A 72,089-nucleotide genomic window follows, 5' to 3' on the forward strand; every position below is an offset into this window, starting at 1 on the left:
ATCACGGGTCTATGAATGGGTTTGAATCAGAGATGACTGGTAAAATGGTGGAAGTCTTCATAAGGGGTTTCTGGAGAAGAACAAGGTGAAACAGTTGATGGAGAGTGAGAACTCGATTTACACATGGAGAGGAAGATTAAGCATATGGATGTTTGCAGTTGGTGGTGGTCGAGATTCATATAGTGGGTGGTGAAGTTTACGAATCAGATTGGGTTGTTTGGGGGTTGTTGGTCGAGATTCATATAGTTGTTTGAAGTTAAATGAGACGGAGATGATGTCGACACTACAACAATTGCAACCAATGGAACATCTGAACTCAATGAACCGGGATCGCCCAGCTTGGCCTTGATAGAGAATTGCAACTGCTGGTGGTAGCAGTGACAGCAACATCAGTGGATTTGAGGGTTTTAGCATGTTGGCTATATGGGCAATGTATGAAGACGAGAATGAAGACTACAACAAATTGAGATATGAGATTGGGGACGGCTGTTTGCGATTTCTGGATGTGGGTCAAAATTGGTTCACAGTGCAAATATCGATTGAGAAATAGAGCCATTTACGAATTCATGGGATGGAGACATTTCAGGGATATCGATGATTAGAGAGTTGTACTTCAATGTAGTGACAACAATTTCTCATCTGCCGGACGGACTTATGTGCTTATCAGTATGTTCTCTTTTCATGATAGAATTTCACATCTCTTGTCTGCATAGCCCTGCCACCGGCGAGAGTTTGTTTCAGTTGCTTTGACGTAACTGGCCGTTTTTTGAAATCATCTTTGGAGTTGTATTGATTTAGCTCTGACTGACGATTTAACTCGGTATTGACTCGTTATGTGGGTTAACTCGGTTAGAGTGAGATGGTTTGAGGGTGTAAATGTCTTTTACTAAGCTTTTTAACTGCCACCTGTGCACTAACTGATGTCAACAGTTTTTTGGACGGAAAAAGTCAAATATATGGCATGAAATAAATTTTGAAAAAACAGTGGCACTTTCTTAAACATGAAATTGGAAGTGTGACATTTTATTAAAATCCCCAAATATTATTACAACCTTAAACAGACACACCAAGACTACCGGAGCAGCTGTAAACAGCTAATACAGGACTCCTCGGAAAAGAAGACATCCCATGAGTCAGCACGGTCTGAATCGTTTCAGTCAGATGTTTCAGATCCTGAAGATCTGTTGCTATTACCATCACCATCAAGTTGTTGATTCTCCGAAAGCCCAGCATTCTGATCATCACCATCGCCATCATGTTCATGATGGACTACTAGAGGTTGAACAATCTCATCATTACGAGCATTCAAAAACTTATCTCCACAACAGATACAAACAAGGGCTACAGCATAGAGAATCATCACTGGAAGCGCACATAGAAAAAGTAGAAGTACATGATGAGAATCCATTGTCGCAGTTTCATTACGATCGTCATTCAAGATTAGGTTTTCAACAAGAACCACCTTACTTCCACCAGCTTCTCCTTGACGACCAAAAGAAGTACTGTAATTCAGAGTAGATTTGATACCATGGACAACAACACCTCCACTGGCATACCAATCTGGATATGTGATTTGAATTTCATCAATTGTGTAATTGGATTGGGAATTATTGGTTACAAGAATTGTTTTTTCTGGTAATAGAGTTGGGATTCTTGAACCTATTGCAAATGTTTGAAGAACGGAGAAAGAGAGTTGTTGTGGGATTATGTGATAACCAATAGTTGATGATAAAGATTGACAAGAAGAAGAAGTAGAGGTATTGATCAAGGGATTATCAGTTGGGATTAAAAAGGTTGCAGTAAGTACCTCAGCCCAGTTACTGTAATCTTGAGTAGCCATTAAAGCTTCAATTATCTTCTCAAATTGTTGTTCTGATGATGATGATGCTTCTTTCTTGAATATATCGAATGTAGAAGAACAAGAACCAGGAACAACGATTTGTTGTTGTTGTTGTTGTTGTGTTGATCAGAAACTGTAATTCCGAAACCAGAAATGAGGAGGATTAATGAGACCATGAAGTAAGTTGCCATTGATGATCCAGACATCACCATTCTTGCTTGCTTGAAGATGAAATCTTGGGGTTTCTTGATTTTCTATGTGTTTCTGAAGGAGATGAAATCTGTAGAGAGAAAGAGAGAGAGAGAGATTGTTGTTACGATGTGAGATTATGAGAATATGTTGTGTGTTTATATAGATAGGCTTGGTGGATATTCAAGGACTACCAAACGGACAGATTACAGTAGTCCTAGCTAGTAGTGTTTAGAACCGTTGTGAACCCTGAATGAATGATGCCTTAAATTGACATGCTCAATCCTATTGCATCATGCGCGTCTTACTTAGCAGGGGGAGCCTATAACAGCTCGCAACTCACCCAAGTTTACAAACCAGATGATATATAACCGCACCCGAATGACAAAAACCGACATGACGCTGAAGTTATATAATTCCATTCACTGACAATGGTAGAAGGAACTTTAGGAAGTGGGAATTTCATATACCCTCCAATACAAACACATTTCTGTTTCGCATCGATTCCCAATTTGATTTCAATCTCTGCACTCCAAACTGGGTTATCTCTACTTTTCTCAAAGAAATTTTAAGGTACATTGGCAGCATTCAAGTAACTGATGCAATCCTCAGCCTTGGAGAACAATTTTGACTATACTGGTTGGGTTCCTAACCAACAACTATGTCACATTTGTACTCATGAACAGTACAATAACTTGTTATAGCTCTCGACACTTGGTAGATCTTGTTCTTCATAATTGGTATTCTTGACAACACTTGATGTTCTTCAAAATACGTCCGTCTGATAGCTTTTGCTTTCATGACACAAAAGCTATCCTAAATCAGGCTGGTTCCTATTGGCAACCTATTGCAGATTCTGTGAAGTAGTTATACTTGCAGATATTATACAGGCTGGTTCCTATTGGCAAAATGATATCATGCTCAGGAATATCTATTCTCATTTTTGAATTATCTTACATGACCGTGGGTTCAGAAACAACGTTTTAATAAAAGTGATTTGAAGAAAAATTAATAAAAGTTAAGAAAACTATAAAATCTTAGGAATGCTGGCTGAGATCGAATCACCCCCAGCAACTTTTTCTTTTCCAAGATGCCTTCTAGTGAACTTAATGTCAATCAACATTCAACTAGGTTGCTTCAAAAATGAGAAATTCAGTTAAGCACTTAAGCTTGAACTTGTTCAGCAACGAGCTTTGCGAACCAAGATGACTCGTTCTCTAACAATATCTTTGGTGAGCCATATTCCACGACTTGGCCTGTTAAATACCAAAATTAATTTCCATATCAAATGCTCTTAAGGGTATGATAAAACACATGAAAAAAAGAAGAAGATGATATGACTGACTATTGTTTTTCACCAACCTTTATCCAGAACAAGGACAGCATCACTGTTAAGGACAGAAGTCATGCGATGTGCAATTATGATAACCGTAGATTCTGAAAAGTGTTGCCTGAGTGTTTCCTGCATAAGGGTATCGGTTGCTGTATCTACTGATGAAGTAGCTTCATCAAGAACCAGGATTTTGCTCTTCTTAAGTAGTACTCGACTTAGGCATACCAGTTGTCTCTGACCCATACTCCAATTCTCTCCATTTTCAGCAACTGCGACAACAAAGCCAATGCATATGGTAGATATATACAAGTTTACGGGTTACAATATGCCTAGCTGAATTTCAGAAAGAACAAACAAACCTGGGGAGTCGAGCTTTTTCTCCATCCTCCGTACTTCATCTCCAAGCTTGCACTTATCTAATGCCTATGACGGTAGAATAAACTGCATTAGTCATAGTTGATCCGGCCCAATCATGCTCTTCAAGCTTGTAAATTAAAAAATCATTATGTTAAAGTACTTTCTTTAGAGAAAACCGTTACCTCCCATATCTGGTCGTCTGTGTACTCCTCGAGGGGATCTAAGTTACTTCGCACATTTCCTTCAAACATGGTTGGGTCTTGGGGAATTATACTTAGTCTGGACCTCAAGTCATCTAATCCAATCATTGATATGTCGACACCATCTATTAGAATTTTCCCAGCAGAAGCTTCAACTATGCGGAAAAGTGCTTGAACAAGGGTTGATTTTCCACTGCCTGTTCTGCCAACAATACCAGTTTTCATCCCTCCACGAAAAGTGCATGTGACGCCGTCTAAGATAAGTGGCAAATGTGGTGCATATCGAATCTGCACAGATTGGTCATATTATTGTTTTCCCGAAAACATGTATGAAGATATAAACCCTAGCTATAAGTTTAAAACTGGGATGATAATTTCCACCAAGTATGCGCGGAAATTAATTGTTTACCTTTAGCTGAAGGACAGTGACTTCTCCACGAGAAGGCCAATTTGAGGCTGGCCTATGTTCTTTTACTACAAGAGGAGCTTCACTGGGAATACAAGTGTACTGAAGAATCCTTTCAACAGAAATAATATCTCTCTCAATAAGTCCATAAAGCCATATAAGCTTAACTTGCAGTGCGTTCAAGCTAAGTCCAAATGTTACCACTAGCCCTGCTATGGCTACCAATAAACAAAAGAGTTGCGTAAGTAGCAAATTAAGAACACAAACGACATTACATTTATATCGAAGTAAAATCTTACCAGGATTAATTATCCCCTGCGGAATAGAGATTAAGAAAACTAAAGCTAAGGCAAACGTTAAGGATGATAACACGTCCAAGCGAAAACCTAACCACTCATTTGCACCGGCTGAATAAAATTGCGGAAGTGAACTACTGTCTATCAATCTCATGTTTGCTTCCTTGAATCTTGAATCCTGATCAAAGCACGTGATAGTTGTCAAGCCTGAGATAGACTCAATGAAGTGTTGCTTAAGTGGGGCATTGCTTACTCCCTTCAACCGTCCTAGTTCCCTTGTTGCAGTTATGCTGTATTGCTAAAAGAAGAAAAAAGAATTGTAGATAGTTTAGTGGCATAAACAAGAAGAAATTTGCAAAAATAATATGCCTAGCCACCGAGTCTCTGTAATCATAAGTGTGCGTGTTCATGCTATGTGCTTGGGGTGAATTTAAATGAACAGACGTCGACCATGTTCGTTATTACCTGACACCAAAAGCAGAAGAAAGCAACCGGAACATAAATAAGGTAAATTTGCCATCCCCCCAGCCCCATTACTCCAATAACAGCCAAAAGTCTTATTGTGTTCGTTACAAATCCCCCAAACATCGCCGAAGTGTAGGAATCTACTTCATCCTGATCTTCAGAAGCCTGAGAATATGAAAAGAGGCTGTATAAATGAACCACAATATAATGGTTTGAATCCATATTATACGGGAAAAAACCTCGTCAAATACAGAAGAAAGTATTTGTATATTCGAATCTACTTACTCTATCAAGTATTCGTCCGCTCGGTGTTGCATCCAAGAATGACATTGGGGCACGGAAGATACAAAAATGCATTTGTTTGAAAAGTATTGTGGCAGTCTTGTACCCCACTATTCCAACAATCACAACTCTAGCAAACATAAAAATGCAACTTAAGGAGCCCAACGCAGTATAGATAATGAGAGTAGAAGCTTCAATAGGAGAACTGACATCCTTAGACACAGGGGTATGTGAAGCCATCCAGTAATCACTTTGAATCTGGAGTATCTGATACGCAACCTGGGCCAACACTATAACCGGAACGAAAGCTCCCTTGTATGCTGCAGTAATATACTTCCAGTAAACTTCAACACCAACTTTTCCTTTTTGTCTATCTTCATTTTGAACAAGTTGTGCTTGATTATCGTGTAGTACCTCTTCAAGCATACTATCTTCTACAATACCTATTTCATGATCCAAGTTACCAATGATATCAGAAGAAATTGCTCCGGTCTCTGGTGTCATTTCCTTGTGGCCCAGCAAAGCTCCCTTATGTGCACCCACCAAGTCCATAAAATCGGTTCCGGCTGTGAGTATCTCTTCATAGGTGCCTGATTGTGTGATTTTCCCGTCTTTCAATACCTACAAATTAGAATGCAGTGAATTAATCATTTTCATCCAAAAAAATTAAGTTTAGATTCCCGTGTCTTACCAGTATAAGGTCAGCAGAAGGTAAAAACTCCACTTGATTGGTTGTGTAAATCACTGTTTTCGAATTCAGAAACTTGAGCAGGCACTCCTGGAATGCAGAACACACATATTTCAATAACTTAAGTAGCCAGAAAAAAAAAACAAAGCATCATGCGCATAGGTTATGAATAAATATATAGAACGCCAGTTATACCTTATATAGATGTGTTCCAGTATGAGCATCTAGCGCACTGAAAGGATCATCGAGGAGATATATGTCAGCATCTTGATATAAAGCGCGTGCAATTTGTATTCTTTGCTTCTGACCTCCACTCAAGTTAATCCCTCTCTCCCCTATTATTGTTTGATCCCCGAAAGGCAGCACTTCAAGGTCCTTTATCAATGAACATGCTTCAAGAACCCTTTCATACTTTTCTCTGTCCATCTCCTTTCCAAATAGTATGTTCTCCTCTATATTTCCACTTTGTATCCAAGGTGATTGAGAAGCATAAGCCTTTCTTCCACGTAATCTTATCTCACCAGACAGATTTTTCATTTCCCCCAATATGCAAGAAAGTAAGCTTGACTTTCCCGAGCCAACCGTACCACATACACCCACCCTCATGCCATTAATAACTTGCAAATTGACATCTTTCAGGGTAGGAATTTCCGAAAAAGACCAGGAGAAATTTCCATTTTTTATATCTACGGCAACTTCTGAAGTACTAGGAAGTTGGTTTATGTAATAGCTTGGACATCTTTCGACGCAGAAAACAAGAAACCCTGTAAGGGAAACTTTGGCTTTAGAAAACTTGGATACTAACCGAGGGAGATCAAAAATTGCTTCTTTCAAAATCCCAATTGTTGCAATTGTAGATAGGACTTTTCCTGACTCTAACGGGATCCCAGTCAACACACAAGCAAAAATGTGACAGCGGATACAGTGGTGGGGCTTATATGGAAAGAGACAGTGCTAATGGTCTCTATCCATAATCGCTTTCGCAGCCATCCTTCCTCATTCTCCCTAAGAGCGACGATCTTAGACAAAAACTTCATCTCCCAACCTTGAAGCTTAAGAATTTTCATATTCCTTATAATTTCTGATGTTGTCTTCATTCTTTCATCCTTGGACTCCATCAGTCGCCTTTGTACAGTTCCCTGCAATCGGCCCAATGAAATATTTGCCACTATAACTAGTACAGTAGCTAAAAGCGCTGCGAATGAAGCAACCCCACCGACATTTCTGTACAAGAGCAACAGTGCCAGGATGACTTGAAGCGGGACTTTCCAACAATCATGGAGATTGGAACTAAAATAACTCACATTATCTGCATCAACCGCCATGAGATTAACAATCTCCCCAGTAGAAGTACCCTGCCTTGATTGGTTTGATAAGGTCAGAAGTTTGTCGTAAGTGATTGCAACTAATGAATTTTTAACTCTGATGCCAATTAATTCCAACTTAAAAGACGAATGCCTCATCGAGAGTGACTCAACAATCTTGGCCAAAACAAAGGCAGACACTAAGACACATCCGCCTCTACTATTGAATGGTTGAGCTGCAGCAGGGTCATTGAGATATTGAACAAAGAAATCAATGAGGTATGGACCGACAAAAGAAGCACATATATACACAAGTGATAGTAAAGCTGTACATAGCATTTCCTTCCATGTTAACCAAAATAGTGCCTTGACAAGTCTGGGATTTGATATTTCATCATCACCGGCCATAATACTAGTATGGAAAAGTTTTTCTTTAAAGATGGGGTAGATTCCGTTGGCACTATGAACCTGAGAGAGTTGCGGTATATCATCGAGGCCTATTGTTTTTTTGTTACTTAAATCAAGCAAAGGGTTTAACCAAGAAAAGGTGAGGATTCCATATAAATTGGCTGTTGAATAAAGACATGAATCTTCTTCTTTTCCCTTGATAGTATTATGATCACTACGACTCAAAAGAGGCTCTCTAACTAAAGAAACCTTGCCGTCTTCTTCTTCCTCCTTGGCCATTAATAGTATTTGATTCTTCTTTACTGCTGAGATCTGTAGTTTTGCAAATATATTCTTATCAACAATATAAGAGATATAAGAAACTTTGAGAAGTAAATCAAGAATATTGATTGATATATAATTAACAAAACAAAAAAAATCTCTAATAATACTAACAGTAGATAAAAGTTGATCCTTTGACTGGAGATGAGCCGGACACCTCAAGTAAGCAAAGCAAATCTTAATTGGATTGAATAAATTGAATGCACCAAAACGCATAGACAGATGACTATTTATAGAAGAACATCCTATGGAGTCCAAGTCGTAAGCAAATACTAAAAATTGGTGTTTGTATCCTAAAGGGTATCAAGAAGAGTACCTGTTGAAAGGAAATATAGCCTTTGTGTGTCTTCCCGTAGGTTTAATACAGGTAGAGAGTTTAATAATCGCTGGGGTCTTACAGGTGGACCAATTCAGTAGAAGTTTAAAGTAAACCTGGTAAAAATTACCAAGGAAAAAAATAATTCTCGTGTCGTACTTAAATTCAGATACCAATCTGCGCGAAATTATTGATTGGTTTGTCAGACGCGCATCACGAGCTATTTTCAAAATCCCACGGAGATCAAGAGAAGCAAACAGTGAACTACGGAATTTCTCTTGAGAAGGAAAAGTACGACTGTTGTTTGGACAAGAAAACAGTGAACTACGGAATTTCACTAAAAAAAAGAGAAGTATCATAAGCAAGTCAACTTTGAAATTTCTATGGCGAAGGAGAAGCTCACTAGGAATGATATCTTTGCAGATGATGTTTAGATCTCCCACAAGAATTTGAAAGTTGGAAAAGTATTTGAGAGACTCCAGTTTCCCCCAGTTGTTGACAACCAATTTTTTGGGGACAGCAACCAGGATGGTATTAGTTTCCCAACAATGAAACTGGCAGCAATAGAGGCACAAGCTGTAAGAAAGTCCGTAGAAGTTTGCAAGAGGAAGACGTTGGAGAAACATAGGTGCGTCCTGACATTGATCGAATGATGGAATTTATCAGGAAGGAAATTGGAAATCAAGCACAAGGATACTCGACTGAGTTTGTTGATTAAAATCACAACTTCACCATGAGAAATTCCTATAAAATTGCAGAGTTACAGAACATCAAAATAGAGTCAGGGGTGGCGTGCCACTTCCTTCCCTACCCGTCTGCATTGTTCTTTTGTCACCCCCTCACTAAAACATTGGCTTACAAAGTTGTATTGGCAGGAGCACATGAGGAAAAAGATTCATCGATGCTATATCAATCTGTCATGTGGAAACTTATCGGTGGAGCTCCAGCTATGTTGCATTCCTGCAGAACGAGGGGCTCAAGCCGGGAGAGGCAATGTGCCACATCCTACTCCCGTCGGATGTGATCTGGATTATATAAATGTCTTGATCGTTTAAGCATCCAGCCGTATTCTCCTCGCGTTCCATATTCTTAGTATTGAATAAGTAATAGAATAAGTGTCGTGCTTCCCTGTGCACGTTTGTTACACATACTTGTATGGAATATTAAGAGTCAATTAGTGTTTGGGTAGTAGATTTTGATACCTTTTAGTGTTTGGGTCCTAAGTTTGTACGTTATAGTGTTTGGGTCGTAGACCCGTTAGTCAAAACGGTCAAACTGTTAATGTCTGTTAACTTTCTTAGTTAACCAATTTACAGGTTTTCCATTTCAAATTCTCGTTTTAAAATTTGGTTTTACAATCTAAGTCAGAGGCTATAACTTAATCATACAGTATTAAACTCGATTTGACGATAGAGATGACCGCACGTGTTAGTCTAATATTAAATATCATCTTTTAATCCCATCTCTCAAATCAACTGTAACAGCTTCAACTTCAGTCCTACATAGCCGCTCAATCTCTTTCGTTCATCACTGAAATACATGGGAGCAAGTAAAGTTCTTCCTGTTTTCTTGGCAACAAAACACACCAAATTTATAATGTATATTTTAACCTATTGATTCTCTTCTAACCTGTTGACGACACCCACTGAACCATGACTCATGGTTGTACAAAGCTAATGCAGACTGGATGGGGACTTCTGTCGAGCACTTGCTGGACAGGACCTAGTAATGGTGTTGTTCATTACCGAATCATCTTCTGCAAATGCCAACGGAAAATCCCTGAAAATTCATATAAAAAAAAAACCCAGACATTTCTAATCATTTATAAGTCTTAAAGAGATATCAATCCCCCACAGTACATTCCCCCAAGGCCCCAAACCATCAAAATCTGTTTTAATGGTAGCTAGCTTGTTTATAATGGCAGTAAAACTCCCCTCTTCTCTACTGATTTCTTGTTGTAACTATGTAAAAATACCAATCCAACTCAAACCCAACCCATACTTCTTGTGAAACTCTGAAATACTCGTTTCAGTTCATTTAGAATTTCAATGGCAGAAACATGACTTTACTCAGCCAAACTCTGTCTGAAACTCAACAGAACTCGACTACTCTCTCTTTGTCTCATGAGCCAAAATCAAACCCATCTTTCCTCTTCCTACACAACTCTAATCCTTCCTCCATTTTCCACATTCACTTCACTTTTCGCATCGACTCTGATCCTCCCTAATTGGCTAACCATTGGCTAATTCAAAATTTTAAACGAAAATCATATTTAACTAACGGAAGTTAACGGTTGTTAACAGTTTGACTGTTTGACTAACATGTCTACGACCCAAACACTAAAGGATACCAAAATTTACGACCCAAAATACTAATTAACTCGAATATTAATGAATAGCAGGTTGTCGTTTGCTTTGGTTTAACACCTTGTCTGCCTAGGTTCTTAGGCCTCCTAGCATATGTCCACCGTTTCTCTAAGTTTTGAGACTCCGATTCCAAGATTCCAACTGGCCGCGTCTCCAAATGAGGTTGCACTTCACTAGAAATTGGAATCTCAATCGTAATGTTTTCAGTACCACCATTCATTTTCTTTACTGCATTTGTCTCACCCTCATTTACAGTCGCTACAACATTGCCTACTTTCGTTTGCATTGGCTTGAGCTAGTGCTGATGGTTTTCCTTGAGTGGCCAACGAGCTTTTTTCTTTGTTGTGACTTGAGTAGAGAAAGAGTTAGGTTTATGTCCAAAAGATGAACATTTTGTAGGTTTCTTCTTAGTGCATCCATCCATCATCAATGGATTTCCAAGAAAGCTAGCAATCACACTCAACCCTAATTTATTCCATAGATTAAGTGGAACATTATAAATCAAAACCCAAACAAGAATTGTCTTCATCTCAGCAATTGATTGCCCAATCAAAATATACTACCTCCGTCCCAAAATATAGTGACCTACTTTATAACTAAATTTAGTTATAAAGGATCACTTAATAGTGGGACGAAAAGAGTATATTTTTTTTTCCTTTTTGACATTTAAGAATTCCCATGAAATGGTGGAAGTTTTATATGACAATAGGTCATAAATTTTCAAGCCGTTGGCATATTTTCGAGTTGTTGGCATAATTATTGATATAACATTTATACCACATGAACATAATTTCTGCCATGAGTATTATATGTTCCAAAATTTAGATCTGAATGTTTTAAAATACGTTGATGAAATTCCCGTTAATAATTTTTGCCATGAATATTATATGTTCCAAAATCTAGACATCGGAATATCTTGAAAAACGTTAAAAAGAAAGTGAAATTCCCGTTAATAAGTACCATAGTGGAAGAGTGAGTGGACGAACGAATTCTAATTATGAGGTGCTACAATATTATCGATGTATAAAATTTTGAACACTTGCATTTCGTAAGTGAAAAATGTTAAATAGACATTGTCTATATTTGTGTTAAGTACAATACTGTCTACATCATTTATATTTTGTGGATTTGTGAAATGTATATGTTTCGGACAACCCTAACCTTGTAAGCCGACTTTCGGAGGTTAATTAGGTTCATGGACTTAAACATGGTATAAGATCAGGTGTTTTTTCGAATAGTGCGTGGATATTATCTGGTAAAGGTATCCTACTACTATTACTACCACGTTTTCTTCTTCTTAATGTGTGACCCCATAAGGTTATTAGTTAGGCTCTTGGGCTTTACCAATTTTGATATGAGTTTGTTGAGGATCAGGCATGAGTAGAGGAGTTAATCATCGTACTATTATACTTTTAACAATTTTTCATAATTGTCGAAATTGATTGTATTGATGAGTTGATGTATAGAACGAGTAACAAAAAATGGCTCAAAACCTAACTTGTAGAAGTCCCACTTTGGAAGAAGTCGTCTCAAGTAGTTTTGATATTTGTCAATCAGGCTATGATTTGTAATGTCTCAAAAAAAAATCATAATTGAAAAGAGGAGGGTACCCAAACATACCTCAATCTAAAAAATTTCCACCTATAAGTCGTTTCTCCGAAAGTGATTGTCTATAGACCGAGTCAAGACAATACAACTAATGGGTTCACACTTCGTGTGATCGTCTATGGATACGAGATCGAGACAATACGATAACAAGATAACTTGTGTGATTGACTATGGATACAAGATCGAGACAATACAACAACGAAGTATGTTTACTTGATAAATGGTTTGGACTAAACCAAGCACAATAGGATTACTATCAAGTAAATAGGAATTAACTTTTGTGTATTTTACTTCTAATTATAATAACAACAATTATAATTGCAGAAATAGAAAAGTAAAAGACACAACAAGATTTTGTTAACGAGGAAACCGCAAATGCAGAAAAACCCCGGGACCTTGTCCATAATTGAATACTCTCAGGATTAAGCCGTTATACAAAATTAAACCAACTTCGTATAGTTGAAACCAAGCAACTAAACCTATAGTCACCTAGTTCCGTTTGTATCCCTGCGCCTCCAACTTGTTAATAAGTCACGCACTTGGAACAATTCCATTGGTTCGTATTCCAAACAGTAGAGGAACAACAAATATGTTTGGAAAAAACTCTTTTCAATCAAGTGATATAAGTTCGACAAAAAGCTCTTCCGTTTATCCCAATAAACTCCTTTGTCAGGTCATTAGATCTATCCAATAACAACTACCAAAGTAATTGTCAAGATTTTCCAATCAATACTTTGAATCACAAAGAATTGTATTGATGCCGATCTACTTAACTAATTAATCCAATCTATCACAAAGATAAACCGATTATAGTTGGTTCCTCTTTAACCGAAACAAGTAGTGTGCACACCAAAGATTATGAACCTGAAAAAGCGGGGGTCTAACAACACCACCCAATATTTCGCTTAGCAATCTGTATGGACTAACTCCGAAATACTTTGCTAGAGAATCAACTAGACAGTCAGACTCAATCTAGATAAAAGTATCTCAAGGAGTTAATATCTCTCTCTTGATTTGATTTTTACTCAAGCTAAAAACAATAGCGAGTCTTTATCAAATACAAGGAATAATTTAGACAGTACCAAATACCAATGTCCAAATGTTAATCAATGAAATCGACAACCACAAGGTCAGATCTCCAATCGATTAACCTTTAATCCACAACCTGTATTATTTCAATTATAAAGATAAACAACATAATGCGGAAAATGAAATAACATAGACACCAGAAATTTTGTTAACGAGGAAACCTCAAATGCAGAAAAAACCCGGACCTAGTCCAGATTGAATACACATTGTATTAAGCCGCTACAAAGATTAGACTACTCCAAGCTAACTTCGGACTGGACTACAGTTGAACCCCAATCAGTCTCCCACTAATTCAAGGTACAGTTGTACTCCTACGCCTTTGATCCCAGCAGGATACTGCGCACTTGATTCCCTTAGCTGATCTCACCCAAAACTAAGAGTTGCTGCAACCCAAAATCGCAGACTTGATAATAAACAAATCTGTCTCACATAGAAAAGTCTACCAAAGGATAAATCTGTCTCCCACAGAAAAACCCTAGGTTTTGTTCCGTCTTAAGATATAAAATCAAGGTGAACAGGAACCAATTGATAATCCGGTCTTATATTCCCGAAGAACAGCCTAGATTAATCAATTACCTCTCAACAATCCTTCTTGACTACACAAGCGGTTTGTCGAGGAATTACAAACAATGAGACGAAGATGTTTGTGACTTCTTTATCTTTCCTATCGGAGAACTCTCACGATCTCAAGCCAATCAAAGATTGTACTCGTACGATAGACGATGCAAGATCAAATCATACAACTACGATAAAAGTAGTATCGGTCTGGCTTCACAATCCCAATGAAGTCTTTAAGTCGTTAACCTGGTTTTAGAGAAGAAAACCAAAGGTTAAAGGAGAATCTACTCTAGCGAGCGCACTAGTATCACACAGACGTGTGGGGATTATTTTTGTACAATCCTAGATGCCTCCTTTATATAACCTTCAAATCAGGGTTTTTCCTTTGTTACAAAGAAATCCATATTCACCGTTAGATGAAAACCTGATTTATATTCAAGCTAATATTTCTCAACCGTTAGATCGAAAATTTAGCTTGTCACACACACTTGGGTATACGTTTACTGAGTTGGGGAAAACCATTCCCAAACGTGTACGTGTATGTTGGTTCAACATAGTAACCCAAAAGGTTAACCATATGAGCAATTCATATTAACCTAGTTCTTCTTCACCATAACTAGTTCAATTGACTCAAATGAACTAGTTAGAGAGTTGTTCAATTTCTATGAGATCTTATGTAACTACACAAGACACAATTGAAACAAAGATTATATAGCATACGACTTTTTGTCTCATAAGAAGTAGGAGATAGAATATATAGACTTTTGAGTGATAGATAAGTTCAAGTATCCACATACCTTTCTGTTGATGAAGTTCCATGGTTCCTTGAGTAGATCTTCGTCGTTGTATGATGAATCTCCATGAAGTCCTTGAGCTCAACTACAGTTTTCTATCCTAGTCTGAGACTTAGCTATAATAGACTAGAAATCAAGACTCATAGTTTTGATCACTAACATTGACAAACATGCTTGATATAGAAATGCATGCGAGGTCGACCGAGTATCAATGAAGATCAATACTGCATACGCATAACTTTGTATTTGTCAAAAGTCCATTCGTCCTTTCATCAATACGAATACAATTTATGAACGACTTTACTTTTGACAACATATGGGACCTTCAAGTTCACGGATGCAAACAATATCACAAAATCATAAAGATTAATACTGCAATAAAAATCTTTGCCCTTAGAAGGTAGAATCAATCTTTTTCGCACGGATTTATACCAAGAGTGGTTACCAAAAACGTATAAAAAGATTTCCTTCACAAAGAAGAACATACAAATTCATTGACGACTATGCACCATAGTTGACATGAGATGATTGTGGACACTCAAGAATATATAGCAATGTGAACTACTACCCATTCTCGAACTTCCTTCTTTCTGATTCACCAACATCACTCTTGTAACAGCCACAAAATAGATTAGAATAGGATTTCTCCAAGAATCCTAGTGCCCAAGTCCAAGAAAATAGAACAAGTGCAACGAAACGGAGCAAACACTAAAAACAAGAGACAGGACAAATACCAATATTAACTCATCAGAATTAAACAATTCTCATCTCCATTTTGAAGGGATTCAATAAGGAAGAGAATGCAAAAAGAATGAGGTAAATTCGAGCTCGGACGAAGAAGTTACGGCCAAAACAAGTTTACCGAATATCGACGTCAAGTATGCATACGGGTTTGCGAACTTAAACCCCTGGATTTTGATTTTGAATGCTGTTATACATACTTGGTATGTGTACCATGTAGTCCAAACATCCAAAACTAGTATTTTCAAACCTAAACATTTAAGAACCTTAAACACAGATCAAGTTAGGTAGAAATGAACGGTAAGCAAGATTATTATAAGTATTCTAAGCAAATAAAAGTACAAATCTTGATCAAGTTTATAGACATACCTTTTTAGATGAATCCAATCGAATTTTACAGCCTTACCGAACATAATCTGTGTTCCCCAATTCTTGTGCTTCCCTCATCGTATACAAAGCGGGGGATTCCTTGGTGAGGATGCACTTCCAACACAATCAAGTTGCGTTGGGGTGAACAAAGTCTTGCTCACCATAAGTGACCTTTGAATTATCATGAAAGAGATCACTTTTAGAACCTTTCACATCCAATTCCATTTTTCCAAAAAACTTGTAAAGTTCCAACATCATGGATACTTCCTTTTCCATTATCATGGAGTTTTCAGGAAGATCATTCCTTTTCACACTCAAAACATCATTGTCTTTCTTCGGTATCCACTTCTGAGTGCGTTTAGGAACAGCCGGAACCTTCTTCTCATCACTCTCTTCTAGAATTCTTGGAAGAGAATTGGATTGACTATTCTTTTGCAAGTTAGTCTTTCTCCAATTGGGAGCATCGAATATTGTCTTCGTCTTTACGAAGTTATCCTTTTGATAACCATTACGATTATGAAAAGGATTCGTACGACGTTTATAGGAAAATCTAGGTCTATCATAGCACTGATTCCTTTGCCTAAAGGTTGGACAATTACAACCTGTAACGTTAAGAGGATCAGTCTTAACGTATGATCTTGGTTTCACAACTTCTTGTAATGCCCAAACAAGAACATTATGAAGTTTCTCATTCCTTATACGGAAACGACATCTCCTTTCTAGGTGACCTTTATTTCCGCAATAGTGGCAAACATAAGGAATTTTCTTACCTCGATCCGTATGTGCTAACTTTTGAGGTTGATAAACTTTGATCTTTTGAACCTTAACTGCCGGAGAAGGTATTTCACTTTTGCTATCAGTGGAAACCTTTTGCTGAGAAGAATAACTAGCCTTGACAAATTTTACCTCTTTGCTAGTACTTGGAGCATCTATTCCCTTATAGCCCAATCCTCGTGTATCACGATGATTTTTTACTTGCTCCTAGTATAGTGGTTAATTTTCTTGAACTAGTATTGAACTTTTTCAAGTCATCTTCCAACATCTTGATTTTATCCAGAGCAGCAGCTAAATCAGCCTCAAGGCGTTTTTCTCGAGTGACATAAGCGCTTTCTATGTCGTCAAAACTTGTTTGCTGGAAGTTAAACCTTGCTTCAGATTCTGCAAGTTTCTCTTCCAACAAAAAGTACTTTTGATAAAGATTATCACATTCAAGTGACTTCATACGTAGGTTTTCCTCAGAATCCTTGAGGATCGATTCGGTAGAACGATTCGAAAAAATAAACACCTGCGTAACATCTTCTCAATTTCTTGTTTTCTCGACAGAGAGGAGTCAGAAGAGGTGTGACATGAGAAGTTGTAATCTTCTTCATATTCAACGAATCCAAAAACTTAACATACTCTGAGGCTTCCTCATCAACATCTCTATCAATATCTGAATCGCCTTCATCAGAAAGTTCATCCAACTGTTCTTCTAGAAGAGTTTCCCAATCAACAGTTTTTACATCAACAGAATGTTTGGATATTGACTTAGATGTGACAGTTCTCTCAGGTGAATCCAAGCTTTTAGAATCATCTGGTAATTTCTGAACTGGTACGTTATTAGAGATAGACTCGTCCATAATCAGATCGCTACAAACACATACTTATTAGGACTTTAACGTGTTTGCCTGCTATGATACCAATTGAAAAAATGGGGGTATAACAACACCACCCAATATTTCGCTTAGCAATCTGTATGGACTAAATCCGAAATACTTTGCTAGAGAATCAACTAGACAGTCATACTCAATCTAGATAAAAGTATCTCAAGGAGTTAATATCTCTCTCCTGATTTGATTTTTACTCAAGATAAAACAATAGCGAGTCTTTATCAGATACAAGGAATAACTTGGCCGGTACCAAAGACCAATGTCCAAGTGTTAATCAATGAAATCGACAACCACAAGGTCGGATCTCCAATCGATTAACTTTTAACGCACAACCTGTATTATTTCAATTATAAAGATAAACAATATAATGCGGAAAATGAAATAACGCAGACACCAGAAATTTTGTTAACGAGGAAACCGCAAATGCAGAAAAACCCCGGGACCTAGTCCAGATTGAATACACATTGTATTAATCCACTACAAACACTAGCCTACTCCGAGCTAACTTCGGACTGGACTATAGTTGAACCCCAATCAGTCTCCCACTAATTCAAGGTACAGTTGTACTCCTACGCCTCTGATCCCAGTAGGATACTGCGCACTTGATTCCCTTAGCTGATCTCACCCACAACTAAGAGTTGCTGCAGCCCAAAATCTTAGACTTGATAATAAACAAATCTGTCTCACATAGAAAAGTCTAGCAAAGGATAAATCTATCTCCCACATAAAAACCCTAGGTTTTGTTCTGTCTTAAGATATGAAATCAAGGTGAACAAGAACCAATTGATAATCCAGTCTTATATTCCCGAAGAACATCCTAGATTAATCAATCACCTCTCAACAATCCTTCTTGACTACACAACGGTTTGTCGAGGAATCACAAACAGTGAGAAGAAGATATTTGTGACTTCTTTATCTTGCCTATCGGAGAACTCTCACGATATCAAGCCAATCAAAGATTGTACTCGTACGATAGAAGATGCAAGATCAGATCACACAACTACGATAAACGTAGTATCGGTCTGGCTTCAAAATTCCAATGAAGTCTTTAAGTCGTTAACCTGGTTTTAGAGAAGAAAACCAAAGGTTAAAGGATAATCGATTCTAGAGAGCGCACTAGTATCACACAGACGTGTGGGGATTAGTGTTGCACAATGCTAGATGTCTCCTTTATATAGCCTTCAAATCAGGGTTTTGCCTTAGTTACAAATCAATCCATATTTACCGTTAGATGAAAACCTTATTTAGATTCAAGCTAATATTTCTCAACCGTTAGATCGAAAACTTAGCTTGTCACACACACTTGGGTAGACGTTTACTGGGTTGGGGAAAACCATGCCCAAACGTGTACGTGTATGTTGGTTCAACATAGTAACCCAAAAGGTTAACCATATGAGAAATTCATATTAACCTAGTTCTTCTTCACCATAACTAGTTCAATTGACTCAAATGAACAAGTTAGAGAGTTTTTCAATTGCTATGAGATCTTATGTAACTACACAAGACACAATTGAAACAAAGATGATTCGATTGGATGAATGGGCTCATGAACTTTATATCCACAGTTTGCACAAAGAATTCCTTAGTAATTTAAGTTTCATGTTCTGATCACATCTTTAGATCATAACCACTTAAGCTCACAAACAAGTTCACGTACTTAAGGCAACCGACAGAGTTTTCCAAACTCAGCAGAAAATCTCGGCAAAAATGCTTCCGCCAGTTCGCGGACTAGGTTCGCGGACTGAGTTCACGGACTAAACACGCAAACGAGTTTTTGGAAAATCCCAACAGAAATTCTCGGCAAGAGAACTTCCGTCAGTTTGCGGACAGAGTTCGTGGACTGGGTTCGCGGACTTGGCAAAGCCAATTCCTCCGGTTTCTCTCAATCAACAAAGTTCGAAAACTTTGGATTAAGGAATACATGGTTATGTAATCTAAACTATCATTCCAATCATTGAGACATTCTCAGAGGACGTTATATAGCCGTTATTCACAGACCGTTTCACGTCAAAGCAATTCTCAAAGTAATTGAAACTTTTCATGACTTTCGTTACTAGGTGAAGATAAACTTTATCAAAGCGAAACGCTTTACCAACACACGATTTCGAGAAAAAGATAAGTAGTGAATACTCAGCTCGAAATGTCAAATGTGTATGATCCAGTCTATATAGCATATGACTTTTTGTCTCATAAGAAGTAGGAGATATAATAGATAGACTTTTGAGTGATAGATAAGTTCAAGTCTCCACATACCTTTTTGTTGATGAAGTTCCACGGTTCCTTGAGTAGATCTTCATCGTTGTATGATGAATCGCCATGAAGTCCTTGAGCTCAACTACACTTTTCTATCCTAGTCCGATACTTAGCTATAATAGACTAGAAATCAAGACTCATAGTTTTGATCACTAACATTGACAAACATGCTTTATATAACAACGCATGCGAGGTCGACCGAGCTATGCTCTAACAGAACCCAAAATAGAAATCTTCTTCGTATTCAAATCTTCTTAGATCTTCAATAAACACCTGCACACAATCAAATTGAATCTCTTGTGATCAATCACACAGAACGGAGTCTGTTAACAATGGATTATCGCAAGACATATTTTGATCTACAAACAGTCTAAAGATCCCCGTCGAAACTTCGATCTAGTTTGAGTGAATCTTATATCAGAAGAGAAGATTTCCAAGCATAAATAAACTAGGTGCAATCAAAGTTCAACAACCGTTAGTCAATCAAATCAATCGGAAACTAATAATAAACCGCAATTATCTAGTTTCCCACCAACGGTACTAATAGAGATTCTCAATTCCAAAGAAGTCTTTAAACCGAGCGGCCGTAAGAGATTTCGTCTAATTAGGTTACTTTCCACTCCGAATAGGCGGATCCACCAGTAACAACACAACTAGATAGTTTCGCTGGCTCTGAGAATTAGTTTGCTCGAAATACAAACTTTGATATTTATAGACCAAGGAAATTTGGATACCAAGGAATTTCCAAAACCGTAAATATTCTCAAGATATGCAATATATTCTAAATTTGGTTTCCATCATTCCTGGAAATGCTTTGTCCAAATGTTGACTGAAATCTCACTAGAAAATCTCCAATTAGTAAACGCACATTACTAATTTCTATTTTCCAAATATAAAATTAAAAACCTTAATTAAAAGATTCTCAATTTATTTTTGATCCGGGATTCTCCTTTAGCTATTAAGGAATATATTTGAACAATAAAATGTAAGAATTACTGCACGTGTTCAATGTATGTCGACATCTTTACTTAGTAAATCCTTTTTCATATTTACTATCTTGGAATCGATTTGCCACACTTCCAAACAAGTTTATAATTGGTTCATCTGACTTCCAAGAACTATGTGATTGATTATCCTATCAAATCATCAAACATGGGTTTCACGGTTCCACCAAAAAAAGTTTCGGTTCTAGAATTAGTCACGCTAGTTACCAAAACTTGGTTGACTAGGTACTAGGATCGGACCCCACATATATATGGTATCTACCTTGTATTTGTTGCACATGTCCATAGGATCGGTTCCCAATATCTAAAAACGTGTTACACATGTTCATAGGATCGGTTTCCAATATCTAGAAACTTGTTGCACCTCTTACAAGGATCGATTCCCCTTTTGTGATCGGCTGCACCTCTTACTAGGATCGGTTCCCCTTTGGCTAGAGTTGGTCATACCAATTATAACAAATCGATCATACCATCTCAGGTGATTACTTAAGATCGGTTTCACTAATAAAAATCATACAAATACAAAAGTCAAGCCTTGTGAATAGTTTTACCAAGAACATAAGAAAGTCATGAGCGGTTATACTAATCACACATATTGGTAGTTCAAAAGATATGTAATGAATGACAAAAGTCAGACATTTTTTAACAATATTCCAGCAAAGTAAAATTTTATTAGGATGATCATTCCCGAGGTACCTCTTTTTCTATGAATCTTTTCCTATTGACTGACAAGAAAAAAAAATTATCCCCCGAGCTAAAGAGATTAAGAGCTAACGCAAATGTGAAGGATGATAACACGTCTAAGGGAAAACCTTACCACTCATTTGCACCGACTGAATCTTTTGTTGATGCAACCTTGTCCCGTTTCTTCTTTTACTTACTCTCTTTTCTATCATTATCCTCTCTAATTTTTTACTTCCTTTTTGTTGTTCTTGCATATCTCTTATGCTTTCCTTCCATTTTATTTCAGTGTTTACTTTTTTAGTCGCCATGCGTACTTTAACCAAAACTGTCGGGGTGATGGAAACCCAAAAACTCGTAACCATTTACAACATACCATTCACAATTATGACCCACATCATTTTCCTGTCAGAAACTAAAACTCGCTCTCCTAAAGTTAATCAATACCTAAATAGAATGAAGTATCCAAATCTTGGTGTGCCCCTCCAATTGGTCTTAACAAAGGTGGATTAGGATTTAGCTTTCAAATTTACGGAGATACTTGTTATTGTGTAGTATTTGTAGTATTGGTCAAGTCAATTCTAATCCTGATTTTTGGATCTTGATGTATATTTGGCTCATCCTACCCTAATAAGAGCAATCCATGACAGCTCAAGAGCATGCACTTGCATAGGCTAAGCTTGAACAGTAGTTAAAGACCCGAGAAGCTATTGAAGCAGCGATGAAGTCACAAAAGCTAGTGCAAATGGAAGCTGGTTAAGGAAGTGGAGATCAAATGAGGCTCAAGGAAAAAATAAAGTCCTTTCAATTATTGTAGGTACAGAAGGTATTCAGTCACACACAAGTATTGAAACCATACAAATGAACTGAAAAAACAAAAAGATTATTACAGACGAGGAAAATCTTCAGACACCCAATATATTGATTCTAGTAGTATTCTAAAATCTTTTGCTGCATGACGACTAAAATATTATGAGAATTTTAATAAAGTGCCACACTTCCAATTTTAGGTTTAAGAAAGTGCCATAGTTTTGTTTTAAATTTATAAAATGCCACGCATGTCAAGTATTCTGTTAAGGCCCACTTGATCAGTCAATAGCTATTGAAAAAGTCAAAGAAATGTAGTATAATTACCTAACTAACCTTCTCAATTACTAGTTTCACTTTGGTTTTATCCAAAACCGGCCGAAGAGAATTTTATTATTTCTTCTTCATCCTCTCTCTTCTCCTCCTTTCCCCTGTTCTTCAATCCTAGTGAGTCTGAGGTTTTGAGATCAGAAAAATTAGAGGAACATTAAGGACAGATTACTGGTGGTGAGGATTGTGTACATTTGATTCAAACTCAAACAAAAAAGTAAATCAAATACTTAGTTAGGGTTTCTGGATTTGAAAATGAAATTGAATAAAGGGATTAGTTGGTGAACTGCATGAATGATGAAGAAGATGGAATTGTGGAGTAATGAATTGGTTAGGGTTATATTCTAATTGAAGAGAAGTGAATCAGTGAGATTCAGAGCTGTTCGGGCAAGCAAGGATTAATGTCAGAGAGGGGTTTTCTGGTGATTGAGTAGGTAGATGGTGTTGTTGTTTAAGGAGCCGCTGGATCGATTGAATTTGCTGGTGATTGAGTTTAAATTGAGAGGAGCTCATAGAAAGTAATTGAGCTGGAAGTGTGTTAATGCCATGTATGGTATTTGGTGAATTTGTGGTGATTATCACGGGTCTATGAATGGGTTTGAATCAGAGATGACTGGTAAAATGGTGGAAGTCTTCATAAGGGGTTTCTGGAGAAGAACAAGGTGAAACAGTTGATGGAGAGTGAGAACTCGATTCACAGATGGAGAGGAAGATTAAGCATATGGATGTTTGCAGTTGGTGGTGGTCGAGATTCATATAGTGGGTGGTGCAGTTTACGAATCAGATTGGGTTGTTTGGGGGTTGTTGGTCGAGATTCATATAGTTGTTTGAAGTTAAATGAGACGGAGATGATGTCGACACTACAACAATTGCAACCAATGGAACATCTGAACTCAATGAACCGGGATCGCCCAGCTTGGCCTTGATATAGAATTGCAACTGCTGGTGGTAGCAGTGACAGCAACATCAGTGGATTTGAGGGTTTTAGCATGTTGGCTATATGGGCAATGTATGAAGACGAGAATGAAGACTACAACAAATTGAGATATGAGATTGGGGACGGCTGTTTGCGATTTCTGGATGTGGGTCAAAATTGGTTCACAGTGCAAATATCGATTGAGAAATAGAGCCATTTACGAATTCATGGGATGGAGACATTTCAGGGATATCGATGATTAGAGAGTTGTACTTCAATGTAGTGACAACAATTTCTCATCTGCCGGACGGACTTATGTGCTTATCAGTATGTTCTCTTTTCATGATAGAATTTCACATCTCTTGTCTGCATAGCCCTGCCACCGGCGAGAGTTTGTTTCAGTTGCTTTGACGTAACTGGCCGTTTTTTGAAATCATCTTTGGAGTTGTATTGATTTAGCTCTGACTGACGATTTAACTCGGTATTGACTCGTTATGTGGGTTAACTCGGTTAGAGTGAGATGGTTTGAGGGTGTAAATGTCTTTTACTAAGCTTTTTAACTGCCACCTGTGCACTAACTGATGTCAACAGTTTTTTGGACGGAAAAAGTCAAATATATGGCATGAAATAAATTTTGAAAAAACAGTGGCACTTTCTTAAACATGAAATTGGAAGTGTGACATTTTATTAAAATCCCCAAATATTATTACAACCTTAAACAGACACACCAAGACTACCGGAGCAGCTGTAAACAGCTAATACAGGACTCCTCGGAAAAGAAGACATCCCATGAGTCAGCACGGTCTGAATCGTTTCAGTCAGATGTTTCAGATCCTGAAGATCTGTTGCTATTACCATCACCATCAAGTTGTTGATTCTCCGAAAGCCCAGCATTCTGATCATCACCATCGCCATCATGTTCATGATGGACTACTAGAGGTTGAACAATCTCATCATTACGAGCATTCAAAAACTTATCTCCACAACAGATACAAACAAGGGCTACAGCATAGAGAATCATCACTGGAAGCGCACATAGAAAAAGTAGAAGTACATGATGAGAATCCATTGTCGCAGTTTCATTACGATCGTCATTCAAGATTAGGTTTTCAACAAGAACCACCTTACTTCCACCAGCTTCTCCTTGACGACCAAAAGAAGTACTGTAATTCAGAGTAGATTTGATACCATGGACAACAACACCTCCACTGGCATACCAATCTGGATATGTGATTTGAATTTCATCAATTGTGTAATTGGATTGGGAATTATTGGTTACAAGAATTGTTTTTTCTGGTAATAGAGTTGGGATTCTTGAACCTATTGCAAATGTTTGAAGAACGGAGAAAGAGAGTTGTTGTGGGATTATGTGATAACCAATAGTTGATGATAAAGATTGACAAGAAGAAGAAGTAGAGGTATTGATCAAGGGATTATCAGTTGGGATTAAAAAGGTTGCAGTAAGTACCTCAGCCCAGTTACTGTAATCTTGAGTAGCCATTAAAGCTTCAATTATCTTCTCAAATTGTTGTTCTGATGATGATGATGCTTCTTTCTTGAATATATCGAATGTAGAAGAACAAGAACCAGGAACAACGATTTGTTGTTGTTGTTGTTGTTGTTGATCAGAAACTGTAATTCCGAAACCAGAAATGAGGAGGATTAATGAGACCATGAAGTAAGTTGCCATTGATGATCCAGACATCACCATTCTTGCTTGCTTGAAGATGAAATCTTGGGGTTTCTTGATTTTCTATGTGTTTCTGAAGGAGATGAAATCTGTAGAGAGAAAGAGAGAGAGAGAGATTGTTGTTACGATGTGAGATTATGAGAATATGTTGTGTGTTTATATAGATAGGCTTGGTGGATATTCAAGGACTACCAAACGGACAGATTACAGTAGTCCTAGCTAGTAGTGTTTAGAACCGTTGTGAACCCTGAATGAATGATGCCTTAAATTGACATGCTCAATCCTATTGCATCATGCGCGTCTTACTTAGCAGGGGGAGCCTATAACAGCTCGCAACTCACCCAAGTTTACAAACCAGATGATATATAACCGCACCCGAATGACAAAAACCGACATGACGCTGAAGTTATATAATTCCATTCACTGACAATGGTAGAAGGAACTTTAGGAAGTGGGAATTTCATATACCCTCCAATACAAACACATTTCTGTTTCGCATCGATTCCCAATTTGATTTCAATCTCTGCACTCCAAACTGGGTTATCTCTACTTTTCTCAAAGAAATTTTAAGGTACATTGGCAGCATTCAAGTAACTGATGCAATCCTCAGCCTTGGAGAACAATTTTGACTATACTGGTTGGGTTCCTAACCAACAACTATGTCACATTTGTACTCATGAACAGTACAATAACTTGTTATAGCTCTCGACACTTGGTAGATCTTGTTCTTCATAATTGGTATTCTTGACAACACTTGATGTTCTTCAAAATACGTCCGTCTGATAGCTTTTGCTTTCATGACACAAAAGCTATCCTAAATCAGGCTGGTTCCTATTGGCAACCTATTGCAGATTCTGTGAAGTAGTTATACTTGCAGATATTATACAGGCTGGTTCCTATTGGCAAAATGATATCATGCTCAGGAATATCTATTCTCATTTTTGAATTATCTTACATGACCGTGGGTTCAGAAACAACGTTTTAATAAAAGTGATTTGAAGAAAAATTAATAAAAGTTAAGAAAACTATAAAATCTTAGGAATGCTGGCTGAGATCGAATCACCCCCAGCAACTTTTTCTTTTCCAAGATGCCTTCTAGTGAACTTAATGTCAATCAACATTCAACTAGGTTGCTTCAAAATGAGAAATTCAGTTAAGCACTTAAGCTTGAACTTGTTCAGCAACGAGCTTTGCGAACCAAGATGACTCGTTCTCTAACAATATCTTTGGTGAGCCATATTCCACGACTTGGCCTGTTAAATACCAAAATTAATTTCCATATCAAATGCTCTTAAGGGTATGATAAAACACATGAAAAAAAGAAGAAGATGATATGACTGACTATTGTTTTTCACCAACCTTTATCCAGAACAAGGACAGCATCACTGTTAAGGACAGAAGTCATGCGATGTGCAATTATGATAACCGTAGATTCTGAAAAGTGTTGCCTGAGTGTTTCCTGCATAAGGGTATCGGTTGCTGTATCTACTGATGAAGTAGCTTCATCAAGAACCAGGATTTTGCTCTTCTTAAGTAGTACTCGACTTAGGCATACCAGTTGTCTCTGACCCATACTCCAATTCTCTCCATTTTCAGCAACTGCGACAACAAAGCCAATGCATATGGTAGATATATACAAGTTTACGGGTTACAATATGCCTAGCTGAATTTCAGAAAGAACAAACAAACCTGGGGAGTCGAGCTTTTTCTCCATCCTCCGTACTTCATCTCCAAGCTTGCACTTATCTAATGCCTATGACGGTAGAATAAACTGCATTAGTCATAGTTGATCCGGCCCAATCATGCTCTTCAAGCTTGTAAATTAAAAAATCATTATGTTAAAGTACTTTCTTTAGAGAAAACCGTTACCTCCCATATCTGGTCGTCTGTGTACTCCTCGAGGGGATCTAAGTTACTTCGCACATTTCCTTCAAACATGGTTGGGTCTTGGGGAATTATACTTAGTCTGGACCTCAAGTCATCTAATCCAATCATTGATATGTCGACACCATCTATTAGAATTTTCCCAGCAGAAGCTTCAACTATGCGGAAAAGTGCTTGAACAAGGGTTGATTTTCCACTGCCTGTTCTGCCAACAATACCAGTTTTCATCCCTCCACGAAAAGTGCATGTGACGCCGTCTAAGATAAGTGGCAAATGTGGTGCATATCGAATCTGCACAGATTGGTCATATTATTGTTTTCCCGAAAACATGTATGAAGATATAAACCCTAGCTATAAGTTTAAAACTGGGATGATAATTTCCACCAAGTATGCGCGGAAATTAATTGTTTACCTTTAGCTGAAGGACAGTGACTTCTCCACGAGAAGGCCAATTTGAGGCTGGCCTATGTTCTTTTACTACAAGAGGAGCTTCACTGGGAATACAAGTGTACTGAAGAATCCTTTCAACAGAAATAATATCTCTCTCAATAAGTCCATAAAGCCATATAAGCTTAACTTGCAGTGCGTTCAAGCTAAGTCCAAATGTTACCACTAGCCCTGCTATGGCTACCAATAAACAAAAGAGTTGCGTAAGTAGCAAATTAAGAACACAAACGACATTACATTTATATCGAAGTAAAATCTTACCAGGATTAATTATCCCCTGCGGAATAGAGATTAAGAAAACTAAAGCTAAGGCAAACGTTAAGGATGATAACACGTCCAAGCGAAAACCTAACCACTCATTTGCACCGGCTGAATAAAATTGCGGAAGTGAACTACTGTCTATCAATCTCATGTTTGCTTCCTTGAATCTTGAATCCTGATCAAAGCACGTGATAGTTGTCAAGCCTGAGATAGACTCAATGAAGTGTTGCTTAAGTGGGGCATTGCTTACTCCCTTCAACCGTCCTAGTTCCCTTGTTGCAGTTATGCTGTATTGCTAAAAGAAGAAAAAAGAATTGTAGATAGTTTAGTGGCATAAACAAGAAGAAATTTGCAAAAATAATATGCCTAGCCACCGAGTCTCTGTAATCATAAGTGTGCGTGTTCATGCTATGTGCTTGGGGTGAATTTAAATGAACAGACGTCGACCATGTTCGTTATTACCTGACACCAAAAGCAGAAGAAAGCAACCGGAACATAAATAAGGTAAATTTGCCATCCCCCCAGCCCCATTACTCCAATAACAGCCAAAAGTCTTATTGTGTTCGTTACAAATCCCCCAAACATCGCCGAAGTGTAGGAATCTACTTCATCCTGATCTTCAGAAGCCTGAGAATATGAAAAGAGGCTGTATAAATGAACCACAATATAATGGTTTGAATCCATATTATACGGGAAAAAACCTCGTCAAATACAGAAGAAAGTATTTGTATATTCGAATCTACTTACTCTATCAAGTATTCGTCCGCTCGGTGTTGCATCCAAGAATGACATTGGGGCACGGAAGATACAAAAATGCATTTGTTTGAAAAGTATTGTGGCAGTCTTGTACCCCACTATTCCAACAATCACAACTCTAGCAAACATAAAAATGCAACTTAAGGAGCCCAACGCAGTATAGATAATGAGAGTAGAAGCTTCAATAGGAGAACTGACATCCTTAGACACAGGGGTATGTGAAGCCATCCAGTAATCACTTTGAATCTGGAGTATCTGATACGCAACCTGGGCCAACACTATAACCGGCACGAAAGCTCCCTTGTATGCTGCAGTAATATACTTCCAGTAAACTTCAACACCAACTTTTCCTTTTTGTCTATCTTCATTTTGAACAAGTTGTGCTTGATTATCGTGTAGTACCTCTTCAAGCATACTATCTTCTACAATACCTGTTTCATGATCCAAGTTACCAATGATATCAGAAGAAATTGCTCCGGTCTCTGGTGTCATTTCCTTGTGGCCCAGCAAAGCTCCCTTATGTGCACCCACCAAGTCCATAAAATCGGTTCCGGCTGTGAGTATCTCTTCATAGGTGCCTGATTGTGTGATTTTCCCGTCTTTCAATACCTACAAATTAGAATGCAGTGAATTAATCATTTTCATCCAAAAAAATTAAGTTTAGATTCCCGTGTCTTACCAGTATAAGGTCAGCAGAAGGTAAAAACTCCACTTGATTGGTTGTGTAAATCACTGTTTTCGAATTCAGAAACTTGAGCAGGCACTCCTGGAATGCAGAACACACATATTTCAATAACTTAAGTAGCCAGAAAAAAAAAAAAACAAAGCATCATGCGCATAGGTTATGAATAAATATATAGAACGCCAGTTATACCTTATATAGATGTGTTCCAGTATGAGCATCTAGCGCACTGAAAGGATCATCGAGGAGATATATGTCAGCATCTTGATATAAAGCGCGTGCAATTTGTATTCTTTGCTTCTGACCTCCACTCAAGTTAATCCCTCTCTCCCCTATTATTGTTTGATCCCCGAAAGGCAGCACTTCAAGGTCCTTTATCAATGAACATGCTTCAAGAACCCTTTCATACTTTTCTCTGTCCATCTCCTTTCCAAATAGTATGTTCTCCTCTATATTTCCACTTTGTATCCAAGGTGATTGAGAAGCATAAGCCTTTCTTCCACGTAATCTTATCTCACCAGACAGATTTTTCATTTCCCCCAATATGCAAGAAAGTAAGCTTGACTTTCCCGAGCCAACCGTACCACATACACCCACCCTCATGCCATTAATAACTTGCAAATTGACATCTTTCAGGGTAGGAATTTCCGAAAAAGACCAGGAGAAATTTCCATTTTTTATATCTACGGCAACTTCTGAAGTACTAGGAAGTTGGTTTATGTAATTAGCTTGGACATCTTTCTGACGCAGAAAACAAGAAACCCTGTAAAGGGAAACTTTGGCTTTAGAAAACTTGGATACTAACCGAGGGAGATCAAAAATTGCTTCTTTCAAAATCCCAATTGTTGCAATTGTAGATAGGACTTTTCCTGACTCTAACGGGATCCCAGTCAACACACAAGCAAAAAATGTGACAGCGGATACAGTGGTGGGGCTTATATGGAAAGAGACAGTGCTAATGGTCTCTATCCATAATCGCTTTCGCAGCCATCCTTCCTCATTCTCCCTAAGAGCGACGATCTTAGACAAAAACTTCATCTCCCAACCTTGAAGCTTAAGAATTTTCATATTCCTTATAATTTCTGATGTTGTCTTCATTCTTTCATCCTTGGACTCCATCAGTCGCCTTTGTACAGTTCCCTGCAATCGGCCCAATGAAATATTTGCCACTATAACTAGTACAGTAGCTAAAAGCGCTGCGAATGAAGCAACCCCACCGACATTTCTGTACAAGAGCAACAGTGCCAGGATGACTTGAAGCGGGACTTTCCAACAATCATGGAGATTGGAACTAAAATAACTCACATTATCTGCATCAACCGCCATGAGATTAACAATCTCCCCAGTAGAAGTACCCTGCCTTGATTGGTTTGATAAGGTCAGAAGTTTGTCGTAAGTGATTGCAACTAATGAATTTTTAACTCTGATGCCAATTAATTCCAACTTAAAAGACGAATGCCTCATCGAGAGTGACTCAACAATCTTGGCCAAAACAAAGGCAGACACTAAGACACATCCGCCTCTACTATTGAATGGTTGAGCTGCAGCAGGGTCATTGAGATATTGAACAAAGAAATCAATGAGGTATGGACCGACAAAAGAAGCACATATATACACAAGTGATAGTAAAGCTGTACATAGCATTTCCTTCCATGTTAACCAAAATAGTGCCTTGACAAGTCTGGGATTTGATATTTCATCATCACCGGCCATAATACTAGTATGGAAAAGTTTTTCTTTAAAGATGGGGTAGATTCCGTTGGCACTATGAACCTGAGAGAGTTGCGGTATATCATCGAGGCCTATTGTTTTTTGTTACTTAAATCAAGCAAAGGGTTTAACCAAGAAAAGGTGAGGATTCCATAAATTGGCTGTTGAATAAAGACATGAATCTTCTTCTTTTCCCTTGATAGTATTATGATCACTACGACTCAAAAGAGGCTCTCTAACTAAAGAAACCTTGCCGTCTTCTTCTTCCTCCTTGGCCATTAATAGTATTTGATTCTTCTTTACTGCTGAGATCTGTAGTTTTGCAAATATATTCTTATCAACAATATAAGAGATATAAGAAACTTTGAGAAGTAAATCAAGAATATTGATTGATATATAATTAACAAAACAAAAAAAATCTCTAATAATACTAACAGTAGATAAAAGTTGATCCTTTGACTGGAGATGAGCCGGACACCTCAAGTAAGCAAAGCAAATCTTAATTGGATTGAATAAATTGAATGCACCAAAACGCATAGACAGATGACTATTTATAGAAGAACATCCTATGGAGTCCAAGTCGTAAGCAAATACTAAAAATTGGTGTTTGTATCCTAAAGGGTATCAAGAAGAGTACCTGTTGAAAGGAAATATAGCCTTTGTGTGTCTTCCCGTAGGTTTAATACAGGTAGAGAGTTTAATAATCGCTGGGGTCTTACAGGTGGACCAATTCAGTAGAAGTTTAAAGTAAACCTGGTAAAAATTACCAAGGAAAAAAATAATTCTCGTGTCGTACTTAAATTCAGATACCAATCTGCGCGAAATTATTGATTGGTTTGTCAGACGCGCATCACGAGCTATTTTCAAAATCCCACGGAGATCAAGAGAAGCAAACAGTGAACTACGGAATTTCTCTTGAGAAGGAAAAGTACGACTGTTGTTTGGACAAGAAAACAGTGAACTACGGAATTTCACTAAAAAAAAGAGAAGTATCATAAGCAAGTCAACTTTGAAATTTCTATGGCGAAGGAGAAGCTCACTAGGAATGATATCTTTGCAGATGATGTTTAGATCTCCCACAAGAATTTGAAAGTTGGAAAAGTATTTGAGAGACTCCAGTTTCCCCCAGTTGTTGACAACCAATTTTTTGGGGACAGCAACCAGGATGGTATTAGTTTCCCAACAATGAAACTGGCAGCAATAGAGGCACAAGCTGTAAGAAAGTCCGTAGAAGTTTGCAAGAGGAAGACGTTGGAGAAACATAGGTGCGTCCTGACATTTGATCGAATGATGGAATTTATCAGGAAGGAAATTGGAAATCAAGCACAAGGATACTCGACTGAGTTTGTTGATTAAAATCACAACTTCACCATGAGAAATTCCTATAAAATTGCAGAGTTACAGAACATCAAAACAGAGTCAGGGGTGACGTGCCACTTCCTTCCCTACCCGTCTGCATTGTTCTTGTTGGTCATATATAACTAATATATATGTAAGTTGAACAAATCAAATGCGGAAGGAAGTTATTAGTTCGTACCTTGTAATCGCTCCAAATAAGGATGACGTCGAACCAAAGGATCACTTGCATTTCACGTTCTTGAACCTTCAAATTCGGCGGTGAGTAAGTGCCACAAAAAATGAGCACAAACTATATTTCCACAAACTAAATACCGTATAGAACTTCAACTTCTTCTCCAAAGGACACTAAGGGATTTTGGTGATTCTACAACTAATGTTTGAATACTAGAAGACTTTGCTAGCTAACTAGAATGCTCACTTAGAACTCTCTAGCTTATTCTCCATACTTGGTTTATCTCTTGCTAAACTCACTACTCTTGAGTTGTAGTGTTTTCTTCTATTTCTTATCCTTGTTTCAACAAATGAAACTAGAAGTCTATTTATACTCAAACTTTAAGTATCCTCTCTTGGCAAGTGTCAAGGAAGAACCAAATACTTGGAGCAAGTTCTAACACTTTTTTAGCATGGAGTAAACACATGGAGTAAGTGATCAAACACTTGTTAGCTTCATGCAAATACATGGTGGTAAGAAACAAGTCATATGTTTCACCATGGCTTGGTTAGTTGGAGAAGGATTTTCCCTTTGATAAAGTCAAGCATATGACTTTACTCATCCACCCAAGATGGACTTTGGGCATGCACATACACAATGGGTGCCCATATTTCCAACATCTCCCACTCACACATAGTGTGTGTAACGCCAGCATGCTTCCCAATCAAAGTCCTAAGAGAAAAATGTTCATATTAGTAAATAGTTTGTGCGACCGCCGAGATACCTTCATTTTGGGAGCTCCATACTAGAAACCTCATTACGAGTCAGCATGGAGACATCAACCCTTCACAAAGAATGTTCGTATCTCATTACCTCAGATAATTTGACTACACCTTACACAATACTCTTAATCCCTCTAGCAAGCAGTATTGCACCCATGTACATTTGTCAATTGTACTCATGATTTTCGACAGACGAAAAACGCTGGCCAGCTATGAGTCACAATTCATGGTGTATCATCAAATTTTCTTCCAAGAAATTCATATCGTTCCAATTCAACTTAACAGCTTTCCTAGACATGTATCATCATACGAGAAGTTGCATCGTATTAGAAAACATGCTAAAGTAGCATCATTAAGTATCCTCTTCATGACATAAACTCAAGTCAAAGGGGTAAATGAATTGGATATTAATCCAGTGGCTCACACGGCAATGAAGCATGGAATCATTCATCGCTCTCACAATCGGTCGATTTAGTACATACATCACAAAGTGTATGCTATGGCGTTTATCCCACTCAAATAGGAATGTCCAACATAAAAAGCATACGCCATACAGATCTTAGTCTAGTCGCCATTTAAGCGCCTAACTTGACTTTCTGTTTCAATAGTCATTCACATAGTAACTGTTCAGAAAATCACATCTGGCTGTATAACGGGCTTCATTAAATGGTGGTTACATTTGATGATCGATATTTTGTAAGATCTCATCTTAAACATATTAAGGCGACTTCTAGTTGTATAGAAAATTTTGCCATTAAAAGCAAGTGGTTTTCCGAAAAACATATATTCCGGAAAACGTCTCTTCTTTGTCTCATCTTGCTCGCTATACTAAGCGCCAAGGCGAATCACCTGTGTGAGTAGGACGATTCTTGCTTGCTGACAACTTTAATATTCGTGTACACATCAAAAGTATATGATTTCTATAAAAGCATATTCATCTAAGAAAGCATTAATACTTATAATAATAATGTCATTATCACATGTCCTACATATCAAATCCAGTTTAATCCCATGTTCTCTATGTGAGATTGAAAAGCAATTTTCGGAATGGGCTTAGTCAAAGGGTCAGCCAACATTCTATTTGTGGAGATATGTCTAAGAACAACCTTTGTTCGTGCAACCATATCGCGTATAAAGTGGAATCTCCTACCAATGTGTTTGGTTTTTCCATGGTATTTAGGATCTTTAACATATGCTAGAGCTGATGTGCTATCACTGTGAAGCAACGTCGCTTCTTTTGCGTGTTCCGAGACACCGAGTCTCTTAAGAAATCTCCTCAACCAGACAGCTTCTTGGACGGCTGCCGCAAGTGCAACATACTCTGCTTCCATTGTAGATAGAGCAATACACTTTTGTTTCTGACTACACCAAGTGATTGCACCACCTCCAAGTTTAAAAACGTATCCTGAAGTGGATTTAAACTCATATCTATCGTTTCTCCAATCGGCATCGCTAAATCCTCTGAGTCTAATGTCTTCACCATGGTAACAAAGAGGGAGATTCACAGTCCCTTTAAGATAACGAAATATCCTTTTAACTGCTTTCCAATGATCTGGTCCAAGGTTACTTTGGTAACGACTTACCATCCCTACTGCAAAACTGATGTCGGGTCTAGTACACACATAATGTACATAAGACTCCCAACCGCAGATGCATATGGTACATTGGACATGTATTTATTTTCTTCTTCATTCTTAGGGCATTGATCGTTACTTAGGACACATGCTTCGTCCATAGGAGTGTCAATGGGTTTGCAATCATGCATTCGAAAGCGCTCAAGTATCTTTTTTATGTAAGTCTCTTGAGACAAACTAAGAGTCTTTCTTGAGAGGTCTCGCATGATCTTAACACCTAATACATAATTATCTTCACCCATGTCCGTCATTTTAAAATTAGAGGACAACCACTTCTTAGTGGTGACAATTCCTTCTAGATCATTACCCGCTAATAGAATGTCATCGACATATAAGGCTAGGATAAGAATGCTTTCTTGGGATCGTTTTATGTACACACAATGGTCTTCCTCAATCATTTCATAACCAGCATAGGTGATAGATTTATGGAAACGCATATACCATTGTCTAGACGGTTGTTTAAGGCCATAAATGGACGTTTGAGACGACAAACTTTGCGCTCTTGTCCTTTGACCTCAAAACCCGTTGGTTGATCAGACATGTAAATCTCTTTGTCTAGTTCCCCATTAAGGAATGCAGTTTTAACATCCATCTGGAACAATTCTAAATCTAAATATGCAACAATAGCAAGGACGAGGCGAATTGAGGCAAACCTTACCACAGGAGAGTAGGTTTCCTCATAGTTAATACCCTCTTGTTGAGTATATCTTTTTGCCACTAGACGAGCTTTGTATTTTTCTATTGAACCATCCGCCTTGCGTTTAATTTTAAAGACCCATTTTTTTCCAATGGCCTTTCTCCCAGGTGGAAGATCAACCAACTCCAAAACGTCATTTTTATCCATCGATTTAATTTCCTCTTGCATTGCAAAAATCCATTTATTGCAATCAACTGAAGAAATGGCTTCTCTAAAAGAAGTAGGCTCATCTTCAATACTTGCAGCATACATTAATATTCCCCCTTCAATCTCAAAGTGACGAGGGGTACTTTTCCACGCTCACATCTGCGTGGTTCAAAAACTCGTGTCTCTAGCGGTTCACTCCCACTAGGATGTATACCACTCCCACTATCTTCAGCGATTATAGGTTGAGAAACTAATTATCTACCTTCGCTCGAAGTTGGTAAGATATCTTCACTCTATTCTATTTCAAAGAGTTCCAAGTTTTTGTTAATGTCACTGATTCGAGGAAAATCATTTTCAATGAAAACAATATCTATGGACTCTATCTCAGTCATCCCTCCACTTGGATGTTCACCATACATCACATATCCTTTTGAGCAATCAGAATATCTTATAAAGACAAGCTTTCTTGCTCTAGGACCTAGCTTTCCATACACATGAGAAACGTTGTGAACATAACCAGCTGAACCCCATGGGCGCAAATTACCTAAATTAGGTTTTTCGACTTTCCAAAGTTCATATGGCGTAGAAGAAACCGATTGAGTTGGGACACGGTTCAAAATGTAGGCCGTAGTCATAATAGCATCCCCCCAGAAAGATATTGGGAGGTTGGCTTGCGCCATCATTGATCTAACCATATCTAATAATGTCATATTCCTTCTCTCTTCAACACCATTTTGTTGCGGAGTATTTGGAATAATAAGCTGTCTAGTTATTCCATTAGTCTCACAAAATTCCCTGAACATATCGGATAAATATTCGCGTCCACGGTCAGTACGGAGAGTCTTCAAACTCTTCCCAGTTTGATTCTCAACTTCTGCAACAAAGAGCTTGAAACAATCCAAGGCTTCGTAGCGGTGAGCAATCAAATATACATAACCAAATCGCGTATAATCATCAATAAATGTGAGAAAATAAGAATAACCATGTCTAGATTTAACATTCATAGGTACACAAATATCAGAAGGTACCAGCTCAAGAGGTTGAGCAGCACGTTTGGCCTTACCAAAAGGTTTTCTACAAGCTTTTCCTTCTAGACAAGATTCACATACGGGTAAGGAAACTTTAGCGAGTGAGCCAAGATGGCCTTCTCGAGCTAACCGAGTCATCCTATCTTTCCTGATATGTCCTAGTCTAGCATGCCAAGTCACACAGTCAATAACACTACTACTACTAGCATCAGACACTAAAGTCTCAGAATAAATAGAATTAAACAAGTCTAATTTAAAGAAATTATTACATAAATAACCATGTCCAAACAAAGTACCATAAAAGAAGATGTCCAACCTACCGTCTTCTATTTTAAAAGAGTACCCTAAACTAAGAAGAGAAATAACTGAAAGTAGATTATGATGGATTCCTGGTACATATAACACATCGTGAAGTGTTACAATGCGTCCAGAGCGCATAGAGAGCTGATATGTGCCAATTCCCATAGCATCCTCACATGTGACATTGCCCATATAAACTCTATATGTACCACGTGAAATACGTCGATAATCTACGAACCCCGCTCGATCTCGAGCTACATGTTTTGTTGCTCCCGTATCTACAATCCATTCAGGGAGAGAGTGAGCAACCATTATATGTGAACACGCAGATGTGTAAACAGAGTTAAATGAACAAAGTACCTTTTTCGGCTCAGTGCACTCACGGCCAAAGTGTTCTTTGTTTCCACAGTTATAGCATTTCATCTTAGATTTGTCTCTTTTTCCAGCACGCTTTCCACGACGGCGCTTAGCTGGTTTTTCTGCCTTTTCAGCATCCCTCTGGCTATTTTTCTTGCGCTTCCCTTGTGGTTTGCGCTCACCTTGAGCATACAAGGTAGCCACATGTGTCGCCTCTTGGCGCTCAGCTTCAAGCTCAACGTGTCGAGAGATGTCAGATAAATTCTTGATGCTTTCATTATGAGTCAGAATTTGCTTCATATGCACCCAAGAATCAGGCAATGACCTTATCACAGCTAAAACTTGTTGTTCATCACTTAGAACATTCCCAACATATTTTAACTCACGAATCATTGACGACATCCTTCTTAGATGTTCTGTCATTGAATGCTTGGGATCCTTTCGGTAGATGGTAGGCTTCTAAAAGGGTATAAATTATCCCCGGCCAAAAACTTAGTGGGCCCGGAGATGTGTATAAATTAAGCGCAATGAAAACGGGGGCCTACAGTAATACCGCAAGTGCACGGTCGTCAGTTGTAGCTCGTGCAAGTACGGGTCGATCCACAGAGATCGGGTGTGTTTCGGAAGTGTTTTAGCTATTTGGGTTCCTAGATTTGCTTTGGGCTTAGAATACCCCTTTGGAACTATTGGGCTTAATGTACTAATGGGTTTGTTCAAAATAAAAAGAACTGAGCTTGGGCTCAGTTTGGTCTTTGAAGTGCAAATGGGCTTTGGGCCTTAAATTTAGGCTTTTGACCTTAATGAAATTTGGGCTTTGGTGGACTGAACTTGAGCTTTGATTTAGCTAGGCCTTTGGGTCTTAACCTGAGCTGTGGTTTCAGTTTGATGGACCTTTGCTTGGCTGCAGGAAGCAGCAGCAACAACAGCAGCAGCAGCACAAGTGCTGCACTGCAGCAGCAGCAGCTTGGCAGAGGAAGAGAGCAATGCAGCAGGAACTGCAGGAAGGCAACAGCAACAGCAGCTGCAGGAGAAAGAAGTGGCAGCAACAGATGAGTTGCAGCAGCAGCTGCACAAGCAGTGCACAGGAAAGCAAAGGCTGCAGCAACAGCTGCTGCAGCAGACAACAGCAGAGGCAGCAGTGTAGCAGAAACAGACAAGGCAGTGCAGAAAATGCAGCAAGCAAAAACAACACAGGGCAAAAACAAGAAACAAAACAAATGAAAACTAAACAGCAACAAAACAATGAACAAAAGCAAAACAAAACAAGAATGAACCAAGGCCTAAGGCCAAGGGCAGGGATGAATAAGAAACTGAAATGAAGCAAAGCTAGGCAGAAAACAGGCATTCCTATAGAATGGGTTGAAAACTAGCTTGCTATAAGCACTAGCTTCTCCCAATGCACAATCAATACTACAACCTTAGCCTACAACAAGAATGGCAAGAAAATCAGCTTGCTTTAAGCACTGATTTCTTCCATTACACAATCAGCACAAAGCTTCTAAGAAATCTAGCCTAGCATTCCTTCAAATGACAGTGAATTAAACATGACAGTAACATAACTAACTGAACTAACAATGAACAAAACCTAAACAGGACATTAGCAGAACATGAACATTAACATAAATAACAGGAGAATTTAACAGAGCAGCAGATTGAACTAAACATAACAACATGAACTGAAACAAAACAACATGAACTGAAATTAACATATGACTTGAAATTAACAGTTAACAGAACAAAGCAAGACATTAACAAAACACAGCAACTACTAGCACATTTAACTGAAACATGAAAACTAACAGAACTTGAAAGTTCTGGATGTAGGCTAATCCTAACATAGTTTTTACACACATCCCTCACCACATATTTATACCCAATTACATCATTAGGGCTTTCCCCCAATTTTCCCCCAAAATCAGTGAAATTAGGTTTTGCCCAAAAATCCAAAATTCACTCACCTAACACACTGATAACACCCCTAATACGTGACCCATGCTTCTAATTAGAAGTACCATCAATTTCCCCCAAAAATCCCCAATTTATGGAATTAGGGTTCATATAAAAATTTCTATTAAAGTTTACCTAATCACTGATGACACTGGTAGATGTCGACCCATGCCTCCAATTCCTCTCCTGATGCTCTAGCTACGTCCAATTGTCCATCTAAATCAACCTAATTTACCAATTTTCACACGTTAGGGTTTTGGAAGAAAAACGTGTATCAAAATGGGAAATTAGGTGGCTAGATAGGTGGTAATGATGGTAGTGGAGATGGGTTATAGTGGTTGAGTGATTTGAGAGTTGGTAGAGGTGGTTGTGGTGGTGGTTGAGCGGGAACAGGGAGATGGTGGTGGTTCTGCACAGGGTGGGTGGTGATGGTGGAGATGGGTCGATAGAATGAGATTAGGTGATGTTTGGTTTGGGGTATAGTGTTCGGTCACTAAGGTGTGTAGTGGGATCATCGAGTTTGATGTTTGGCGAATCTCGACCGTGGGATGTGATGATGATTGGTAGATCGGACGGTGATGCGGAGGCAAGCGATGAGAGACCGTTGGATTATATGATACAACAAAATCAACGATGCCAGATGGAGTTAGGTGTTGTAGTGTTAGGCGGAGATATCAATCTTCGATGCACAGCAAGGGAGCGACCGTTGGATTCAACTACCATCTAATCTGAAGGCTTGGAATTTCAGCTCTGTGGTGCTCGGCAGAGACATCAGATTTCGATGCTCTATGAGGGAGCGACCGTCGGATGCTTCTGAGAAATGATCTGATGGCTGAGAACGGAGGCGCTTTTGTGTGTAGAAAATGAGGTTATGCGCACCATTCTTCGCGGCTTCCTTGCGTAATTTCTTCCGGCTTTTCACTACTTTTCTGCTCTTTTCGCTCCGCGACTCATCCGAACTTTATTTATTACCTAAAAATGCAAAATTAATTAATAAAAATATTTATTCTTGAAAACAATGAAAATACAGAATATGGGATAAAATGTAGAATTAATGCATAAAAGATGAGTTAAAATGCCAACAAAAGGGATAAATATATACAATATTTGGCACTCATCAGTAGACCTTAAGTTTCAGCACTAAGCTGCGAAGTCTAGTGGAGGACGTACCACCAAAGTCAAATTTTAGCTGGTCCCACATTTTCTTGGCAGTAGGAAAATCCTCATATTCTCCAATAATATTATTGTGCATGCTACTCAACATAGTGTGGCGTGCACTACGATCTTTCTTAACCCAAGTTTCGTAGGCTTCAAGATCACGGCGGTGTTGGGAAGTATGACCCTCTGCGGGTCGGACCATTTCATTTTTTAGGAGTTCCATTTTTCCTCCTTCATCCAACAAGTATCGGATTTTTCTATGCCACACATCATAGTTCTTCCCATCAAGTTTGTCACCCTTATTGAGATCATCAATCACATTGTTGCTAGCCATTTCTACATGTTTGTTGCACAAAGTTGGAAATTATTATTATGTGTACACTCACTATATTATCTAAAAATCTAATTGATAAAATCATAGCTACACACAAATTCGAGATCGAAAATTTCGCTAGGCTCATAATCATCACCCAAATATGCATTTTAATATAACCTCTATCAATTAATTTGGACTAATAAATATTGGTAAAGTACATAACTTAAGCCAATAAAACCACTTAAAATCAACCAACATATGATGATTAGTTATCTATCAACAGAGATAAATAAGCTACATATAAACAAAGTACATCATGTGGAAAACAGACACGAAATTAGGAGTTTCTTGCTACTAATTTTCAAAATATCTCGCTCACGAATTATTTTCAACTAACGAAAATAAAGCAAAAATATGCACTGTTTCAGAAACATATATTATTGAAATTATTTTCAACTAATGAAAATAAAGCAAGTAAATTATTTTTCAACTAATGAAAAATAAAATAAAAATTTGCCCCGTTTCAGAAGTAAAAAAAAAAAATCAACTTTTAGATTTTTCTAAAATTCTGAAAATACACAGAGTAATATATATTTTCGCAAACACATACACTAAGTATTTTTGTTGAGCAAGACACTAACAACATGATTCAACAAATCAATCGTATTTAAAAAAAATAATATCATGCATGTTGTATTTATATGAAATTAATTAAATCAACCACAAAGGTGATGATTCCACATAATTAATTTAAGGTCGTAGTCCTTTCGGGCAGAAGCCGTTTAGTCAATGATCCATTGGATGGTCGGTATGAGGTTAGAAATTGGAACACATTGAACCACAAAGGTGATGGCTCCATATAATTAATTTTAGGTCATAGTCCTTTCAGGGAATGGCCGTTTAGTCCATGGTTCAAAAAATAACGAAAACGCATAAAAGGCTCTGATGCCAAAGTTGGTCATATATAACTAATATATATGTAAGTTGAACAAATCAAATGCGGAAGCGGGTTATTAGTTCGTACCTTGTAATCGCTCCAAATGAGGATGACGTCGAACCAACGGATCACTTGCGTTTCACGTTCTTGAACCTTCAAACTCGGCGGTGAGTAAGTGCCACAAAAAATGAGCACAAACTATATTTCCACAAACTAAATACAGTGTAGAACTTCAACTTCTTCTCCAAAGGACACTAAGGGATTTTGGTGATTCTACAACTAATGTTTGAATACTAGAAGACTTTGCTAGCTAACTAGAATGCTCACTTAGAACTCTCTAGCTTATTCTCCATACTTGGTTTATCTCTTGCTAAACTCACTATTATTGAGTTGTAGTGTTTTCTTCTACTTCTTATCCTTGTTTCAACAAATGAAACTAGAATCCTATTTATACTCAAACTTCAAGTATCCTCTCTTGTCAAGTGTCAAGGAAGAATCAAACACTTGGAGAAAGTTCTAACACTTTTTTAGCATGGAGTAAACACATGGAGTAAGTGATCAAACACTTGTTAGCTTCATGCAAATACATGGTGGCAAGAAACAAGACACATGTTTCACCATGACTTGGTTAGTTGGAGAAGGATTTTCCCTTTGATAAAGTCAAGCATATGACTTTACTCATCCACCCAAGATGGACTTTGGGCATGCACATACACAATGGGTGCCCATATTTCCAACAGTTCTTTTGTCACCCCCTCACTAAAACATTGGCTTACAAAGTTGCAGGAGCACATGAGGAAAAAAGATTCATCGATGCTATATCAATCTGTCATATGGAAACTTATCGGTGGAGCTCCAGCTATGTTGCATTCCTTGAGAACGAGGGGCTCAAGCCGGGAGAGGCAATGTGCCACATCCTGCTCCCGTCGGATGTGATCTGGATTATATAAATGTCTTGATCGTTTAAGCATTGAGCCGTATTCTCCTCACGTTCCATATTGTTAGTATTGAATAAGTAATAGAATAAGTGTCGTGCTTCCCTGTGCACGTTTTTTACACATACTTGTATGGAATATTAATGAATAGCATGTTGCCGTTTGCTTTGGTTTAACACCTTGTCTTCCTAGGTTCTTAGGCCTCCTAGCATATGTCCACCGTTTCTCTAAGTTTTGAGACTCCGATTCCAAGTTTCCAACTGGTTGCGTCTCCAAATGAGGTTGCACTTCACTAGAAATTGGAATCTCAATCGTAATGTTTTCAGTACCACCATTCATTTTCTTTACTGCATTTGTCTCACCCCATTTACAGTCGCTACAACATTGCCTATTTCCGTTTGCATTGGCTTGAGCTATTGCTGCTGGTTTTTCTTGGGTGGCCAATGAGCCTTTTTCTTTGTTTTGACTTGAGTAGAGCAAGAATTAGGTTTATGTACAAAAGATGAACATTTTGTAGGTTTCTTCTTAGTGCATCCATCCATCATCAATGGATTTCCAAGAAATCTAGCAATCACACTCAACCCTAATTTATTCCATAGATGAAGTGGAACATTATAAATCAAAACCCAAACATGAATTGTCTTCATCTCAGCAATTGATTGCTCAATCAACATCATAACTTAAACGATAAAGAGTAATCTTCAGCTTTAGATTTCAATGGAAAGACATTGGACCAATCTACTCCAAACCCTAGTTTTTGAGTAGTTTCATTTCCTGATTTTGAGGAGGAAATCAGAGGGGAAACCCTATATTTGAACCCGACGAAACAATATGATCATTAGAAGAAGAGGATGAATTAGAGAGATGAAAATCCTCCCCATCCATGTATGGACTAGTAATATGCCACTTAACCCCCACCAGAGAAGACGAGTCAGATTTGAAATTCAAATTTTGAATTCTGAAAGAACAAGTGTGGGTTATTCCAACGGTATTGATTCACACGTGAGTGACGTGTTGAGCAGGGGTGGAGACACGATCGAATGTATGTTTGAGAAATTTAAATTTGAAACTGGTAAATCAGGTGCAGGCTCCAATTGTGGAGTTTTGGTGGAAGATGCACTAGAGGAAGGAGAGATGAGCAGATCGAATGTTCCTTGATACACCAGTAGCAGTATGAGAAGAAGCTCGAGTATAATTACCAGCATCACACTGAAGGTGTTATTCTCTGGCCACGTCACATATGGGGAAATGATGGATGATACCATATGATGGTCTAGAAGACGAGAGGCTTGAATTCTGGCAAGAGCTAGAAGATCCCTCTGGATGGGCAACACCAGCATGGTGCATTGCTGCAGATTCCAATGCAACTGCAACAAGAAGAAGATGAGAGAAAAGAAAGACAGGAGGTCCATATCCTCTGCATATGAAGGTAAATATCCCAGTTCTGCTCAAGTTATGTTGTCTAGAAATGCTTCAAATCACTCTGGCATTCTGTTCATTACAAGCAATAACATCAGGCAGAACCCACAATATAATGATCTATATATACTGAAATTCCTAGTTTCATTTGGCCAAAGAAGATGAAAAATCTCTTACAAAGATGGAGCAATATCCTATCTCTCTTTACTCGACTCTACCCTACCCATTTATAACCAAATGTTGGATTTTGGATAGGGGGTCACCTTGGCTAACTTGACATACTCTTATCTATTATTACGCTGGACTCTTACTTTTCTTGTAAACTAGAGCGCCAGGATGAAAAATTGACGAGTAATATTATAGTTGAATCCGTGAATAAAATTACTTTCTAATGGCAACTGCAAGATGAAACTTAGCTTATATAAAGACAACTCTCTTTATTGATGTTTAGAAAATCACTCAAAACTAAACATAAAGCTCTTAATCTCTCTTATGATCAACCACAACTTTGGTGATCATATATATATATAGAACTATGAATTCCTTTTCCTAGTCCTATTACCTTATTACATGTCTTTCCTTTTCTTAGAACTAGATGACTTGTAATTCCCTTAGGATTACATCAATTTCCTAATCTTGTCCTAACCAGCTTGTTAGTGACTTCTATGTTGAAGTTTAACCAACATTCTCCCCGTTAAGCTTCAACCTTACCCGTGACATATCTTGTACTCCAATCAGTTGTCTCATTTCTTCAAACTTGATACGATCTAATGCCTTTGTCAATATATCTGCTTTCTGCTCAGTTCCAGGTATGTGTTCTACGTTAATGACCTCCTTCTCGATGCATTCTCGTATGAAATGATACCTTTTGTGAATGTGTTTCGTCTTCCCATGAAACACTGGATTTTTAGTGAGTGCAATTGCAGACTTATTATCAATCTTGATGAGAACTTTTTCAGGTTCTCTTCCTTTGATTTTACCCAACAGTTCTTGAAGCCATATTGATTGTTTAGCTGCTTCTGTTGCGTCCATGAACTCAGCTTCGCATGATGACAGAGCTACTGTGTCTTGCTTCTGTGAACACCATGTAATAGGTGCTTCACCTAGATAAAATATATGACCAGTTGTACCTTGGTCAATATTATGACTGCTGTCACTATACCCAACAATTCCTTTTGATCCTCCTCGACCATACTTCAATCCATACGTGATTGTTCCTTTTAGGTATCTTAATATTTGCTTCATGATGTCACCATGAGACTTGCGTGGACTTTGCATACTCCCACTGATAAATCCAAGTCTGGTCTTGTGTGTAACAAGTACCTATGACACCCAACATTTCTTCTCTAACACGTTGAATCAATCTCTGCTTCTTCTTGTGCCTTTGAAACTTTAAGTCCAAACTCCATTGGTATCTTAGTTGGATTACAAGTTTCAAGTCCTGCTTCTTTCATAATTCTCCTTGCATAAGCTTCTTGTTTAATCTAAATCCCATCTGGCTTATCAACTAGAAACCAAGTCTTGTTTCTGTTGATTGAAATAATTTTTTCTCTACATGCTTGTGTCGATTTAGTCGAGACCTTTGCTTCCTGAAAATTCCTTGGTTCATCATTAACAGAAAGTAGCATAACCTCACATTCTTCTGCAGCTTGAAGAACATAATCCTCCAGATACTGTGGCTTTTGTATCTGTCTTGTTGATTTTCGCAGTGGAATGGGTTGAGTTATTTCATCGATCTCCTCTTCTTCTTCTTCTTCTTCTTCGTTATTCTCAGTGTTTTCATTATTCTCTTCTTCTTCTTGATTAACATCATTGTTTCCATTGGTATTGATGATTATGGGTCCTTCGCCTTCATCAATTACTTGACCCCATCTCATGTGAAACATTCCTGGATCCCTACTTGGCCCATCATTAGTTTCTTTCCAGTTCCAGTTTGCTTTTTCATCGAATACCACATCTCGACTCACTATTACTCTTTTCGTTGTTGGATTGAATAATCTGTAAGCTTTGGATCCAGGCTCAATTCCTAGATGCACAAGAGTCTGAGATCGATCATCCAGTTTCTTAAGAGTTGCAGAATCAATTTTTGTGTATGCTTTGCAACCAAACACTCTTAAATGATCTATGTTTGGTTTTCTCTTTCGCAAACTTTCATATGGAGTCATGTCTTTCAGAGCTTTCGTAGGTATCCTGTTTATTAGGTATGTGGAGTGTCGTACAGCTTTTCCCCATAGATAATTAGGTACCTGCATAGCCTTTAAAGAACTTCTTGTCATCTCCATTAGAGTCCTGTTTCTCCTCTCCACCACTCTTTTTTGTTGTGGTGTAATAGGACCACATAAATCAGCATGAAGAAGCTCTAATGGCTTTGAGGCTCTGAATGTTGTTGCTTTTGGAAAACCTTGACGCGTTTGTTTCCCAACTAAACATGATTCACAGATCCTTGATTCATCGTTTATCTGTGGTAGCCCTCGAACCATCTTGTTCTGAGACATTGCCTTTAAAGTTCTAAAGCTTACGTGTCCTAATCTTGCATGCCACTTCCATGTCTGATCTTCCAGTCTCATATTCAGACATAATGACCTTCCAATCATGAGACTTATCTTGTAGAGTCTATTCTGTGAACGTGAGACTCTAACTAAAAGTCTTCCACTTGGGTCATGAACTGTTAGATAATCTTGTCGCATTCTAACATCACATCCAACTTCTGTAGCTTGTCCTAAACTTAGAATGTTGCTTTGTAAGTTTGGGATGAAGTAGATTTTTGTGACAAGCTTCTGTTCTCCGGTCTTGCTCTGAAATAGAATTGATCCTTTCCCTTCAATTTCTACAGAAGATCCATCCCCAGACTTCACTTGTCCTTTGATTTTCTCATCGAGTTCAGAAAAATAGTGTCTCTTACCAGTCATGTGATTGCTAGCTCCATTATCTAAATACCAGATTCCTTCTTCTCCATCCTTTGATTCGTAGTTCTTTGGTATTAGTTTCCCTTCGTTTAAGAATACAACTTCGTACATGAAAAGAGATGTATCTTCTTCCCTTGTTTCATTCTTATTTGCTTCTTCCATCTTTTGTATTCTTTCAGGGCATACAGAGGAGAAGTGTCCTGATTTATCACATCTGTAACAAATAATGTTTGATCTATCCTTCTTTTCTTTCCCTTGGTTTTGATCATTCTGACTTGTTTTTCTATCTTGTGAGTTAAACCTTCCTCCCCTTCCTCGGCCTCTGTTTACTCTACCACCTCTTCCACGACCTCTTTCTCTTGTCGCAGAGTTTTGTTGGTAAGAGTTTGTGTACAAGAGTTTTCCTTGAGTTTCTCCATTGTTTTCTTCATCAAGGATTCTCTCTTCATATGCTTTCAATCTTCCAATTATATCTTCATAGCTAGTCTTCTTTAAATCTAAGACTTGTTCGAGAGAAGCTATGATATGAATATACTTGGATCTTGGTAAACTATTGAGAAACTTGTTTACCAGTTTATCTTCATCAATGGATTGTCCAAGTGACGCAGCTTTTGAGGCTATCTCTGATAGCTTTCCTGCAAATCTATCAATAGTATCAGTGTCTTTCATCTTCACTCTTTCAAATTCAGACATTAAGGTTTGCAGACGGGCTTCTTTAACTCGATCAGCTCCGAGATTACGTGCCTTTATTGCATCCCAAATTTTCTTTGAAGTTTCTTGTTCACCAACTTGTAGAACAAGACATTCTGGTATTGCTTGAAAGAGTAATCCAACGGCAACATTGTTTTTGTCTGGGTCCAATGTACCAGGATCAATTGTTTCCCAAACTTTGTAGATTTTCATCAGTACCTTCATTCTCATGTCCCATACTGTGTAGTTTGTGGCGTTGAGGATTGGAACTTGTATTGATGGTGGCGTGAACTGTTTTGCACCCACAATGGTGGTTTCGTTTTCCATGGCTCAGAAACAAGCTCTGATACCAATTAATGGCAACTGCAAGATGAAACTTAGCTTATATAAAGACAACTCTCTTTATTGATGTTTAGAAAATCACTCAAAACTAAACATAAAGATCTTAATCTCTCTTATGATCAACCACAACTTTGGTGATCATATATATATATAGAACTATGAGTTCCTTTTCCTAGTCCTATTACCTTATTACATGTCTTTCCTTTTCTTAGAACTAGATGACTTCTAATTTCCTTAGGATTACATCAATTTCCTAATCTTGTCCTAACCAGATTGTTAGTGACTTTTATGTTGAAGTTTAACCAACACTTTCCTATTCCAATATGAGCTGAAGTGGAATAACATATTGTGGCATATCACAGCCTTTAAATCTAACTACGATCATATATGTCTAAGCTACATGTTTCTATAGGTTATAAAGTCGTGTATGCAACCTAGAGGTCATATAGAGTCCATGGCCAAATTGATAGAGGTATAGTTTCTTTTTTCAGTTTTGCGTTCATAAACGAGAAATTTTCTACGCTTTCGCAATCAATGCTATTCTTTTATTTTGGTGTGACTTCCATTAGTTACTTACCTTTCTGATAGCATCTTAGGTGATGATAGTCTTCAGGGCGCATGGAGTACGAGTTATCTGTGTCAGATGGTGGGTTGCATCAGATTTATCATGCAAGAGATGATAGCAAGGGGAACCTTCAAAGAGCACACTCTTGGTTACCAGGTTAGCTTGAACTAATGGATAGGAATCTGCCCATATATCAAATCTTAGAGGTCTCATTTCTTCTCAGTCAGCGCAGCTGCTGATTTTGTAAAGTGTGTGAGTCAGCATTTTGACTATTACTCACCAATCGACAATCATCAAATTTTGATATATAAGTTTAGAAAGTAATGAACCTGGATTGAGTCATGTTGTAATGCTTAGTGACCGGCTACGGCTCATTCCTATTAGGTCATGCCAAGCCATTTGATGTTAAACATGGTATCTGCCTATCTGGTAATTCGTTATCATGGGCTTAATTTGGAACCATTTCTGTTCACTTGTCCCTTGAGGAATAAAATTTCTTTGAGAAAACTAGAGATACATCAGTTTGGAGTGCAGAGGTTTAAATCAAAAATGGAAACCAATGCAAAATAGAAATTGGGAAAAAGAAGAAATGTTATTGGAAAGTATATGAAATTCCCACTTTCTGAAGATCCATCACGTACCATTGTCAACGAATGGAATTCATTGTTTCAGCGTCGTCGTTGTTTATTGTCATTAGGGTGCGTGCGGTTGTCATCTGGTAAAAGGAGTTTATTTTCTACTACTATATGTTGTGTAAACTTGGGTGACTTGACTGTAATAAGACGCGCATGATGCAACAGGATTGAGCATGTCAATTTAAGTCATCATTCATTCAGGGTTCACAAACGTTCTAAACACTACTAGCTAGGACTATTGTAATCGGTCCGCTTAGTAGTCCTTGAATATCCACCAAGCCTATCTATATAAACATACAACGCATCGTAACAACAATCTCTCTCTCTCTTTCTCTCTACAGATTTCATCTCCTTCAGAAACACATAGAAAATCAAGAAACCCCAACATTTCATCTTCAAGCAAGCAAGAAAAGTGATGTCTGGATCATCAATGGCAACTTACTTCATGGTCTCATTAATCCTCCTCATTTCTGGTTTCGGAATTACAGTTTCTGATCAACAACAACAATAACAACAAATCGTTGTTCCTGGTTATTCTTTTTCTACATTCGATATATTCAAGAAAGAAGCATCATCATCATCAGAACAACAATTTGAAAAGATAATTGAAGCTTTAATGGCTACTCAAGATTACAGTAACTGGGCTGAGGTACTTACTGCAACCTTTTTAATCCCAACTGATAATCCCTTGATCAATACCTCTAATTCTTCTTCTTGTCAATCTTTATCATCAACTATTGGTTATCACATAATCCCACAACAACTATCTTTCTCCGTTCTTCAAACATTTGCAATAGGTTCAAGAATCCTAACTCTATTACCAGAAAAAACAATTCTTATAACCAATTGTAGTGGCATAAAACCACACACTACATCCAACGAAGTAGAAGATGGTTTAACACAAAGTAAAGGTACACAAGCAAACATAGACACAAGGATATACGTGGTTCGGTATGATTACCTACGTCCACGGGGTGAAAGGATGAATGTTATTATTTCTTTTCTTTGATTACAAGTTGTTCTCTCCCTTTCAAATGATGAAGCTTAAAAACTCGAATATGATGCATTCTTTTTTTCTCTCTCAACCTGCCTCTCTCTCTCTCGACCAGCCCTTGTATTTATAAGCGAAGGTCGACATACAATAGAATTACAATGTTGGTCACATTACATCAATTTTAGTTGTTCCCTATCGGACCTGCACTGCTCGCCCGACTTTCTGGTTTGACCGATAGAGTCTTGGTTTGTGATAGTTCTTCACCCGAGGCCGAGTTTTTATCGTCTGGTTAACACGATGTCGCCCTTCTTTCTTCTTGTTCCTTTGTTTGACCATCTTCCTTCGGCTGACCGAGTGCTTTCTAATCGTTCTCCCGACCTGTCAGGAGATAAAGGTCACGTCACATCCGACAACTGTTGGGCCATCACGTCTGACCCACGTGATACCTCGCTCTTTGCGCCGTTCGGTTCTATCCTGTGCTTCTCCGCTCTTTTTTCTTTGGTGTATCATAGCTTATGATATTGCCACCTATCCCTGTGGATTATCTACACCTACATTTATGCCCTTTCTTTTGCTCGTGTGCTTGGCACGAGGGAAAGAAAATCGTTCCACCTTCCCACGTCCTCGAGCATGCCGAGAATTCCGTCATGCAGTCTCCCAATAATTCTCCCTTTATGACTTGTAACCGTTGCTGTCGGTCGAGGCGTTGCATCCCATAAATATCTCCCTTTATGTCCTCTTTCCTTCGTTCGCCATTTCCAGAGAAACCAAGCGATGTTCTTCCTTCTTATTTGCCTTCCTTCTTTGCCGACACCATTAATTCCGGTGACCCTTTTATCTTCTCAGTCTTCATCTTTGTTGTTTCTGTTGGTGAGGTTTGCGACAGTCGTGGTTGGTTCTTCTTTTTACTTCTCTCTCCATCAAAGTTCATATCTCTCCGTTCGCTTTCTGCCATGGCTACTTCTTCTCCGTCAATGACTGAAAAAAGGTGCGTGAGTGATACCTTTTCCGAGGGTGATGTTGTCTCTCTTGATTCCTTGTTTTGGCTTGAGAGTCCTTCCCATCACGATGATCGTGCTATAAATTCCCTTTTCCCTGATGATTCTCCTTCTTTTTCATGTAAGGCTGATAAGAGGATCTACAAAGACTTGTCTAATGATGAGTTCATTGAACAGTTGAAGGAAGAATTTGGTCTTCAAAACTATGAAGTGACCCTAGTCTCGGGCAAAACGGGTGTGTTGAAGAAGTCCGATGTCGATAGGTATGAGAAGTCATTCGAGGCAGTCATCGTTACTCGTGGGCAATTAGAACTTGGTATTCGCTTTCCTTTATACAACCCTGCTATCCCTTTCTACTACGAGGTGTTGTCACAGCTTCGTCCACTTCGGGCCTTGACCCAGTGGAATGGCAACACTTTCCGCCTGATGAATGAGTAGAGGGACCGAGGCGAGCGTCATCGATCTACGGCTGATTGGTCGACCTATAAGCCTGAAGATGCTCCTAATTGTACTTCTGCCAATTTCTTCGTGAACTATCGGAGCGGGACAACTACCAATGGCGACCTTGCTGGTTTTGCTGCTAGCCCTCATCATCTGAAGTCTATGTCTTAGGGTGTTGAACGATTGATGCTAGATGCTTATCCCCTTGGTAAAGGCTCCAACAAGCGTGCTCGCTACACCAATGACCCATACTGGGATCGGGTTCCACTACTTGTTCGCGGCCAAATTTTGCATGGTAGCTTCCCTCCTCCTCATTTTCCTGCATAACCTTATCCATTCTGGGTGATTAACGATGATAGGGTATGTTGCTTTCTTTCCACTTTCTTTGATTCCTGCTGTATCGTCTTGGGGTACTGATTACTTTCTTGTGGTAGGTTAAGCCTCAGGGCAAGTCTACCAAATCGGCTTCTATTTCCAAGAAGAGGAGTGCTGGCACAAGGGTCGAGGAGGATCAGGGGAAGGTAACAAACATATAGCTTTTATTCTAAGTACATGTACTTTCCCCTGTTTTTTGCCTTCACGTGTTTTGACGCTGAACCTTGTGCAGAAATTCCCTAGGCGCGAGGATGAAGATGTTGGAGGGTCTGATACTCGTGGTAGTGAAAGTTTGGTTCCAAGGCGTAATCCTCCTCGGGGGAAGGTGGCGACAAAGGGCGTGGTGTTGAAAAGATCGGACGTTGTGATCGATATCCCCGATCAAGATGATGATGATGATATATTCGGGGACGATCAGCTGTTTGATGAGGATGCTGGTGGCCAGAAGGAAGCGGAGGTTTATGTGGAGACTGCTGTTGTGACTCCTGTCGTTCAGTCTGGTGATCAGGGGCCGACCCACACATCACTCCAAAAGTTGCCCCAGAAGGATGTTGGGTCTCCCTCGGGTGTTCAAACGTCCTTTACCATATCGGGCCCTATTTGTGATTCACTTGGCGCATTGCACTCTGAGGAGTTCGGCTCCTATACTGATGAGCAGATGATTTTTGTCGTGCCCCTGTATCGTGATATCGCGCTGGTCTTTGATAATTTGGTAAGTCATTTGTTTGCACCTTTCCATTGGATGTTATCGGGTCCCACTAATCTCGTCTTGGGATGGAATTTGTAGGCGTTGAATCGGTCGAGGTTGGAGGTTGCTCTTCGTCGACAAGAGATTAGGAAGTTGGAGGATGCTCTTCAGCAGGAGAAGGAACGATCTCGTGATCTGGAGATCAAACTCGCCGATGTGCAAGGTATATTGTTTGCAATAGTTGTGTTGATTGAGTTCTTCGTACCAATGTCCTGAGTCAGTTATTATTATTCTAGCCGAAATACCTAGTACAGATCTAGACACTTCTTCGGAGTATAGGATTATGAAGAGAAAGTGGGATATCGAGAAAGATCTTGTGGAGAATCTTCGACAACGAATTTCCAATAAGGATGGGAAGATAGACCGACAGGAGGCTGAGATCCAGCAACTTCAAGAGGAATTGGACAGATATCGCCTGTTTGAGTATGTCCCCGAAGAGATAGATAACTTACGGGCCCGCTTGGGCATCCTTCAAAGACTTGCTGGCGATAAAACGTTACTAGCCGATAATCTGGAGAGTCAAAATGGTTCCCTTAGGCTTCAAAATCGAGATCTTCATGAAGATCGGCGACGAATTTTGAGGGAAAAAGCTGTGGCCGAGCAGTCCAACCGAGATCTTCTTGAAAGGACCAAGGGTTTCGATAAGATGTCCACTGACCTAGAGTGGACCCAAGCCCAGTTATCGATGCTACAAGTGTCCTATAACCGTCAGAGGGCCGAGTGGAGTGATCATAAGAAATATTGCCCTTCGAATGAGTTCAATGAACAATACTATAATGAGTTAACCTTGAAGCTTTCTAAGGCCGAGTAAGAGTTGGCCAAGTCCGTGGAGTCGTTAGAATCTGTATTGCCAATTCTGTCAGGTCTCTGGAGTGCATGTTGGGGCGACCTTAAGAGCTAGTTAGTTTGTTGTTTTTACTCCGTATTCTGCTATGTTCCGTTTTTAATATGCTTATAATGTTTTGTTGCAGCCGAGCAGGGTCGTGTCAAGGATCTGGAGCGAGATGCGCAAAATCTCGGGCAGGAGGTGGAGCAATGGAAGAAGGCCGAAGGTGAGGTGAAAGTTAAGCTTCATGCCGCCGAGGCGAGGTCCGAGCAGCTTTCTCAGCAGATTGTGGACGAGAGAAATGCTCATCAGAGCGAGCTTGCTGAGGCGATCAAGGCCGGTGTGAACGAGTACATCGCGCAAAAGCGCCGCGAGGTTGCTCAGAGAAAGGGGGGTCCGGTGTTGTTTCACCCTTGAGTTGATCATGTCTTTTGTAGTGCTGCGCCACTAATTTTCCCTTTGTCGCGGGTTGTAATTCTTTTGAACACTTGACCCATGCTTCTTTGAACAACTTCTTTGAATGGAGTGCTGCGTCGCCAAGCTTGTTTTTATTTTTTCTTTTCCTTGACAATTTTCGCCTTTATCATTGTGTTGACGATGTTTAATTTTATGGTTGATATCTTGTTGTTTGTGCTCCGTATCTGCATTTGATGTCACATGTCTTTTCTGTCGAACACACTCAACAAGGAGGGTCATCGGGCCCGATGCCATGTCCCAGCCGAGGTATCTCATCACTATCTTTTAGATTTAGTGGAAGGGTTTTAATCGTCCTAGTTCTAGGCCCGATAATCCCGAGTGGTTATCGACCAACCAACTCGGGCAAGTGGTCACGGCCACCTGCGATGGGGTAACCTTTCAGATGTAAGTAGGTTACCTAGTTGAGAAGAAATCGTATCTTAAAAACTTTTGGTATCTGGCTTCCAACCACCAGTACCCTTAGGCTACCTCGGCACTTGCACACTGCCACTGCCCCGAGTATCGAATAGCCAGTCGAATGTAAGTCACCTCGGCACTTCCACACTGGCTTTTCCCCGAGTACGAATGACCGTTCGAGTGTAAGTCACCTCGGCACTTCCTCACTGGCTTTGCCCCGAGTACGAATGACCATTCGAGTGTAAGTCACCTCGGCACTTCCTCACTGGATTTTCCCCGAGTACGAATGACCATTGGTCGCTCATGTCATATTTCCTACCCCTCACAGTTTTAAAGATATGAATGACAAGTATGTTTACCTGTTTCCCTCGAACCCTCATGGGTAATAGAATATCAGATGTTGAGCGTTCCACGGTTTTAACTCGGGTTTTCCGTATGGTTTGAGTAATCGATAAGCTCCCTCGCCATCTTTAGACACGATTGTGTATGGTCCTCCCCACCTTGCCGCTAGTTTACCGCCCTTTTTGTCACGTTCCCAATAGACTAGATATTTCAACACTAACTGCCCCGGTTGAAACTCTCTTGGTCGAACTCGTTTGTTATATTCTCGTTGTAGTCTCCTTTGGTAATTCTCCATTTTTTGCAACGCCATCTCCCTTGTTTCCTCCAAGTCATCGAGTTTGGCCAATATTAGATATGCCGATATGTTTCGCCTCCAGGCTTCAGTTCTTGTGGTGGGTATCATTGCTTCAGTTGGTAGTATCGCTTCGGTTCCATAGGTCAGCATGAAAGGTGATAGCCCTGTTGCTTCCCTTCGAGTGGTTCGATAGGCCCATAAAACATTGTAGAGTTCTTCGACCCAATCACCGTATTCTCCATCTAATTTTTTCTTCATATTGTCGGCGATAGTTTTGTTTGTGATCTCGGCCTGCCCATTACTTTGAGGGTATATGGGGGTAGCCTTGCTTTTTCTGATGTTGTAGGTGTTAAATAGTAGGTCGATGTTTTCTCCCTGGAGTTGTTTTCCATTATCCGAGACGATGGCCGCCGGTACTCCGAAACGACATATGATGTGCTCCCAGATGAACCTGAAGACGTCCTTGTCACGGATATGTCTCAGTGATGCCGCCTCCACCCATTTAGTGAAGTAATCCGTCGCTACTATTAAGTATTTTCTCTGCCCTGATCCCACATGTAATGGTCCCACGATATCGATCCCCCACTTTGCGAAGGGCCAGGGGCTTACTACCGAGTTTAGAGTTAATGATGGTGCATGTATCTTCTTACCAAACCGCTGGAATTCTTCGCAAGCTTGCACCATTTATTTTGCATCATCATTCATATACGACCAGAAGTATCCCATCGTTTTCGCTCTCGCTGACAGACTTCGTCCAGAGCTGTGATTTCCGGCTGCTCCATAGTGTAGTTCATTCAAGATTGTCTGACCTTCTTCCTTACTTAAGCATCTTAAGAGTGGTCCCAGGTATGATTTCATGTATAGGATTCTGTCTCTTAGCTCGTAAGCGGCCGATTTTCTTTTCACTTTGTTGATCTCGGGTCGCCCCTTGGGTAACTCGCATGTTTCCAAGTACGAATGAATCGGCTTTCTCCAATCTCCGTCCGGATATCTGTCGGACGTGTTGATAGCCACGTCAATGTGCACCTCGGGTGTCTCTGGTATAGATGGGGAGAGGAGTCTCATTATGCGAATACCCTCCACACTAGGGTCTGTGAGCTGGGATGCAATATATGCCAATGCGTCAGAATGTCGATTATCTTTTCTGCATATGTGGCGAAATTTGATGTTGGGGATCTGGTCGATATAGAATTAGGCGAGCTCTCAGTACTTCTGCAAAATCGGGTCGTGGATGGCGTATTTTCCTGTGATTTGTCGGATCACCAACTGCGAGTCGCTAGTTAGTCTTGCATCTTGTAGGCCCATCTCGACGATTAATCTCAGGGCGTGAATCGCAGCTTCGTACTCGGTGACGTTGTTTGTCTCCTTAAATTCCAATCTAAACGAATGAACCATTTTTCGTCCCTTTGGTGTGGTAAAGACTATCCCAAGTCCCGATCCATCTTTGTTCGACGCTCCATTAACGAATACTTCCCAACGTGATGGGCTACTTTCTTCGAGTAAGTCGGTCGGGTCTTCTCGATCTTCTTCCATTCCGGGTATGTCCTCGACCTCATCTTCGTCACTTAGTGGAAAATATGTCAAGAAATCTGCCACTACTTGTGCCTTCATTGTTGTCCTCATTTCATAGAAAACGTTGAATTGTTTGATTTGTGCCCCCCATTTGGAAATCCTTCCTGATCGGCCGACATTGTCTAGTACCGCCTCAATAGGCGATTTTGTGAGCACGCGGATCCGATGGGCTTGGAAATACGTTCTTAACTACAGAGTAGCGAAAGCTAGTGCTAGAATCATCTGTTCCATCCTTGTATGATTTTTCTCGGCGGGACTTAATGTTTTGTTGATGAAGTAAACATGCTTTTCTTGGATCCCTTCATTTCGGACTAAGACTGCACTGATAGCATATGAGGTTGCGCCGAGGTATAACGTGAGGACCTCCGATGGCTCGGGTCTTTGTAATACGTGTAGGCTAGCGAGATGTAGTTTAATATTCTGAAACGCCTCCTCACAAGCGTCCGTCCATTTAAATTTCTCCCCCTTTTTGAAAGTGCTAAAGAAGTTCTTGCATTTGTCCGACGACTGAGATATAAATCGCCCCAACGCTGCTATACTTTCGTTCAACTTTTGTACGTCTTTTACTGTAGTCGGTGACGACATCTCGAGTATGGCTCTAACTTTCTCGGGATCTGCCTCTATCCCCTTTGGAGTGATGATATATCCCAAAAATTTGCCTGATGTGACCCAAAAATCGCATTTGGTCGGATTAACTTTCGTTTTATATTCTCTCATCGTCCTGAAAACTTCTTGCAGGTCCCGAATGTGATTCTTGGCTAGGCGACTTTTTACTAGCATATTGTCTACATAGACCTCGATTGTGTGGTGGATCTGGTCTTCGAACATGTCTCCCATGAACCTTTGATATGTAGCACCCGCATTCTTCAGACCAAACGGCATCTTGGTGTAGCAGTATAGGCCCCTCGGCGTGAACAGGAACCAATTGATAATCCAGTCTTATATTCCCGAAGAACATCCTAGATTAATCAATCACCTCTCAACAATCCTTCTTGACTACACAAGCGGTTTGTCGAGGAATCACAAACAGTGAGACGAAGATGTTTGTGACTTCTTTATCTTGCCTATCGGAGAACTCTCACGATCTCAAGCCAATCAAAGTTAGTACTCGTACGATAGAAGATGCAAGATCAGATCACACAACTACGATAAAAGTAGTATCGGTCTTGCTTCACAATCCCAATGAAGTATTTAAGTCGTTATCCTGGTTTTAGAGAAGAAAACCAAAGGTTAAAGAAGAATCGACTCTAGCGAGCGCACTAGTATCACACAGACGTGTGGGGATTAGTTTTGCACAATGCTAGATGTCTCCTTTATATAGCCTTCAAATCAGGGTTTTGCATTAGTTACAAAGCAATCCATATTCACCGTTAGATGAAAACCTGATTTAGATTCAAGCTAATATTTATCAACCGTTGATCGAAAACTTAGCTTGTCACACACACTTGGGTAGACATTTACTGGGTTCGTGAAAACCATGCCCAAACGTGTACGTGTATGTTGGTTCAACATAGTAACCCAAAAGGTTAACCATATGAGCAATTCATATTAACCTAGTTCTTCTTCACCATAACTAGTTCAATTGACTCAAATGAACTAGTTAGAGAGTTGTTCAATTGCTATGAGATCTTATGTAACTACACAAGACACAATTGAAACAAAAATGATTCGATTCGATGAATCGGCTCATGAACTTTATAGCCACGGTTTGCATAAATCATTCCTTAGTAATTTAAGTTTCATGTTCAGAGTACATCTTTAGATCATAACCACTTAAGATCACAAACAAGTTTGCGGACTTAAGGCAACCGGCAGAGTTTTCCAAACTCAGCAGAAAATCTCGGCAAAGAGACTTCCGCCAGTTCGCGGACTAAACACGCAAACGAGTTTTTGGAAAATCCCAGCAGAAATTCTCGGCAAGAGAATTTCCGTCAGTTCGCGGACTGAGTTCGCGGACTGGGTTCGCGGACTTGGCAAAGCCAATTCCTCCGGTTTCTCTCAATCAACAAAGTTCGAAAACTTCGGATTAAGGAATACATGGTTATGTAATCTAAACTCTCATTCGAATCATTGAGACATTCTCAGAGGACGTCATATAGCCGTTATTCACAGACTGTTTCACGTCAGAGAAATTCTCAAAGTAATTGAAACTTTTCATGACTTTCCTCACTAGGTGAAGATAAACTTGATCAAATCGAAACGCTTTACCAACACACAATTTCGAGAAAAATATAAGTAGTGAATACTCAGCTCGAAATGTCAAATGTGTATGATCCAGTCTACATAGCATACGAATTTTTGTATCATAAGAAGTAGGAGATAGAATAGATAGACTTTTGAGTGATAGATAAGTTTAAGTCTCCACATACCTTTTTGTTGATGAAGTTCCACGGTTCCTTGAGTAGATCTTCGTTGTTCTTTGATGAATCGCCATGAAGTCCTTGAGCTTAACTACACTTTTCTATCCTAGTCCGAGACTTAGCTATAATAGACTAGAAATCAAGACTCATAGTTTTGATCACTAACATTGACAAACATGTTTGATATAGCAACGCATGCGAGGTCGACCGAGCTATGCTCTAACAGAACCCAAATCAGAAATCTTCTTCGTCTTCAAATCTTCTTAGATCTTCAATAAACACCTGCACACAATCAACTTGAATCTCTTGTGACCAATCACACATAGAACGGAGCCCGTTAACAATGGATTATCGCAAGACGTCTTTAGATCTACAAACAGTCTAAAGATCCCCGTCTAAACTTCGATATAGTTTGAGTGAATCTTACATCAGAAGAGAAGATTTTCAAGCATAAACAAACTAGGTGCAATCAAAATTCAACAACCGTTAGTCAATCAAATCAATCGAAAACTAATAATAAACCGCAATTATCTAGTTTCCCATCAACGGTACTAACAGAGCTTCTCAATCCCAAAGAAGTCTTTAAACCGAGCGGTCGTAAGAGATTTCGTCTAATTAGGTTACTTTCCACTCCGAATAGGCGGCTCCACCAGTAAAAACACAACTAGGTAGTTTTGCTGGCTCTGAGGATTAGTTTGCTCGAAATACAAACTTTGATATTTACAGACCAAGGAAGTTTGGACACCAAGGAATTTCCAAAACCGTAAATATTCTCAAGATATGCAATATATTCCAAATTCGGTTTCCATCATTCCTGGAAATGCTTTGTCCAAATGTTGACCGAAATCTCACTAGAAAATCTCCAATTAGTAAACGCACATTACTAATTTCTATTTTCCAAATATAAAATTAAAAACCTTAATTAAAAGATTCCCAATTTATTTTCGATCCGGGATTCTCCTTTACCTATTAAGGAATATCTTTGAACAATAAAATGTAAGAATTATTGCACGTGTTCAAAGTATGTCGACATCTTTACTTAGTAAATCCTTTTTCATATTTACTATCTTGGAATCGATTTGCCACACTTCCAAACAAGTTTAGAATTGGTTCATCTGACTTCCAAGAACTATGTGATTGATTATCCTATCAAATCACTAAACATGGGTTTCACCGTTCCACCAAAAAAAGTTTCGGTTCTAGAATTAGTCACGCTAGTTACCAAAACTTGGTTGACTAGGTACTAGGATCGGTCCCCACATATATATGGTATCTACCTTGTATTTGTTGCACATGTCCATAGGATTGGTTCCCAATATCTAAAAACGTGGTACACATGTTCATAGGATCGGTTTCCAATATCTAGAAGCTTGTTGCACCTCTTACAAGGATCGATTCCCCTTTTGTGATCGGTTGCACCTCTTACTAGGATCGGTTCCCCTTTGGATAGAGTTGGACATACCAATTACAACAAATCGATCATACCATCTCAGGTGATTACTTAAGATCAGTTTCACTAATAAAAATCATACCAATACAAAAGTCAGGCCTTGTGAATAGTTTTACCAAGAACATAAGAAAGTTATGAGCGGTTATACTAATCACACATATTGGTAGTTCAAAAGATATGCAATGAATGACAATACCAATAAGCCTCGCGATTTCCCTTTCGATTCACAAAACAAGCTCATGAATTTACTTCCTTTAAACGAATGTAAAACATTGTTTCCTAAGATGAAATCTTCACCTCATACCCATACATAATCACAATAGCATTCAAACGATTATGTCGATGTCTTATATACGAAGTTCAAAAGATAAGCGCTATACTTCGTATTGTATTCCTTGATACTACGTCTAACTAGAGTATAATCATTCATAGCTTCGCAGTTTTGTTTTCAATATGCACGACTTGAAAGATACGTTAGAGAATGAAACAGTTCAAGTCAAATATTACTAACCTCAAGTGGAAGGATGATTTCATCGTTGTAGCTCCTTACTTCTTCACATTCTTCAAGTCTTCACGTAATACTTGCAATGTCTCATATCCTAATACTTTCAAGCTAACTTATACGAGGTTGACTCTAATATATAATCAAGCGACTCTTTAAATGAGTTTTGATTCACTAAAATATGACAACCAAACTTGACATACCAACGCTTGGTGGGTTCAACCGAGCTATGCTCTAACAATCTCCCCCTTTGTCAATTTTAATGACAAAACTCTTACATCATATGGATAAGAAAATTACAAGAATTCATTACACATACGCTTGATTCCCAAATTCAACAGCACAACACCCTGTATACATTCAATCCATAAATGTCGATGTTGACATTATAATAACAAATCTAATACTCCCCGTAAAGGTAAGTTAGGTAGATTTTCAATCCGAACGTCTCTGATATTCTCTTTGTAGTCCATATAACTACAAGTATCAATATGATATGCTACTCCCTCTTAGTCTATGCTTTACTCTTTCGTTAGATAAGACGTTTAAGCATCATTGTCCTTTCCCTTAGTGATACCAATCAATATAAATCAATACCATTATCACTTGTTTACTCCATATATTTCTCCCCCTTTTTGTCACAAAATGAAAAAGGTACGAGCAAATAAAAGATAAATTGAAAGGATCTTACAAATCTCACAAGACTTGCAACATATAAGAGTTAAGCACGAGGGTTCCACACGCCATTTTTGATAACCAATATCAAAACCGAAACTACAAAGTAATTTTGTTTTGATATGTTACCAAGGAAACAATTTCCCGAAGCAATTTTCCCTAATAGTTTAGCAAACCAAAAATCGACTAAGCACCTTAGTTCCTTTGCTAAATAGATTGTACAAATGCAATCGTTTGTTCGATAAGACCAAAATAAAGATAACTGTATTTTTCTCATCAGGTTCTAATTATCCATATAACTTAGACCTTTCACTTTTAAACAAGACAAGTACTAGGTTAGTTAACTAGCATTCCTTGTTAAGGCATTCGATTAGACTTGAATAGCCGAAACCTCCACTTTGACAAGTCTAATTAAGATCAGAATTCGGAATCAAATTGGACTAAACAATTCATCTCGAAAACCTTTTTTTTTTGTTAAGCCATAAACAATTCATACAAACCAAATAAATCAACTTGCATAATTATTTACCTCAACCGGAAGAACAACATAAACATTAAAGCACCGCAATTGCATCGAAATTTTGTAAGCCTAAATGATTGATACCAAACAATAAAGCAAGATAACAATAGTTTTTCTTAACCGGAAACAATTGAATCACACATACATCCATACACAAACAATGGAATAAACATCAATTGTACCGAAATTTTGTTAAAAAAAAGCAATAAATATATACAATAAAATCAGGATTTTCTTAAACAGGAAAACGATTAACTAACAAATTTGTTACCTCAAATTTCGCATCCTCTTCTCCAATAATGTTTGCATCTTCTTTCCAGGGAGAATTGATACCGAAATATCATTATATTGTCATCCTCATGTAAGACAAAAGAACAACAATAACCAACCTTTACCAGAGAAAGGTTGAAAACCGGTTTTCACTATTGCAAGCAAAAGTTGAAATCCCGAAATACATATGCTTTTATGATAAACCAAACGATTCAACATATTGTGACTTTTTCACATATTGTTTCAATCAGAACCCCTCATGATCCTTTGATAAAGCCTAACAACATGGTCTAGAACTTAATCCTGCTAAACCAAAAAGTCACCCAAACCATAAGGGTTCACACATTATAGGATCGAATATTAACGCTATGAAAACCGAAATCAATCATCCCATAAACATACATAGAAATAATATAAAGCATTCAAGCACGGGATATGTAATCGAAACTATCACAAGGAAAATTATAAACTAATAATTTTATTCATAAATAAGATAGTTTTATTCATAATAGACCTAATACAATTATTGAAAGAAATCAAAAACTGGTGTCTATTCTCTGCAACTTAGTCCTTCATATCAGTGCTAAATGAAGGAAGATTATTACTTTCAGTCTTCAGCTTGTGAATTTCTTCAAGTAGAAAACCTTGTTGCTTGACCAGACTTTCTTGCAGGTGACAAATTTTCGTGAAGGATTCTGCAAGAGCATGTAATCTGTCTTTGATTGAACACAGAAGTGTGTCAATGCTTCAATACGCTGATTTTTCTTCAGCATATTCTCTCTTTCCTTCTTGTTAAGCCAATCTCTCTTTTTGATTTTACTCTTAATATCAAGAGAAGATGCAGACTTATTTTTAATTTGATCTTTTTGATCTAGCATCTTACCAAGAGAAGTTGTTGGATCCAGACTCATAGTTCGGACAAGGAATGACCAAAGAAGGAGAAGGATATTTTTATAATTTTCATACTTCCGAAAATATAATATTCATATAAATACGAATATCTCAAATATTTTAAATTACTAGATTTTATTCCCATAATCTACACATAAGTGCCTTGATTTTTCTTCTTCCTCACTCAAAGATTCGGCACACATGGTGAGGAAAGAATTCTAATACCGATCAGTTGGTATTAGTATGAGATTGTCTCTAATTATGGAATTTTGAACAACCAGAGTGTTTTTGATCCAGTATAGTATGACAGGATCTTCTTTTGTTACCTCGAACTGACGAAGTATCTTGAGATTGACTTAGATTGCCTATGCAACTTTTAGTAATTCTGTTGTTGAGACAGTTTTTGCATCTTGTCTTATTTTTCCCTTTACCATTAGATGATTTAATAACATCGGAAGTCATGTCCATTTTAAAAATAGGTAAATCACTAACGGAGGAGGAAGAAATAAGATTGACAAACTAATGCAATATAAGCTGTTTCCTCTTCTTCGGAATCATATGAATCAGTGCTCTCATCTAAAGTTACAGCCAGAGCCTTGCTTCCAGTGTATTTCTTAAGATTAGGACAGTCTTTAGCAATATGACCAAACCCTTTACACTTAAAGCATTGTGGATGATATTCATCTTCTTCATGATCCTTTTTGACAGGAACTCGATCATGTAGACGAGAAGATCGATGAGTATCCTTTGTGAATCTTTTATTTATTTTCTTTAAGAGATCTCAAAACTGTCTAGTAATCAATGATAATAATTGTTCAATTTCATCATCAGAATTTTCTGCAATCTGTTCATCTGAATCATCCACCTGTTCATTCCTCTCCATTGGAGTTTTCAGAACTTTTGCAGCTTTAAAAGCGATTTCTTTTGTTTGAATAGACTGTGATTCATGATCAAAGATCTTTAACTTTCGAACGAGTGTGCTTCGTGAGAGGGTTGAAAGATCATTTGCTTCTATGATTTCATGCTTCTTTGAATCATATCTAGATGGCAACGATCTGAGAATTTTGCACACTATATCCTTTTCAGAAATAGTCTTTCCTAGAGAGAAAGAAGCTTTAATTATCTCAGAGAGTTTAATATGAAACTCTTCAAAAGTGTCGTTTTCATCCATTCGAAGGTTCTCCCAATCGGATATAAGAGTTTGAAGTCTAGCTTCTTTCTCTGATGTGTTTCCTTCGAATACAATTTGAAGATTATCCTAAGCTTATTTCGAAGTTTGACATTTTGATACATGATGTTGTAGATCATGACTTACAGCATGTATTATAGCATTCAAACCATCTGAATTCTGCTTTGCAAGAGCCTTTTCTTCGTTTGAAAAATCTACTAAGCGTTTAAAATCAGTTTCCGAAATTTCTATCTTTGGACGAATATAACCATCGATGACTAATAGCCATGTATTAAAGTCTTGTGATTGAAGAAAATATCTCATAAAAGATTTCCACCATAAATAGTTTGTTCCGTAAAATCTTGGCGGTACGTTAATTGAAGTCGATTCATGAGAACTCGAGTTCATTCTTATAGGTTGGATCGCACCAGACACAGATTGTTAGATCTTTTCGTTTTTGTCTACTATGATACCAATTGAAAAGACGAGGGTACCCGAATATACCTCAATCTAAAACTTTTCCACCTATAAGTCCTTTCTCCGAAAGTGATTGTCTATAGACCGAGTCGAGACAATACAACTACTTAATCGATTCACACTTCGTATGATCGTCTATGGATACGAGATCGAGACAATACGACAACAAGATAACTTGTGTGATTGACTACGGATACAAGATCGATACAATACAAAAACGAAGTATTTTATTTGATAAATGGTTCGGACTTAACCAAACACAATAGGATTACTATCAAGCAAATAGGAATTAACGTTTGTGTATTTTACTTCTAATTATAATAAAAACAATTATAATTGCGGAAATAGAAAAGAAAAAGACACAACAAGATTTTGTTAACGAGGAAACCTCAAATGTAGAAAAACCCGGGACCTTGTCCATAATTGAATACTCTCAGGATTAAGCCATTATACAAAATTAAACCAACTTCGTATAGTTGAGACCAAACAACTAAACTGTTAGAGCACTGCTCGGTCGAACTCGCATGCGTTGCTATCTCAAGCATGTTTGTCAATGTTAGTGATCAAAACTATAAGTTATGATTTCTAGTCTACTATAGCTAAGTCTCGGACTAGGATAGAAAATGTAGTTGAGCTCAATAACTTCATGGCGATCATCATACAAGACGAAGGACTACTCAAGGAACTGGTGGAACTTCATTGACTAAAAAGTATGTGAAGACTTGAACTTATCTATCACTCAAAAGTCTATCTACTTTATCTCCTATCTTGAGACAAAGTCGTTTTGTTATATAGACTATGATTATACACATTTTCTATTTCGAGCCGAGTTTATCTCGCCTATCTATTTCTCGAAATATGTGTTGGTAAGATTTCTCTTTGGCCAAGTTCATCTTTACCTAGTGACAAAAGTCATGATATGTTTTAATCACTTGAAAATGGCTTTGACGAAAAATGGTTTGTGAATAACAACTATATAACGTCCTTTAAGAATGTTTCAATGATTGAAATGAGAGTTTAAATTATATAACCATTGTTGGATATAAGCATTGTGTGGAAACATATACATGTATAAGTCCTTATTCCTTGAACCAAAGTATGCGTACTTTGTTGATCAGGAAAACCGGAACAAGAGTCTGCGTACCCAGTCTGCGAACTGTCGGAGGTTCCATTCCCGAGAAAATCTGCTAGAGTTTGTAATTTTACAAACTTATTCCGGGTACTTAAGTCCGCGTACTTAGGTTGGTTATATTCTAAAACTGATTATTCGTGAACTTATACTTATATTAACTAAGGAATGCAAGTTTGCAAACCGTTGCTATAAAGTTCATGAATCGATTCGAGTGAATCAAATAGTTTTTGCTTCCATTGTATATTGTATACTTCTATAAGATCTAAGCAATTGAACAACTCTCTAACTATTTCATTTGAGTCACTTGAACTAGTTATGGTGAAGAAGAATATGGTTAATATGAAAGTGATCATATGGTTAACCATTTGGTTAACTATTGTTGAACCAACGAATGTACATGTTTGGGTACAGTTATAAAAATCTAAAACATGCATTTCATTTGTGTATAACAAGCTAAGTCTTTGATCTAACGGTTGAAAGATATTAGCTTGAATCTAATCAGGTTTTCATCTAACGGTGAATATTGAATGCTTTGTTACTAAGCTAACATTGATTGCAAACCCTGATTTGAAAGACTATATAAGGGAGAACTCTAGAAACTAGGAAACCTAATCCCCACACCTCCTGAGTGATACTAGTTGTGTTAGCTAGAGTCGATTCTCCTTTAACCTTAGGTTTCTACCGAGACCCTGTAGGTTAACGACTTAAAGACTTCATTGGGATTGTGAAGCCAGACCGATACTACTTTCTTGTATTTGTGTGATCTGAACTTGCTGATTCTATCATATTGAGTACAATCATAACGATTGAATTGAGATTGATATCTCTAATAGGCAAGATATAAAAGTAATTACAAACATCTTCATCTCATCGTTTGTGATTCCACAATATCTTCTTTCGCCCCATCGATTAATATTATTGTGAGGTGATTGATAATTCTAGGCTGTTCTTCGGGAATATAAGTCTGGGTTATCAATTGGTTCCTGTTCACCTTGATTTATCAAAAGACGGAACAAAACTGGTAGGTATTTATGTGAGATACAGATTTATCTATTACCGTAGACTTTTACCAATATTTTTATTAAAGTCTTCGACTTTGGGTCGTAACAACTCTTAGTTGTGGGTGAGATCAGCTAAGGGAATCAAGTGCGTAGTATCCTGCTGGGATCAGAGACGTAAGGAGCGCAACTGTACCTTGGATCAGTGTGAGATTGATTGGGGTTCAACTACAGTCCAGACCGAAGTTAGTTTTTAGTAGGCTAATGTCTGTAGCGGCTTAATACAGTGTGTGTTCAATCTGGACTAGGTCCCGGGGTTTTTCTGCATTTGCGGTTTCCTCGTTAACAAAACTTCTGGTGTCTATGTTATTTCTTTTCCGCATTATATTTTGTTATATAATTGAAATATCACAGGTTGTGCGTTTGAATCAATCAATTGGGAAATCTGACCTTTGGTTGTTGATTGATATTGATTAATCCTTGAACATTGGTCTTTGGTACCGTTCAAATGATTTCTCTTGTATTCAATTAGACTCGCAGATTTATATTTGCTTGAGTAAGAATTGAATCGATAAAGAGAGATATAACTCTTTGATATACTTTATTAAGATTGAGTCTAGTTGATTCTCTTGAAAGTATATTGGAGTTTGTCCATACAGATTGCTAATCGAAATATTGGGTGTGGTTGTTAGACCCCCGCTTTTTCAATTGGCATCAGAGCAGGCAAACACGTTTAAAGACCTGATAAGTCTGTGTTTGTAACCGATCTGACTATATGGACATGAATTTTATCTCCATAAACGTACCACCAGTCTTCGACGGCTCAAACTACCTATGGTGGAAAATTGCTATGCGTGCTTTTCTTCAAGATCGTGATTTTCAAACATGGGTACGTGTTGTTAATGGCTATGATCCTCCGGTTAATACAGAAGGCGATGTATCTATACCGACGGATAATTGTAGATATAGCCTAGAAGAAGTTTTTGCTGCAAAGCAAAATTCTGACGGCTTAAATGCTATCATACATGCCATTACCCCAGATCTTCAGCACCATGTGACTATGTGCACAAAGTCTAAAGAAGCCTGAGATATCTTAGAAATTGTATTTGAAGGAAATACCAATGAGAAAGAAGCTAGACTTCAAAACCTATGTTCTGATTGGGAAAACCTTCGTATGGCAGATGAAGAAACGTTTGATGAGTTTAATCACAAAGTTTCTGAAATTGTTAATGCATCTTTTGCATTAGGTAAGACTATTCCTGAAAAGGACATTGTAATGAAAATTCTCAGATCGCTGCCATCTAGATACGATTCTAAGAAGCATGCCATCGTTGAAGGAAATAACCTTGATACTCTTTCCATAAATACTCTTATTGGAAAGTTCAAAATTATTGATCAACGTTCTGTTCGAACGTCTGCATTCAATGTTGTCTCCAACACAAGTGAAGCTTCTAACTTGTCTTGGGTTGATGAACGTTGTTCGAATGATGGTTGTTTCGATAAACCACTGATAACATAAAGGATCAAAGAGTTTGTAAAAAGAATCAATAGATATGTTAAACGTCCCTTGTAAGCATTTGCTTCAGATGATTCAATTGAAGGAAAATCTTTAAGTGTCAACGTCTTGAATACGTCTGATGGATGTAATGAACCCTCAACTCTTACAGCAGAAACATTCACGTACTCAAGCTCTGGTTCAGAATTTGAGTCTAACACCGAGATCTTTGAATTCTTGAATAAAGAGGTTCTTCAAGAAAATCTTCAATTAAAACTTCATTGAAGAAACTGGAATCATCAATCCAGGTGAAAAATCTTGAGATAGGTCGTCTTAATGATAAACTCACCAGAACCATTGCTCTAAAGGAAAAAGAGATTAATTCTCTTAAGGATGATCTACAAAGATTATTTGGAAGTTCTGACGAAATTTGAGCAAAACTATTTGGTCAAAATCCTTTGGAAACACAAATGGTTTAGGATTTACAGGCAAAACCGCAGACATAGTAAACCATTTTGTTTCTATTGATCATGGAAAAATCAATGTTAGTGGTTGTGATAAACAGAAGACAATCCAACAAGACAAAGAATCCTTAACTTGTTCGTTTTGTGGAAATGCAAATCATGTTCAAAGCACGTGTTGGAGATTCAAAAGGAACAACAAAAGAATTTCCAAACTGCAGAAGAACATGAAGAAGATGAATCTGGATAATCAACATGGTTCTCCTAAAACCATTGCTTCTAGAGGCAGAAGAGGTAGGAAACCTGTTTATACAACAAACCTTGGTAAACCACTATGTGGTAAAAGAGGGGAGCGTTTGGCTCACGATGTCACTATTTAAAACCAGTAACGTTCTTAAAAAAGAGGGGGATACAACAACAACACCCAACAATTAGATTAGCAATCTATATGGACAAACTCCAATATACTTTCTATAGAATCGACTAGACAGTCAGACTCAATCTAGATAAAATTATATCAAAGAGTTTATATCTCAATCTCTCGATTTGATATTTACTCAAGAAAATAGAAATATGCGAGTCTTTATCAAAGAGAGATAACTTGGATGGTACCAAAGACCAATATCCAAGTGTCAATCAATTTAAATCAACAACCAAAAGGTCGGATATTCTAATTGATTGAACAACGCACAACCTGTGATATTTCAATTATATAACAAAATATAATGCGGAAAAGAAATAACATAGACACCAGAATTTTGTTAATGAGGAAACCGCAAATGCAGAAAAACCCCGGGACCTAGTCCAGATTGAAATACACTATATTAAGCCGCTACATACACTAGCCTACTCCAAATTAACTTCGGTCTGGACTGCAGTTGAACCCCAATCAATCTCACACTTATCCAAGGTACAGTTATACTCCTACGCCTCTGATCCCAGCAGGATGCTACGTACTTGATTCCCTTAGCTGATCTCACCCACAACTAAGAGTTGCTACGACCCAAAGTCGAAGACTTTAATCAACAAATCTGTATCACACAGAAAAGTCTACGGTGATAGATAAATCCGTCTCCCACGAATATACCTATGAGTTTTGTTACGTCTTTTGATAAATCAAGGTGAACAGGAACCAATTGATAAATAGGTCTTATATTCCCGAAGAATAGCCTAGTATTATCAATCACCTCATAATAATATTAATCGACGTAGCGAAAAAATATATTGTGGAATCACAAACGATGAGACGAACTGTTTGTGATTAATTTTCTATCTTGCCTATCGGAGATATAAAATCTCGAGCCAATTATTACAATCGCACTCGTAACGATAGAAATAGCAAGATCAGATCACACAACTACAAGAAAAGTAGTATCGGTCTGGCTTCACAATTCCAATGAAGTATTTAAGTCGGTAACCTGGTTTAGAAGAAGAAACCAAAGGTTAAAGGAGAATTGACTCTAGCTTAGAACAACTAGTATCACACGTAAGGTGTGGGGATTAGGTTTCCCAGTTGCTAGAGTTCTCCCTTATATAGTCTCTCAAATCAGGGTTTGCAATCAATGTTAGCTTGGTAACAAAGCATTCAATATTCACCGTTAGATGAAAACCTGTTTAGATTCAAGCTAATATTTCTCAACCGTTGGATCGAAAACTTAGCTTGTTACACACAAATGAAATGTTCAATTTTGGGTTTATGTAACCGTTCCCACACATTAACATTTGTTGGTTCAACAATAGTTAACCAAATGGTTAGCCATATGATCACTTTCATATCCACCATATTCTACTTTACCATAACTAGTTCAAATGACTCAAATGAACTAGCTAGAGAGTTTTTCAATTGCTTAGATCTTATGTAACTACACAAGACACAATCGAAGCAAAAACGGTTTGATTCACTTGAATCGGTTCATGGACTTTATAGTCATGGTTTGCAAAAGCATTCCTTAGTTTATATAAACATGAGTTCAAGAACAACTGATTTTAGATATAACCTGCTCAAGTTCTCGGGCTGGGTTCGCGGACTTAAGCTCACGGAAGGAGTTCACAAACTCCTGCGAAAATTCTCGGGTCGAGAACTTACGCCGGTTCGCGGACAGAGTTCGCGGACTTGGCTCACGCCACATTCTGTTTCTCTTGATCAACAAAGTTCGCAAACTTTGGTTCAAGGAATAAGGACTTATACATATATGTGTTTCAACAACAATACTTATATCCTACCAATGGTTATGTAATCTAAACTCTCATTTCAATCATTGAAACATTCTCATAGGACGTTACATAGCCGTTATTGACAGACCATTTTTCGTCAGAGCAATTTCTAAAGTGATTGATACATAACATGACTTTTGTCACCAGGTAAAGATGAATTTGGCTAAAGTGAAAGCTTACTAACACATATTTCGAGAAATAGATAGGAGAGTTAGACTCGGCTCGAAATAGCAAATGTGTATAATGAAAGTCTATATATCAATACTACTTTTGTCTCAAGAGTAGGAGATAGAGTAGATAGACTTTTGAGTGACAAATAAGTTCAAGTATCCACATACCTTTTAGTCGATGAAGATCCACTGGTTCCTTGAGTAGTCCTTCGTCTTGTTTGATGATTTCCATGGAGTCTTGTGCTCAACTACACTTTCTATGCTAGTCCGAGACATTTAGCTATATAGGCTAGAAATCAAGACTTATAGTTTTGATCACTAACATTGACAAACATGCTTGAGATAGCAACGCATGCGAGTTCGACCGAACAATTCTCTAACGGTATCCCCCTTTGTCAATTTTTTAGTGGCAAAACTATTAATACATATGGATTACAAAAAATAAATAAATTAACTTCTGTAGCTCCTATTCCACATGCCTAATCTTCAATATTACTCGAAATCTTCGTCACTTCCAGGTACTCCAATGATCCCAAA

The 72,089-nt window shown here is 38.3% G+C and overlaps 2 pseudogenes; both read right to left on the bottom strand.

The window, feature by feature from the left end:
- Window positions 1-3,193: 3,193 nt before the first annotated feature.
- LOC113351832 lies at window positions 3,194-8,047 on the bottom strand (annotated as a pseudogene).
- An 18,374-nt stretch (window positions 8,048-26,421) lies between these two features.
- On the bottom strand, window positions 26,422-31,279 carry LOC113351833 (annotated as a pseudogene).
- Window positions 31,280-72,089: the final 40,810 nt, after the last annotated feature.

Source organism: Papaver somniferum, chromosome 2 (genome assembly GCF_003573695.1).
Source record: "Papaver somniferum cultivar HN1 chromosome 2, ASM357369v1, whole genome shotgun sequence".
In the NCBI taxonomy this organism is placed as follows: Eukaryota; Viridiplantae; Streptophyta; class Magnoliopsida; order Ranunculales; family Papaveraceae; genus Papaver; species Papaver somniferum.